At 40.3% G+C, this 72,089-nt stretch overlaps 2 protein-coding genes across 2 annotated transcripts; both read left to right on the top strand.

The window, feature by feature from the left end:
• The first annotated feature begins 16,702 nt into the window (after nucleotides 1-16,702).
• On the top strand, nucleotides 16,703-18,765 carry LOC137276752 (uncharacterized). The gene is made up of 2 exons (XM_067808395.1): nucleotides 16,703-16,720; nucleotides 18,274-18,765. The coding sequence occupies exons 1-2, from the start codon at nucleotides 16,703-16,705 to the stop codon at nucleotides 18,763-18,765; spliced, it is 510 nt and encodes a 169-aa protein (XP_067664496.1).
• Nucleotides 18,766-30,461: 11,696 nt separating this feature from the next.
• Nucleotides 30,462-63,654, top strand: LOC137298632 (carbonic anhydrase-like). The gene is made up of 8 exons (XM_067830919.1): nucleotides 30,462-30,654; nucleotides 57,024-57,056; nucleotides 57,507-57,674; nucleotides 58,234-58,382; nucleotides 58,962-59,054; nucleotides 59,601-59,667; nucleotides 60,372-60,529; nucleotides 61,113-63,654. Exons 1-8 carry the CDS (start codon nucleotides 30,588-30,590, stop codon nucleotides 61,314-61,316), a joined length of 939 nt encoding a protein of 312 aa, XP_067687020.1. The 5' UTR covers nucleotides 30,462-30,587; the 3' UTR covers nucleotides 61,317-63,654.
• Nucleotides 63,655-72,089: the final 8,435 nt, after the last annotated feature.

Raw genomic sequence — 72,089 nt, 5'->3', positions numbered from 1 at the left:
GAACAGGAGCCACCGTTTGACAGGGACATCCTCAACCTGCGGAACTCCTGACTTGCTTCACTTTGGTCTTTAGCATGGCAGTGAGGGCTAAGCAGTAAGGAGAATAATGTATTTTCAGTGACTCTCGGACAGACTACGTACTGTCTTTAAATGTGAAAAGCTGAAAAACCCCCATTGCTAACACACCATACGTTAGAAGTGAGTGAGTAAGATTCACGTTTTTTGTAATTATATTCGACCAATATTTCGGCACGGCCACTAGAAAGGCGGTTTACACATTGGACCCATGTAGGGAATCGAATCTGGATCTTCGGCGTGACGAGCGAACGCTTTAACCACTAAGCTATCATACTATCAAACTTTAGAAATATAGGCCACAGTCCACGATCCACAGTTTTCAAAGTGGTGTTTTGTTCTGGTGTTTGTATTTGATAAATTGTTTTAAGTCATGCTTCTTGAAATATCGCACTTTGCTTTCATGGTATGCGGCACTGATGTAGAAAACGGTGTGTGACAAGGAGAGGTCATATCACTGCAATTGTTACTATCTCTTTTACCATGCTCACTTCTCATACTTTGTCATACATGGACAGACATAGTAATGTGAAGCTGATCACTGGATCGAGCATCACGGATTGACGTCATCCTGCTCAACATATCGGCCATTAAACCCACGGATGACGTAACGCGGTCAGTCAGTATGTGTATTTTCGATCGTATCACATTTCCCCATTGTCTGTCATGAGACATAAACGAATCTAAAATAATATGAAAAAGAATATTTGTTCAGGATTTCACGTCAGAGGTCATCTACCAGGAATTTATCGCATCTTCGCGGACAAAGGGTAAGGGGATAGGGGTGTGCATGGAGCATTGGCAAGGGGGTATCTTGTTCTTGAAGACAATTGGAATGCAGGTGTGGTAACGACATAACTGAGCATAAAGCTGCAGCTGACGTATATAGGCTCATACTAGCCAACAGACTGTTTTCAAAGCATTTATTTACCCCTGACTCAGAGGTTGTTTGATCAGGCGTATACAACGATCAAGACTTTCAGAGGTGGACATGTTGAGGACTAAAGTTATTGTCAGAAATTAAAGTTATCTTATCTATAAAAATTTTAAAAAGTAGAACGTAAATTTACATCGAGACCAGAAAAATGCTTACCGACATCCGTGCGTGTCAAGTCCCATTATGTTTGAGTCCGAGTGGATGGGATTTTGTTATCTTTGTTTGGGGGCTCCTTGTTTGCTTGTTTTTAGCTTTGTTTTGTTTTTTGCGGTTTTGGAGAGGGGTGGTGTCGGTCTCTTTCTTTAACAATTACCCTTAAACTCTAAGACATTGTAGTCAGACAGCGTTTAGGTCTGGACTAATGGTTACGGCTACATAAGACATTTCAGTCTTTTCATGAGCAGACATTTCAATTTTTTTCATGAGCAGAACGACATCTAGTGCTGAATATAGGCACTAGATGAAGTACATCGGTTTGTGTCAAAGCCAAAGCCCGGGACATCTACCTCCTACAGGTTCACATGAATTTGGGATTCGACCCCTGACTCGGTACTGGGTAACAACGCAATACATCTCAGTTGCGTGGACTAGCAAGCATCCGTTGCCCGTCAAATTACTGTGGAACAACGAATTGCCTTGTATTATTTAATAATGTTTGTTTTGTTTGTTGTTTAACATCGCACTGTGCTCTATTCCATCTATGTGGCGGCGATCTGTAAATAAGAGCCTGGACAAGACAAACCAGTGATCAACGCCATGGGCATCAATCTACGCAGCTGGGATACAATGACATGTATCAACAACGTCAGCGAGTCCAAACTTCCGATTCTGCCAGTCGCCTCTTCCGACAAGTATGGGTTACTGAAGACCCATTCAAACCCGGATCTTCACGGGTTATTTTATGGTGAATACTAAATTAATTTCTAAATAAATTAAAATTTATTGAAAACTAAAATTTATTGAAAATGACTTTAATCCCGTTGACGTGGTGTTATGTCACTTTAAAAGGCCACTGAGCTGTTTTTAACTTCAGTGGATGTTAGTATTTGCAGTTATGCAGAGCAGCAGTGTGTGAGCTACATGTTAGCAATTGGTCTCAACAGCAGATGCCTGTCATGCACAATATGTAATTAAAACACTTCCTAAACATAAATGGTAACCCAACCGCTATTTTTAAACAGGAACTCCTTTCGCTTCTGGGCAAATATGTAAGTTGCATGTTTTATAATAGTGTTCTTTAAGTGCGTTCCGAATTTATACCGCCAAACACTTAGCACTTGTTCTGGTTTCATCAAGCAGGAGGATCCTGTTAGTTGTAGCGTTTGTTAATATCCTACTGTGAAATAGTATAGCCTTTGTGACGTTGAAGAGGATATATCCCTGAATAACGAGGATATCGGTGAAATGGCACCTGTCGGAGGATCGAAGAATGAGAAGGCGTAAGTCATAACAAAACAAACACTATAAAAATCTACAGACAAACCAACACTGTGCTCATGTGGAGAATCGAACCCGAGTCGTCAGCGTGACGAGCGAACGCTTTAACCACTAGGCTACCGCGGTAACAAACTACACAGTATACCCTCAGAGATTAAAAGGAAATAGAACTCCAACTTTGGGACTCGTCGAAATATGGATCACTTGTATCGTTGCGGAAAAAGTGAGTGAATATGGTTTTACTCCGCTTTGAACGACTGTATCCCTTCAGAGACTTCGGTTATAGAACAGCTAATAAGACACATAGTCTGTGAAAGTGTGAGTGAGTGAGTTTAGTTTACGCCACTGTTAGCAATATTCCAGCAATATCGCTTCGGGGGACACCAGAAATGGGCTTCACACATTGTACCTATGAGGGGAATCGAACCCGGCGTAACGAGCGAACGCGTCTACCACTAAGGTTCCCCACTGCCTCATTGAAAATGTGAAACTTGACATAATTTATCACAAGACAAAATTATTTACCATACGAGTTCTACTTTTCTGTTTTGCACTGTCAAAAAATATAGACAAAACCCCTTCTGATACTTCGGTAAAGGAACAGATGATAACAAACATGGCCACTGATGGCTACTGTGACATTTGACATGAATTATCACCAGACATAAAGATTTACTTTTTGAGTTTATCTTTCTCTTTTCGTGGACCCTATTTCATATGCAGATGTGAAGGTGACATTACAATCTGATTTTAGGACTGGAACGACTGGGTGATGGATGAGCGAGCACAATGTGTCAGTTGTGTCAGGCTTTCTCACTTGTGACAGCCCTCTCACTAATTGGCTCGGCGAAAGACTTTAATTTGTTTTTGGGAGAGCGATTGTCAGGCTGTTTGGGGAGAAAATAAGGCTATTCTCACGAAGCTTCCCAGGGTTTCTGAGAGGAAAATACTTTCTAATTGAGAAAACACTTTCAAACTGGTGCTGCACATACAGCCACGGTCACAAGTCAGTTGAAGTTCAAAAAACACTAGTAACGTTTTGAGCTGAGCCCCATCCGAGATTCGAACCCGCACCGTCAGGCACCTAATCGCCAGCACACAAAGTCAGCCGCCTAACCCGCTCAGCCACCGCGAGTTCCAAGGTGGAAAAGTAATAGAATTTGTACTTTACAAGAAAGTGTAATCCCAGATATGACATATGTTACATGTGACCACTTACTAAATGACATTGTACAATCAAAGGCACGTGCCCATCCCTAAAACAATCATCCCTTGTTGTTATCTCTAATATTTTGAATTTTAACTGGGTACGACTATATAACTGTTTCCCATCTGACTGCACAATGACCACAGTCCACTGACATGACATCGTGTTGTTACAACCAAAAACAAACTCAAATACCAAATGCGCTGGAGCTTGTCTTTGCAAGGAGCTTATTATGAAAGGCAAAGACATTATCATCGCTGATGCTCTGTCAGGAGCTGATCGAGGATGTTGCGTTTATGTGAGCAATATTCATACTTATCATTTAATATTTTTGTTTTTCAGGAAAATCCCCTCGACGAATTTGCGAAGGTGCGGAAAGTCTTTGTGGCAGTTTTGTTTCTTCTGTGACAGACTTTCAGAAATGTTCAATTGTTCCTGTTAAGATTCAGGCGAGAGTGGCGTTGTGTGAATACTTGAGCCTGGACCAGACAATCCAGTGATCAATGGTATGAAGATCGATGTATGCAATTTGGATACCATGACATGTGTCAACCAAATCTGAGAGCCTGGCCTGTTAGTCGCCTCTTACAACAAACATTTGTTACTGAAGAGCAATTCTAACCAGAATCTTCACGGGTGACTTGGTAGAGAGCAGGGGTAGTCACTATATTAGACGGGGAGACAGGAATCGCGGATTTCCGGATTATATCACTGCAGTCTGACAAGAGATAGTTCAGGAAACTTTTGTTCATATATGAAAGCGTGTGATAATGCACCTCAAGCATCTCACTTTACAGGTCACGTTACAAGAAGACGAGCAGCTATGTGAAAATCACTTTCATCCTAGATCCCCAGCCTTGGCCTATTTTGGTAGGTTTGACTACTGTTGCAGAGAAATAAATATCATCAACACTGTCTATTACAGTAGTCACTGGTTTTGTATTTCACCGTCGTTGAATTTGCACTGCCTATCTATTTACTGCTAGACACATATTATACGATCCTGCGCACTAAACAAGAGAGGCGGTACAACGAATTGGGCGAGTACACTTGGCTGCTACAGGTACCTTGACGATTATGCACGTGCAATATATGCTAACCGTGACATGAAATCAACACCGCTACTGATTAACATCTGTCTCGCTGCTGTTCTACACCTGTCTCAATACTGTTAAACGGATTTCAGTTGTAGTAAAAAATGTCCAAGTTAGGAAAACATGGGCAAATATTTCATTCTCAGGCAAGGGATATAGCATAAAATGTTATCATGTATATGGACAAAAATTGTGCAACCAAAGCAGATTCTCTTTTACAAAGTAGCCGTGCTACTGGACTCTCAGCGGCAACTTTAAAGCGCATTAAGGCAGAAGGTTGTAGGAGTGCGAGTGGACCAACATTTACCAGTACCACCAAGTTGCGCAAACCCAAAACTTGCAGTTACAAACTTGATGATTTCGACCGGTGCGCAGTCCGTCGATTTGTACAAAGTTTATATGGCGTAAAAAAAACAACTACCCGCTCTGGATACGATGTATGATATAGCAAAGTGCCAGTTGAACTACAAGGGTTCTAAGGAAAGTTTTCGAAAAAATCTCAAAGACATGGGGTTTAGGTGGCGAAAAACGCAGTCAAACCGTAAACTTTTAATGGAACGTAAAGACATTGTTTCCAAGCGTTTGCAATACTTGCGTGCAATAAAGAAATGCAGAGAAGAAAATCGAACACTCATCTTTATCGATGAAACATGGTTGCATGTACCCCACATTGTCCCAAAGTGTAGGCAACTTGAGGGTGAAGTCGTAATAAATGGGGTTCAACCTCCGTTTGGCACCGGACCTCGGCTTAACCCGATTGAGTTAATTTGGGCAAATGTGAAAATTAAATTATGTCGCTTCACAAAACTTGCAGTTCACAAAAAGTTCCTTAAAAGTTGCCATAAATGAAAGGATGTCTGCAGTCGGTGCAAAAGAATGGTCGGAATGTTGTAAACATGTTAAAACAATTGACTCAAGATGGTTACTGGCAATGCGAAATCGCAGTAGAAAGGGAAATTGACAGACTAGTGATTGATTTAGGACTTGCAAGTGATTCAGACACCGAGACTGATTCAGAGAGTGATAATTAAAGCATAAATCAGTAAGTCCGCCTAATTTCCCAGCATTGTTGTGTCTTGTATAATAATTGACACATACTATGTCAGGTTTTTACTGTTCCCATACTTTGTCATAAAAAAGAGTAATCTTTGGTGAGTTGTCTGTATTTTATATTTTTTTAGTCACTGATAAATCTACTGAGTCTGGTACTGAGTAATCCCCAAACCGACAAATTTGTGTACAAAGATATTTCTCACTGACTTATCAATGTCAAAAGGTATTTTCAGTTTTCTGTACACACTTTTGGTGACCATAATAAAAATATGACAGAAATTTGGAAATATTGTTTGAATACTAACCATTTCTCTGGAACGAGTTATATAAATTTCCAAGACATGTATTCCCGGTCGATCACCAGCGGAATTATGGACGAAAATCAGCCCGTACAGAGAAATAGGAACAAAATTATGGGATAAAAATATTTCCCCCTTGCTACTCTGATTTAGCCACCACCATTCAGTAACAGATAACTTTTAACATATTAAGAAATTAAATGAAACACAATTAACTACATGTAGTTATCTATTTAATAATTAGAAGACGAAAAGTTAACTTTACAAATTAAAATAACACCGCATATTCCTTCGAATGATAAGACTGCAATTTCAGGCATAAGATACTGATATTCCACGCTAACCTTTAGTTAAGACGAAGACAAATAGATGATTTGGGCATTGACAAGCATTTTAGATATTCAACAATTTTGTTTAAAAAAAAACAGGAAAATGTCATTTGCTTCGTGAAATGGATCCGTGGTCCGAAACATATTTGCTCAGTATATTGTGTTGATTCAATTCGTTGGGGTTGTACCTGTTCCCAAATGGAGTGTGCTATAACAATTCATGCGTGAAACGCACGGGGATATTTATCAGACAACCTGTCTCCCTCTTGTTTCAAGTGGATCGTTCTGTGGGGCGTTCCCAAGTATGCAAACTGGGGTCATTTGTCAGGTCATGGATCATCTTATATGTGTTTACCAGTAGTTGTTTCATTGTAATTGACAACTAGACAGAAGTTTCTCAGAATCATAAGATTTCATCCGTTCACATCGATCTTCAATAACCCTTGTTTGTCGTATCGAGTCTGGACCAGACAACCGAGTGGTCAACGTCATGAGTGAGTGAGTGAGTGAGTGAGTGAGTGAGTGAGTGAGTGAGTGAGTGAGTTAAGATTTAACGTCACACCAGCAGTATTTCAGCCCTATCGTGACGAGAACAAAAAAATATCTGTTTCTCGGTCACGTGTTCTTTTTCAAAGGAAACGAAAAAATCGATTCAATTGTTATTGTAGACACTCTTTCTTATAGGGGACATTAATGTCAGTAAAAAATGTTCCGCGCATAAATATAAGTGACGCGCCGATGCGCGTTTTTTTTTTTATTAGCCTTAAACATAATATAAAAGCCTGTAGTCAAACGACAGTAAAACAACTAGGACATCACAATTACAACTAAGACTAGTTTGTAAATTTACAACCAACAGCACTATTTGGACAGAACACTGTATAAACTGGCAATGGATCGCCAACAACTAAAGGCAGATCACCACGCTAGGGACCATGATGAATATCATGACCGTCGGTGTACGTAACTGGAGTACGATGACATGTGTCTACCAAGTCAGAGAGCCTGACCACCCGCCTCCGTTAATCGCCTCTCACGACAAGCATGCGTTACTGAAGACCAGTTCTATCCCGGATTTTCACGGGTGATATGAACAGATGTAGTCTTATGTCTCTGTGAAACATCTGTTTTCTGAATGCTTTCTGTCTATTCAGCTGATAGTCGATGGATGACAACCAATCTCTTGCAACAGCCTTCAATGACATGCCAAATTTCCGCATACTAGTAGCGAGTGAGTGAGTTTAGTTTTACGCCGCACTCAGCAATATTCCAGCTATTGTGGCGATCAGTAAACAATCAAGTCCCGCATACCAAATAACTGTACTAAAATAACTGGTATCCGAGATAACCTAGTGGATAGAGTGCTGTGGTTAAGGGTTAACGTTCACACCGAAGACTCAGGTTCGATTTACCACATGCGCATATGGTGTGAAGCCTATTTCCGGCGTACCCTGATGGGCTATTTGCTAAAGCGTCAAAAAACATTTCGGGTTAGAATGTAGTCAGGAATACAGTGATTCACTGTGGATAATTTTACCTGTAGGTTTAAAAGGTCCGGATTTAACATTTAAAACCTCATGCAGCAGATTCAGTTCCACATTCAGTACAACGCAGCTAAACCTTAGGTAACCTAGCTCATAGTTGAAAACACGGCATGTTTATCCTCCAATTGATTCACAGGGCATTGTCAACGTTTGTTTAAGTAAGTAAAAAAATCCAGAGTGTCCTCAGTATTTGTGTGAAGTGATGGTCTCTGACCGCGCCAACTAGGTAAATAAACACAGGTCTGAGAAGATTACCCCGGCTAACCCCCAAATTTACACATGCACTGGTGCTCTAGTTTCGAGGCTCGTGTTTGGCACACAGCAGTATAAAAAGGGTGTCCTGTATCTGGGTTCCAAATACCGGAGTACTCGAGGCGTAAAATAGGTGGATGTTTCCCTGCATCTGTGTCAGGTGACGTGGATTCCGGTGGTAGTGTCTCCATGACGTCACACACCTTTTCCCCATGCAAACAAACCAAAATGTAACACTGTACAGTTGCCATAACTTGCCATTCAGTTATGTTTAATATCAAACTATGTCTTCAAGGACGTCAGTGAGACATGTGCGTAACTGAATGCAGTTTAATATTTGCACGTCCACCGAACTCAATTATGAACCAATATGTACACAAGATGGCATACGTTGATAATTATCGTGCATGATAGTCTGCGCTAACTCTACCCAGTGATAGACAATATTATGCACCCGCACGCATTTATGTGTGTAGAGCGTTAAGAGCTAAAGCTGAATTTTCAGTTGTGAATATATTTTACGGATTTTGAGCTTAGTATATGAAATGCGTTTTAAAGGACGCACACAAATTATATTTATACGAAGAAGTCAAGCGCCCATATTCAAATACTATGCGCTTGGTTGTGGGGCGCTCTTTATATTACATTTGAGTGAGTGAAAGATTGCGCGAGACAGTGAGTGAGATTTTACACCGCTTTTAACAGTATTCCAGCAATGTCACTGCAGGGGACACCGGAAATGGTCTTCACGCATTGTGCCCTTGTGGGGAATCGAACTTGGTTTACCTAGCTACGCATGGAAGAGTTTTTCGCCTTTATTTGCATAAAACTTACACTTCAGTCCTTAATAATGGAACGTACGCACTACACCCTGATGTATCAACGGAATATTACTGACAACGAGGTTATTGTGTCTTACTAACACTTTCGACAAAAGAGCTCATTCATTGATGAACGTATGTCACGATTTGCTGATGTCAAAATTTAATAATAAAAAAACAGAAAGAGAGTGTTTGCTAAGATATGTCCTTTGGCTATTTTCTTCGTGAAAACATTTTTTCCATCCAATATTTGGTTTCCCACAACTTTACCAAGTTGAGCATGTAAGTTATTTGTGTGTAAGGAGGGGCAAATATCACCTCATTTTAAACTCCATATAATATGCCTTTGAGTTAAAACGACAGAGTTGCATACACTCTTTCAATATGTGTATTTGTATAACCAAATCAAACAGTGTACACGTGTTTGTGGTAATGCGCCTATTAACATTCTGATGTTGACATCGATGCAGTGCCGAATCAATGACGATAGTGTTAGATCTGCGTGACTTCCGGTGAATGTAAAGGTAGCGTCACAAAATAAATAGGTAAGAGTTTATCCATTTAGAAATGTAGTGGGGTGTATAAACAATCGTACTTTCACCTCATTCAGCTCCGTGCTTTCTGTACGGAATATTTAAATCCGATGTCGATGGTGAAATTATTGAGATCTTTCCAGGATTGGTGAAAATAAAAAAATGGGGAAAATTCTGTCACAAATTGTTGACAACTGGAGAACAATATTTTTTTCAGGAAAGACTTTAGTTTGTGAAAAGCCCGCTTTGGCATACTAGCATCCATACATTTGACAGGTCATATCTGAAAAGTTCAAATTCTGTAATTCAGTATATTATGACAAAGACACTACTTATAATTATCCAAGCAAAATAAAACTCTTCAGATCTAGGTATCAGTAAATAGTATGTTTAACCAAAAATAATTATCAGTATTACCCGAACGTTTTTCTTGATAAACAGCCTAACCTGTGTGTACACTTAATTAAGGTGTTGTCCCTCGCTAATAGGCGGTGAGGTAGCCTAGTGGTTGAAGCGTTCGCTCGTGACGCCGATGACCAAGGTTCCACATAAGTACAATGTGTGAAGCCCAATTCTGGTGTCCACCTCCGTGACATTTCTGGAATATTGTTAAAATCGGTGTTAACTCCATACTCACTCCCTCACTAAAATACAAATGTAAACTACTCAATTCCCTTTTACTTCTGTACCGGTCCACACTTTATGTCAATATGACCCTAATCCATACAGCGAAACGAACTGTTAATGTCTGTCTTAGTAGGACTTATTAAAATAGGTTTAAACGGATTGAATCGTTTGACAACCGGCGCGACCAAGAAGAAATCCTGTTTCGTAATGTCTGAATAGGGGCGGTTTGGTAGCCTAGTGCTAAAACCGTTCGCTTTTCACACCTACTCACCACTGAACTACATGTCCTCGGCTCAGATATTGATGTAATATTTAATATTTATATATACATCAGATATTGATGTAATATATATGTAAGATAGCCTAAAACATTATTCACTCTGTCACTGAATGAACACCCGGTTCATTTAATGTTCCATAAGTAGACTTGTACTAGTTTCTAATGTATTACTTATTTGTGTATATCATAATTTCTAGATTATATAATTAATGAGAATAATTTGAGTCTTTAGGAGACGGGCTCCGCCAATTGGGTCTTATCTATTATAAGTGCATGTACATAATTACTGTACGACCGGGTACAGTCGCCTAAAGGTTAATTGTATATTGTAAACCAAAAGTTACTGTGTGTGTTCTGTAATCTGATTGGTTGAAAAACATGATTAAATGGTATTAGATTCCCGGAAACTGAAAGACTATTCACCGCGTATTGACACGTAAACAATTGTTTTGCTGACGCCGTCGGTTCCAAATGCATTCCCGTGCTTTAAATACTCAATAACACCCGGAAAATGGCCAACACATGATGTTCATCTCCTAAAAGCATTTGCTTGTCATGCCGAAGGCTCGCGGTCGATTCAGTGCATTGGTTCAATGTAATAAGTCCTTTTCTAGCGTTCCTGGTTGTGATATTGCTGAAATATTGCTAAAAATGAAAACCTAACTCAAGCACTCACTCACAGTACGTTCATGGACATTCAGTACAGCCTCTGAATACGGCTGTCCAGTTGAAAGTGTTCTGGGAATGTGAACATTTGTGTGGTGTGCTCAATAGGAAAGTGTCGCAAGCGCGATTTCTGCTGGTCCAGGATCCATGGTAAATGAGGTCGGTCTGGTGTGACTGCCAGTCATGTTGACCGATGTTTTCTACCCAGGGTATCCCGAGGTCGGGGTCAGGTCAGGATAAGAAAAGGGGGAACATGGTGTCACCAGCGACCGTGACATACCCTCCCCCTCCTGTATTTTGTTCACGAGAAGACCCCTCCTAATTTCAAAACATTAAGTCCATCAAAGGATGCACAGTTGTGTTGAGCCCCACAGAAAAATGCGACTTGAGGGTAAACTGCGAAAGGTCGCTCTCGTGAGAACATTTACCATGTTACTAAGTTGTGAATTTTCATGAGTGTTCGTCCCATATGTGTCCTGCACGAATAGATCTTAATAAATCTGGATTGGTAAACAAACCAGACTTGCTTATGTAAATATCTCTTCAAGTCATAAGTTAACAGCGGCTCCTATACGATGAAATACATCAAGAGAATATATTGAAGTCAGCCGTGACTGTTTTAAATGGGAGCAGGATAAAAGCCACCCGGACAAATAGCACCTGGGCCAAATGTCATATAGGACAAAATTTAAAGCCACTCAGCTATTTTAAATTTACAGAGAGGACAATTAACATCATTGTTGACTTTAATGTAGATTTTGTTGTAACCTTATGTAGACTTTAAGGAACAATTTTCTTTTTTTAAAAAAATCACTTTGATAATACTGCGGATCTTTTTGTAGAATTATGTAGACTTTGATTAATTATTGATGTTTCATAATAATGCTGACTTTATAAAGATGTTAATGTAAATGGATGTAAAATATTTGATTTAAGAAATTGCTTGACCTTGAATTTGGTGAGAAGTCTGTTATAACGGCGTTGTCTTGAAAATGAGGCTAAGTCTGGGGGAGAGCAGTGGGTAGTTGGTTGTCGTCCAAACATCTGGCGTGTCTCGGATGTGTTGGGGGGGGGGGGGGGGGGGGAGTTGGGCAGCTCCGGTAGCCCATATGTTGTCAGGGCAGGCCATCACAGACCACTGCAGGCAATACCAGGATTGTCTGCAGCGTCTCCAGGTCATTACTGCAGATTTCAGAAACAGACACCAAATGGAATTCTTGAGGAGTGTAGGTTATAATAGCAGACTTTGAATGAAAATGATGATAATGAAACCAGTAATAAACGCATATAAATGAAAATGACTTGAAAACTGAAAACAAGATGATAGTGTTATGATTAAGATGATGCAAGATAATACATCTGGATACACGATATTGCGTTGGTGTTGTTTATTTTTATTTGGATGGCATTTGACCTAGGTTGCGTTTGTCCTTGATGGCATTTGTCCTAGGTTGCATTTGTCCTAAGTTGCATTTATCCTTGGTGGCATTTGTCCTAGGTTGCATTTGTCCTAGGTTGCATTTGTCCAAGGTTGCATTTGTCCAGGTTGCATTTGTCCTAGGTTGCATTTGTCCTTGGTGGCATTTGTCCATGGTGGCATTTGTCCTAAGTTGCATTTGTCCTTGGTGGCATTTGTCCTAGGTTGCATTTGGCTTAGGTGGCATTTGTCCACCTACGAGTATAATGGAACAGTTCACAGTCTAAGGAGCAGTGAAGGGCGAGCCTGAAACATGTCCGTTAATTAGGGTACCACCTACGAGTATAATGGAACAGCCCACAGTCTAGGGAGCGGTGAAGGGCGAGCCTGAAACATGTCCGTTACTTAAACGTTTGACACTGTGTAAATAGAGCTTTGTTGTGATCAAATAATAATTTTTCTTCTTTTCTCAATTTGTTTGGCTATCAATTATTATCGGAGATAAAAACAAGTTTGTCACTGAGAGGTTTGATTGTTGTTATTGACTGAAACACATTTTATTCATTAAAGAAAAGGATTAGGCAGATGTTAAAGATTGTAACAGTTTACTCTGATTAAAAGACAATGGACATTCAAGGGAGTATTCAATCCAGTATATACAGTGATGTACGGGATATGTATAGACTAACGTTTAGTCGTTGATTATTTATAATTTTAATTGTAACAAAATTAGTAAACCCATTTAAAATGAAAAACACCCAGGTAGACCAGAGATTGAGAACCTAGACTTTCTGCGTTTTGGCATGGCAGGGAGAGTTAGACTGTACTGACAATAATATGGTTTGGGACTGTGAGACAGACTATGGGTATGTGGAGTGTTGTGGGAAGTGAAAAGGTCAGGTGCAGATATTATACAGTATTCAGTAAATCGTTAAGATATGGGTCATCGATAAAATAGTGTCTGCGTGTTCCCCAAAATTATCAATATCTAAAACGAATGACGTCCTTATGCCGTTACATTAAATGTATCCAAAAATGAAACCGAATTAGTTTTTGCAAGGAGTGGCACACTTATATTAAGGTGGTGTTTGTGAAATAAAATATTAAATAAAGCAGTTTTCCGTTCTTTAAGGTTAAAGCTAAATCATCACAAATCTTTTTCTTTCGAAGTCGGTCACTGATCGAATGGTGGTGACAAAACCTGCTGATATCTGCTGGTTTTCGACATTGTATTTTACATATGAACATCCTGGAAGGGCCAGCCTTAGTGGGACACTCATATATCAGAAGTGAAACATATCAGCGTAAATTGTTTAAATTCAGATACGTTATTTTTAACAAAATAAGCGCCAGCCGTGTATATGAAGAAATGGCCCATTGGTTGATTGGTTTGCCTGTTTCTCTCTTGAAAAATTACATATGTCCTGCACGTGCAGCGCAGATAAAAATCGGGTTTAAACATATTGGGATTTCAAAATGAAATCTTGATTGGCAAGCAAACAAACAATGACTCTTACAAATATCTGGATTGGTAACCAATAAATACGTTTCTTATATAACCCCCCGCTTCTGATAATTAAACAAGCAAAACCTGGTTGATATAATACCGCTCTGGACTGCTAACCCAAAAAACGTTTGTTGTATAACCCCCGCTTCTGATAGGTAAACAAGCAAAACATTGTTGACATATTACTGATTCGAATTGGTAAACAAGCAAAACATTTCCCCTACAAAGTCCACTTCTGATGGGTAAGCAAGCAAAAGAGTGTTCATTAAATACCGATCCGGCATGGAAAAAAGATTTAAAAGTATTCTGAGAATACCCTCTGGATTGGTAAACAAGCAAAACATTGTCGAAATACCCCTTCATTTTACTCACCAGTTTCTAAAATGCCAATCAAAGAGGTAAAACATTGTTATTATTCACATCTCTCTGAAACTTGTACTCTCTAAATGTTTAACACATCTAAATTAAACGATGTTTGTTTGTTATATGTGATCAAAGAGCTGTACACTTACAACTTGAAATAACAAATAAATCGTATTATTGTTAAATAAAGAACAATAACACTATTAATGAAATCATTTCAATAATCAAACAGTCAAATAGTCAAACAGCAGCATAAATGGTTTCAGAACAAAGTTATTTGAAAATTAAGAATACTTCAAAATAGAACACCCCGTCAGTATGAAATGTCAAGATATGTTTGCCTATCAACCGTTTTATGTTCAATCATGGTTACCTTTATATTTATTACTTGGAAATCCTGCCTATAGTACATTTTCAGTTGATTGTATTTTTTACATATCAATACATGTACCATTGCATTATTGTGAAACCTTTCTATACATGTTTGCCGACACCATGAAATATGGACAGAAAGGGTGACAGAACTAGACTTTATCTTTGATTGTATGTTGTTTTGTTTGTAGATTTTCAATCGTTCGCTATCGGTGAGTGGCTGGGATACCGTCAGCTTTAACTCACTCACTCTGAAAAGTGAGAATCGGTAGCAGATCAAAGCAAACACACAACACTGATAACCATCCAACCAACATTGCCTAGGGTCACCAATGACCCACAAGGTTGTCTAAGTCGATCTTGATATATCGTTTGTGAACTGATCTGTGAAGGTTAATGGGATGAACTGATTGCATATCGACCTGTAAAGGGCAATGAGCCATTTTCCCGCATAGTGTATTACACTACACATCACATGGTCTAGGCTACCTCTTATGGACACAATAACATTTAAAAAGTGATCAAAAGTATTTGGGATTACACTTTAGTAAGGTACAAGTTCTAGTGCGTTTATAATGTTGAGTATCAATCAGGATTCGAAACCAGCCTTCAGAGTGAGGCACCTACTCGCCAGCACACAATATCAGCCATCTAACCCACTCAGGAACCACGACTTCCACAAAAAATTATGGAAGCTTGAGATGGCTTTCAAGTCGCAAAGTCAGACATGAATCAAAACACAATGCACACCGCTGTTTGTATGCTTGCTTGTTTGCTTGCTTGTTCGCTCGATCGTTAGTTCGTGCATGCGTTCGTTCGTTCGTTCGTTTAACGTCGCTGCCTGCAATATTCCAGCTATGTGGCGAAGGTCTGTAAACACTCTTGTGTGGACCAGACAATCCAGTGACTGACATCATAAGCATCGATTAACGCTATCTGGATACGCAGACCCGTGTCATCGAAGTCTGACCACCCGATCCCATTGGTTGCCTCTTCCGACAAGCATGAATTGCTGAAGATAAAAAATATTCAACACGGACCTTCACTTTGACCAAGACTTTGAATCCAAGATGCATATAAAGAATGCGGTCAAAACAAGAGTCAAAATATATGTGTCAACAGACTACGGATTGAACACTCAATCCAAAAATCCACTCTGATGAGCGTGTATTTCACAGGTTACATAGACTGAATTACGATGATTTTCTGTAGGTAACTGTCATCTTTCATGCATATCTTCTGTTCCTAGTCTTGTTTAGTTTATTGTTGTTTAGCTTTGTTCTGTTTTGTTTATGTTTTGTTTCTGTTTTGTTTTTTGTTTGTTTGTTTGTTTTTTGTTGTTGTTTTTGTTGTTTTTGTCATCCTATGGGTTTTGTCTTGTTTTAAGAAGTAGCTGTGATGTGGTACACAATTTCGCAGCATGTAATTTATCGGGTACACTATTAGAAGACAAATATTTCAGCCTTGACAGTAAGAAATTCCATGCCTCAGTGTATAAAAATTGTTTGTTCGCCACTTAATTGCCGAAAGTTAACAAAATATACGAAGTCGGTTTAGAGAGAGGAAATTCGAATGGCTCTTTGACTACTGCTGTTTTTTTAGGCTCGATTGTTTTTTCACACGCCAGGTGAAAGTACTAACGCAGCTGATTGTTCGCTTTACAGACGTATCAATTATATTTGTTTGCAAACGGTTACACAAACTTGAACTACTCCCTTCATGTCAAAGATTGCACTCTCTTAAACTTTTCAAAGTACGCTAATCGAAATGTTCCCAATGCATGTACGACATAACACTGGTAACTCCACACATCAAAGAATGAAATTTGGCGTTTAAAATTTATCAAAAACATTTGCTATGATTGACTCTTTGTGCACAATATTTGCACCATGACTTTGTTACCAACGGTAGCTGTATACATCGTGGTAGTCTACGAAGCGTGTAAGAAGAACCGTGCATGTTGACGAGCACAAGTACGTCAATTACAATTTAGAGCTCCGGTATGTTGCTTGTTAGTTTGTTTAACACCTCACTCAGCAATATTCTAGTTTATATGGCGGCGGTCTGTAAATAAACGAGTCTGAACCAGTCAATCCAGTGATCAACAGCATGACCATCGATCTGCGCCATTGGGATCCGATGCATGTGTCAAACAAATCAGCGAGTCTGACCAACCGATTCCGTTAGTCGCCTCTTACGACAAGCAGAGTCTCCTTTTATGGCAAGCATGGGTTGCTGAAGGCTTATTCTACCCCGTGACCTTCACGGGGCCGATTACTTACAGACCACTTATCATATAATATTACAGCTGGTTTAGGGTATATGTTTTGGTTTTTTAATAATCACTTCCAAAACCTTCCTCACCAAATTTAATGATCTCTAGTATTTGTTTAAGACCGGTTCGGGTAGTCTAGTGAAAAAAGCGCTCGCTCGTCATATTGAAATCGATTCCCCAATAAAGTGACATTGCTAATATTGCTAAGGAGGAATTAAAGCATACTCCGTCACTCACTACCTAGCGTGAGTCAACTCCTGAACCACGCCCACTTTTAATTACACACATACGTACAATATGCGATGTGAATACCTGGATGTCCTTGTTGAGATTCAAAAGACGTTGTAATACCAACGTCAAGTTTTTAAATCGTGCTTATATTAATCCGAAGCACTTTCATCTCAAAGTACTCTATAAACTATAAACAAAACACAAACCAAAACACTTTACTACAGCCTACTTGTTGAACAGTGATCACCTGTACGATAATCTAAGGCGTTTTGATCTTGCAACAGTCAATAAACGGTGAACACCGTACCTGGATGTGGTTTCCCTGTAGATCTGACTAGTTAAATGCGCAGATAAAGTCCTTGGTACCGGGAAGGCTCGGGTGGTCAAGTCAAATAAAGAAAGTGAGTGCGCAGTGACTCTCTTTGACAAAGTAAACATGCGGCAGTTCTACCTTTGCCTTCGTGCACAGTCATCATGACCGCAGGTTACGGGAGGACACCGGGTCTGCTGACACGTTCATGTGGGATAAAGATTTCAAAGTTTGGATGCCCCCTCCCTCCAGGATACACGCACAGATACACGCACGCACATATGCACGCACATACGCACGCATACCTTTATTTGAGACTACTTTACGCTTTCTAACAATCATGAGAGGGCGGCGGGGTAGTCTAGTGGTTAAAGCGTTCGTTCGTAACGTCGGAGGCCCGGGTTTGATTCCCAACATGAGAACTCTGCTTGAAGTCCATTTCTGTGTCTCTCGCTGTCACATTGCTGGAATATAGTATGATCATACTCACTCACTGTTATATATGAGGATATGTTGGACCTTCATTCACTCATTTCGTGGAAAGTCAAGGTTTGATTCCTGAACTGGTCAGGTTAATTTCCATTCCTTTTGCGCGGAATTGAAAAGTAAAGGGGATAGAATAGGAACTGGAGCGTGGACTGCAGTGTGGACTGCAGTGTGAACTGGAGCGTGGACTGCAGTGTGGACTGCAGTGTGGACTGGAGCGTGGACTGGAGAGTGGACTGGAGAGTGGACTGGAGAGTGGACTGGAGGGTGGACTGGAGGGTAGACTGGAGAGTGGACTGGAGAGTGGACTGGAGAGTGGACTGGAGTGTGGACTGCAGTGTGAACTGGAGAGGGGACTGGAGGGTGGACTGGAGGGTGGACTGGAATGTGGACTGGAGCGTGGACTGGAGAGTGGACTGGAGGGTAGACTGGAGAGTGGACTGGAGAGTGGACTGGAGCGTGGACTGGAGCGTGGACTGGAGAGTGGACTGGAGAGGGGACTGGAGGGTGGACTGGAGGGTAGACTGGAGAGTGGACTGGAGAGTGGACTGGAGCGTGGACTGGAGTGTGGACTGGAGAGTGGACTGGAGAGGGGACTGGAGGGTGGACTGGAGAGTGGACTGGAGCGTGGACTGGAGGGTAGACTGTAGAGTGGACTGGAGAGTGGACTGGAGTGTGGACTAGAGTGTGGACTGCAGTGTGAACTGGAGAGGGGACTGGAGGGTGGACTGGAGGGTGGACTGGAATGTGGACTGGAGCGTGGACTGGAGAGTGGACTGGGGTGTGGACTGGAGCGTCTTAGTGGGAGCGTATCAAGCAGCATGGTATCGTTCAACTTAGCTCGCATCATAAAACCGGCAATGGTCCGGACATGTTCAAACACACGTACACATACAATCACACGCTCACGTGCACATCATTATATAAACGTTATTATCACTAACGCGACAAGTCAAGCGCCATTTCACCACCTAACCTTTAATTAGGAAAGCAAATGTCTTGTAAAATCGTGTGGTTCAACATATCAACGGCGTTATGAACACAAATACTGAACGCTTCTATCGCCACGTTTGTACAGATACGTGCTTTCGATTTGTGTCGATTTGAGCACATCATCACGTCTTCGTACAAGTTATGTGAAATCATAAGTAGTAATTGACTCATTCATTGACGAGTTATTCAATAATTCATCAAAAGCAGTATTGAGTCCAGTGATACCACTTAGTCAACTCGACCACCAGGATCAATCTGTTTTATTGGCTAACCAACAAACACGATCTGACGTTATATGACGAGGTTTATAAGCGTGACACGTGTTTAGATACATGCCACTTTTAATCCATAATCTAAATCCGTTTTTCTATAATGCCATTATCCCTTAGAGCCTAGAGTGGTCGGCTGATGGGTTATTGAACAAGAACTAATTTGTCGAATATTATGCAAAAACATTGCCTTTCAAGCTTTACACAAACATCCCGTGGTGGAAAAAGTTTCAGCAAGAACGTAATAACATTGACAATGCAAGACATCATTGTGGGTCACTCCCAAAGGCCGGGTCGGGGTTCGATTCCACACATGCGCAGAGCGTGTTAAAGTCAGTGATGACACCAGCTGTTTACGAAGCTCATTTCTCATGTTACCTACGGTGACATTTCTTATTGTAAACAGCGGCGTAAAATCGCACCCCCCCCCCCCCCCTTGTCATGTACAATGCCACCCACCACCCCCACCCCCACACCACACCCACCCTACCCCACCTCGAGCATAAGATCAAAGTCCCGAACAGGATCCAAATCAGCTGCTGTGATCCAACCGGACCCGAGCTACACTTATTGCTTCAGGATCTATTAGTCTCCATATCAGTTGCATCAATGTCTGTGTGGATGATAGTAAAAACAGAATTACGTCACGCCGACTATTCACCGGTAGTATTTTGGTTCTACTGATAACGTAATCCTACGGATGACTGGACGTAGGAGAGGACTCTGGCCATTATTGCTGACCGAGGTGTGATATAGATAGTATCAGTTCTTTTCTTAGTGTTTACTGGCTGTTTCTATGTATGAAGTCAGAGTGAGCTTAGTAATAGTTATTTTCGAGTTTTAATATGTTTCTGTGTATATCTTTTTAAATGATCACATTTATGTTACTATTATATTTTTATTTATTTTTTATTATATTTTTATTATATTTTATTTATTTTTATAATATCTTTATTTATTTTTTATTAATTATTACATTTTATTTATTTATTTATTTATTTATTTATTTATTTATTTATTTATTTATTTATTTATTTATTTATTTATTTATTTATTTATTTATTGTTATTCATGTGAAAATGAGAATTATCGACATAGTCGGCTGTGCGCGGTATGAATAGAATATTTATTTTATTATCTATAGTGGTTCAAGTTAAAATACGAATTATCGACATTGTCTTCTATGCGTGGTAAAAATAATCTTTTCTTCTTGTCCTAACGTGTGCCCACTGACCGTGACATGTACAGTATAAATGTAGTTACGTATAAAAGGGAATAAGCCAGGTTCAGAAATAGTACTATATAAACACCATGTATGTCGCCCATAGACTGGTTGACTCCAGGAAGGATTTCAGCTGTATTGTGTTCACATTCATAGATTATCCGAAAACCCTTAATTATGTGAACAAAAAGGGCCCTGGGCACAGTGTCATGTGGGTTCGTTACAGCGATCGTTCAACAGTAACAAGGCCTCAAATTGTGTTTAAGAGTGAGTTTGTTTAGTTTTACGCCAAACTCAGCAATATTCCTGCTATATGGCGACGGTCTGTAAATAATCGAGTCTGGACCCGACAAACCAGTGATCAAGAGCATGGGCAGCGATCTAGACAACTGGGATACGATGACATGTGTTAACCAAGTCAGCGAGACCCGATCCCGTTGGTCGCCTCTTACGACAAGCAGTGACAGCCAATATTCTAATCCGAACCTTCACGGGTCTTTTGTCTGAGTGCGGGGCTTGATTTTATCATAATGTTGTGCTTATATTACTTGCACAAATTTTATTTCCTGTCTTATTTTCATTGTTCAGTAATTAGATTGTTGAGGCTTATCCCCTGCGTTATTTTCATTGTATTATTATTATTATTTATTATTTATTTATTTTATTTTATTTATTTATTTATTTATTTATTTATTTATTTATTTATTTATTTATTTATTTATTTATTTATTTATTTATTTATTTATTTATTTATTTATTTTATTTTATTTTATTTTATTTTTTATTATTATTTTTTTTTTTGGGGGGGGGGGGGGGGTTAACGTCTCTCTTGCCAGCTATATGAGTCTCTTATAACGGCATCTGTACCAGTGGCATACAACAATCACATCAGCAAGCCTGATCAATCATTAGGTTTTACATTGTTTCATATTGCGTTCCTTCTTTTGTGAATTACAAACGTTATGCCATTTGAATAAAGCGAAAACACAAAAAGGCACCAACATGGATTAAATAGGATTGGTATGTGTGACGAGGTTTTTCCGCCGCTTTTGGCATTCTAAAGATATATGGCAGCGGGGGACATCTGAAATGTGCGGGCTTGCCACCAATGTAGGGAATCGAAACCATTTTTTTGACGTGACGAGCGAAAGTTTTAACCATTAGGATACACTGCTGTTCTAAATACTGCGATTGTGACATGCGAGGCCTAACCATTGATAAGATAACACAAAGCCCTTAAAGTTTTGAGCAATTTATAAGTGAAATGCTTAAAGTTCAGTCGCCCAAGCTCAGTAAATCGCTTTGAGAGTAGCTGCACAGGCTACCCTATGGTCGTGGGCCCGCATCCCGGTACTCCCCAGTGATGCTTCTAGCTTGGGCAGCCCCCAATTCGTGTTCGTGGGTTAAAATGTTCTACATTTCTCTCCCTTTGTGTTTTCCGTCCACAGGATACGTGAGTTAACCGACCAGGATATGAGTCACCACTGTTGAACATGGCGTAAAACACGCTCACTCACTAACTCACGGGAGCACATTTGTGTGCTTGATTTATCCGTTTACTTTGGTTGAGACGTTGGCAATGTTGCACATAAACTCCGTCAGAACCCGTGTTAAGCTCGTCCATTTCGGACACTCGTGATTTTCATGAATAGTTAAGCAACGACACACGGCCCTGTTTCCAACACGGTATGAAGCGGACAATCCTCGAAGCGTCATCGGGGCGATGCGAAACCTCAATGTGGAGTCAACTTTCCGCACCGAGTGAGTGAGTGAGTGAGTGAGAGCGTGAGTGCGTGCGTGCGTGCGTGCACGGTTCTTAGAATCACGGCATGAGGTGACGGCCACAGCTCCACTTACTGCTTTCACATTGGTATTTGAACCCAAATCTTCGTCGTGGTGACAAATGCTTGAACCACTTTACCGCACCGTTTGATCACAGCTGGATCAGAAAGTCAACCCAGAGCGAACAAATCCTGCCAGTTAGTTAACGAAAGGCGTCTCTGACGACTGGTACACCCGTGGGAATCACTTGAAATGGTGCATTCACTCTATGGACTAGTGTGGACACAAGGCTCTTACTCAGCACCGAGCACTATACGGGCAACCCAATACTCCAGCACACAATGTGTAAAGGCTTGCAGTATGGGCGTACGTAAATACTTCAAACAAACACCAGCAGTGCTGGAAGCAAGTTCGTGTTGAAATCACGTTGCTTCACATGTGAAATGAGCGAGCACAGTCCCCACCTCAGCACGTGAGTGAGTGAATTTAGGTATACGCCGCACTCAACAATATTCAAGTTAAAATGTATATGACGGCGGTCGGTAAATACTCGATATGGGACCAGACAACCTAGTGGTCAACAACAAGAGCATCGGTCAATGCAGTGGGGATACGATACCATGGATCAAACAAGTCAGCGAGCCTGACCACCGGCTCTCGTTCGTCGCCTATTTCGACAGGCATGGGTTACTGAAGACAAATTCTTACCCAGATCTTCACGGGATAATCTGCAATAGATCCTGCACTACCACCTGAAACTTACGTTCCATCGTACACCAAACCCTCCTCGCCTTTGCGGCGATAATACTGTTAATAGTATCTATGCTAATAAAGGAGATGAATGAACCAACGACCAGCAGAGCCTCGTACGATGAAGGGACGCAGCTCCTCACAACCAGTCCTGAGTCATCGGATCACACACCCACACCATACCACCGCTGAGATGTCGTTAAGGGTGATATTTACGATGACAATTAGGTATACGAGCTAACGGCCAGCGGATCTTTAGACGCCTATGGGCCGCAACTTTGCACGGGGGCTAGCCTTGTCATGGTGTCATAATCGATGATAATGATCATGATGCGGCTGAACTGGGAAGAACAGTGGATCCTTGAACGGCTAAGGGGAGCAATTATGTGTAAATAGTGATGAGTGAGTTGGGTTTTACGTCGCTTTTAGCAATAATCCAGCAATATCAACGCGAAGGACACCAAAACGGGACTTCACACGTTGTATTCATGTGCGGAGTCGAACCCGGGTCTTCGGCGTGACGACAGAACGCGTTGACCACTGGGCTACCGCACCGCCCTATAATGGCGGGGATTATCCTGGGGATAATAATGAAGTACATGATCATGGCCACATCAGTTCAGAGGAAAAGGCACATATTACTCACTATGTTTTACCACTGGGTATCACTGTTTCATTTACATGTAGTCACTACAGGTCCAACTGCAAACAGAAGACATCCGCGTGAGATGCATCAGCTCCTATAGTTATCATTCGCACCTTCAGCATGATGTATGAGACAACATCAGACCTTCAGCATGATGTATGAGACAACATCAGACCTTCAGCATGATGTATGAGACAACATCAGACCCTTCCGATGCATATAAATCACTTTCAATGAGTAACCAAGTACAAACATAGGAATCTTTCTACCAAATATGAGGATGAACTATATTTGAGGGTGCTGAACTATTTTACGATTTTTGTGCCCCGTCTTAAGGCGAAAGGGAACTCCGTATTCAGAACCATCCGTACTCTGCGATTCTAGTTGATATCTCATGAACCTGCACCCAATGCCTTGACCTTATCTTCAAGGTCACATTGACTCTTTGACCACTTTTCAAAACTATGTCAAGGCGATATCTTATAAACGTTTCACCTAATTTGAAGAATACATTGTAGTTTCGTATAAATTTGATGTCAGAAATTACATAACGGGTATCGGTCAGCGTAGGGCATTAGGGGTGGGGTACCCTAGTAAAACATTTGGACCCGTCCTATAAATATATATGTTATATTTCATTCTTCTTTAGCGGCATGTTTCTTTTGCCATGTTAGTGGTAAAAGCTTGTTCCTCTGGTAGATTTTGTTTCAATATTTTTCTTTGAATATCAGTATATATTGTATTGAACAGGTGTCTTCATTTGCTGTGTGGCTATATGGTTCGTAGGAGATAAATGCTAATTTTACGTCACCAATCAAAGTAAGGAAAACATGTCTGGGAGCCATATCATGCTGAAATGAGCTTCATATGAGGAACGTTTAGTTTCTGTCTTAACCCACAGCCTGATTTATACACATGTACATATGGACAGTATGGTAATGTATCGAAAGTAATGACACTTATATCTAAATCCGACTGTCATAAAACATGTTTTGAAACCTGGATCCCTTGTTGTTGTGATGTATGTTCTGACCTTATCTCTGACAGATGTATGTATCCTATGGGTGGCTCTATTGTCCTCAGCTAACGTTGGGTGGAGCGTTTCAGGTTCTCGGTGGGGCTCAGCTAATATAGCATGATTCACTGTCATATTACCATTACTATACAAATCAAGGTAGCGTTTTCAAAATAAACACTGTTCTAAGAGCAGTCATTCTGGATATGATGCATGTATGTCATGTGCTATATAATATTTGGTTTAGTTTGAGTAAATATAGGTTTAGACGGACTGTTGTCAACACGGGCGTCTTTCCCTGAATCATCTTTACTATAGGTAAACTGTGAATTTTCAAAGTATGTAAGCGATACACACGCATACACTTGCGCATACAGAGAGAGAGACAGACAGAGAGAGACAGAGGAGCGACACAGAGAGACAGAGAGAACGAAAGTTAGAGATTGAGGAAGAAGGGAGAGATAAAGAGAGACAGAGAAAGAGAGAGAGAAAAATTTTATAATTCTCTCTTTCTATACACAGGCATACAATACAAACATGAAATGGAAATGACAGTAATCGAGTCGAAGTAAAAGATCGAACCATAAAATCCTGTAATTAAAGGACGGTCCGCATAGACTCATTGCGAAAAATAGCGATAAGATACAAATACGAACGTAAAAGATACCACCGGTATTTTGTGCCTTGGATCATTAATACAACTTAAGAAGTGGAATGCGTTACTATCATAGTGAGGGTGGCATTTCGAGAAAGGAGAACATTACTAGGTTTATTCGGGATGTATATACAGGAAAATATTTGAGATACATGTAACAGCGAAGGAGACGAGGAACAATTGGACTTTTAAGGAGACTTTCAAAATACGTTGAGTTAGTGAGTGCGTGAGTTTAGTTTTATGCCGCTTTTTAGCAATATTCCAGCAATATCACGGCGGGGGACACCAGAAAATGGGCTTCACACATTGTACCCATATGGGGAATCGAACCCGGGTCTTCGGCGTGACGAGCGAACGCTTTAACCATTAGGCTATCCCACCGCCCCCAATATACGTTGAAATATGAGTGAGTGAGTGAGCGAGAATGGTTTTACGCCGATTTTAGCAATATTCAAGCAATATCACCGGCGACACCTGAAATCGCCTTCACACGTAGTTAAGTGGTAAATCGAACACGGGTGTTCGGCGTGACGACGTACGCTTTAACCACGAGGCCACCTCCCCGTCACATTGATATATGACAGAGTGAAATATGAGGCCGGCATTACCACGGCTGCCGTGAACACAGATAAAACTAATTTTACAGTGGACAGACCGACAGATGGATACCATGGAAAACCCCAATGGTAGTAAATGCTTCATCATTTAATTGGCTGATGTACACGGAAGAGCGGGTCTCCACAATATTCTAGTGTTATCACGAACAACCAGAAATGAGCTTCACATATTGTATTCATGGGGGGAATCGAATTCTAATGCTCCGCTTGACGAGCGAACAGTTTAACCACAAACTTATTAAAGAAAGAAGGGATCGGAGTGAGTTTGTATTTCTTTACGCCGGTTTTGATAATACTCCAGCAATATCTTGGCGTGGGACACCTGAAATTGGCTTCACGTATTGTGCCCATATGGGGAATCGAACACGGATCCTCGGCGTGCCGAGCGAACGCTTTAACCACTAAGCTAACCCATTTCTCGGAAACAATAACTATAAAGACCAAAGGTTAGGACAAATCAAGTAAAATAAGCATTGTTTTCGGGATTCAAAGTTCACGGTGGGTTGTGACGCATTAAACACCCTGCCATACTTGGGCCCCCTTTACTGGTGAAGACACCGCCCCTTACGCTGCCGTTGGAAAGAAAGTGACAAGGCAGGTACCATTGTTGACTACTGAACGATCTTTTGTTCATATTTCGACCCCAGTGCTCGGGGGTGAGCAGGTCACCACGTATGGGTAACATGTGATTTACGGGTGGAAAACATTGGGGGACAGTACAACAGCTTGCCTTAATCCATGCTTAACTGAAAACGCAAACGATGCATGTCGTGTCAACTTTACGCCAGGTCATTTATGACGCCGACGCCGGCGACGTCGACGACGACGATGATCATAATAAAAAATAAAAGGCGTTAATGTTGTCATATGATGACGATATCAGCGACAGGTGATGATATTGAATGTTGAGAATTTCCCCTTCACACAGGACTGATATAACCCAAGACTGATATCACTCTTACGTCAAATAAAAGCGAATAAATCTAATCAGGCATCATCAGCTTGATAGCCCAGTCCATAGCTTGATTAGTGTCGTCAACAACAGTTCAGTGAGGTCGGAGTTACAAAACATGGCCAGTGACCAACAAGCCACAGGACGCCATTGATCATTCATCCTTGAAAGTCCAATTGTTCCTCGTCTCCTTTGCTTTGTTACACATGTGTCTCAATTATCGGGGACCGCCGAGGAAGCATATCACCTGCTAGACCTCTAATAACCAATTATGTAATACCAGCTCTTATCACCTCCACGGGGTGCTCATGATAGCTGCAAGCTACAACTTCATAAGTCAACAGGGTAGACAGAAAACAATGGTTAGCAACCAACAAAAACACTCAGAGTGAGTGTTATTGTACATGTGAAAGATCTTAGTTGCTGGAAGAATTATTGTGTTTACAGATTAAAATATAATGCAGCAGATGGGGTTGGAAGGAAGAAATATTATTATGATAATTAATAGCAGAGGTAGGGTTGGGTAGTGCTTGGGTTTAGTTTCACGCCTCTCTCTGCAGTCTTCCAGGTCTTTGGCTGCGGTCCGAATATAAATGAGTAGTAGTAGAAGTAGTAGTAGTAGTAGTAGCAGCAGCAGCAGCAGCAGTAGTAGTAGTCTTAGTAGTAGTAGCAGCAATAGTAGTACAATTTGGAGCATAAGATATTCATGCGGTTTTGTTGCAACTATATCATAAAATATATCAGGGTGATCAGAGTGAAAGCAGTGATAATATAGGACATGTAAGCATATAATCTCCAGGGTAACAAAAAACACCAAATCTGCTTCCTATATGAACAATTCATATAGAACAATATTTCAAGAGCATGTAATGAGTAACTATCCTATGAAGCTTTGAGTAGTGTACGGTAGTGTAGAGTAGTGTGTAGTTTTTTCGTGAAAGGAAACCTAGGTTCACTCTGGAGGCAGACAAAAGAGGGGTGATATACGAGGTAGATGTACATGATAGATCCACGTTATTGAAACGACAGGCGGGATCGCAGGTAAAGCTAACCCAAACATAGACTGACACCTCGATACCTCAGCGAGGTGAAACAGAGCTGTATGATCAAGGTATAGAAACTTACAAGCATGAGTGTGTGCGTCTGTTGGCGGTGTTCTGATGTTCAAGCGAAAATAACAAAACGTGAGACGTAGCTGGTATATCTAATTACGATGTGTGCATCAGAGATGTAGAGGTGAGAGAGCGGGGACGGGACAAGGTTCGGAAAAAAGCAATGCGTGGAAACAGTGTCAAGGGTTGCATTTTAATATTGAGCGAGGGAAAGGAACGGAGAGAGAGGGAGACACAGAATGATAACGATACACATAGTGAGAGGGGAGAGGGATGCAGAGAAAGAGCTCGGGTAGAATCACAGACAGAGAGACGCCAAGGTGGGGGGAGGAGGGGTAAAAGAGAGAAAGATGGGAGAGGTAGAAAGACACATAGCGAGAGTGTGAGGGGGGGAGGGAGACAGGGAGAGAGAGGCAGGGAGAAATAGACGTGAGAGAGAGCGGAGAGAGAGGGGAGGGAAAGAAAGAGATGGAGGGGGGAGGGAGAGAGACTGGAGAGAGAGAGTGGAGAGAGAGGTGAGGGAAAGAAAGAGAAGGAGGGGGAGAGAGAGAGACTGGAGAGAGAGCGGAGAGAGAGGGGAGGGAAAGAAAGAGATGGAGGGGGAGAGATAGTATGCGAGAAACATAGATTCATCCCCGACGTGTTACAGAAATAGGTCAGTCAAATGTTTACTAAATAACAATAGTAACAAACGAATCGCTGCCTACTTTTTATATTTGACTTTTCCTGCACATGCAAATAGCCTGTGTGTCCGTTAACCGAAACCTGAAGAGGCGGTCCCTGTATACAACATCAACATTCCTCGTCCCATGCCGAAGTCCCCAATTAAAGAATGAGCAAGTGAACCAATACCGTCAAACCAATTTTAAAAAAATAAAGTTTTATAGACATGCACATAAACAACAAATTATATACTCAAGCGAAGCAATGCAAAAAAGAAACATAACTGATAGATAGATGTCCATGCTATTGATCACTGGATTCCCTTGTTTGGTGCATTGCTTCATATCAACATTGATGCTGGTGGTGTCAATCACTGATGCAGACTTAATTACTTACGTAAAGATGAAATATGCTTACTCACTCACGGTTGTATTTTTGCTAAAACTATAAATGAAATGACCTGACATTTACTACCTATGATATCACTCAATAACTCATCCATGATAGTTGTAAGTTTGCTCAAACCATGAATGAAATGAGCTGAAATTGACTACCTGTGATATCACTCGCAGATCCGCGATATCTGTAAGTTTGCTAAAACCACGAGTGACACGAGCTGAAATTGGCTACCTGTGATATCGACATCCTTGCAATTAACTTGTTTCCCGCACCAGTTGACACGTGGTTCGAAGGGCAAACATTAAATTCCGGCCATTGTTTCAAAGTCCGCAATGAAATACCTCCGTTGGTAATGTTTAACAGCCCACGTGCTTCAGTCACGAAACGTGTGGTATATATTTACATGTATATACTTCACAGAAACATTTTGCTTGTCAAGCATATGTATACACACGCAATATAGTGACATCTGATTTACATGACAATAACTGTGGTGTTTCATATTTACATACGAACAGGTGTTAATATCAGGTGTGACGGTTTAGAGAAACTCATCTTCTTTGCTTTCTTCATTTTTTTATCACTTTATATTTCTTTATGATGGGTGCATAATCTTTCACTCTCTAACTAACAAATATCACTCTGTGATTTATAGCAATATTCTGACATGATTTATGTGTTTCCTGCTAAGTCATTTCTATTTCTTTAATGCAGTGGCATTTAGAAGCTAGAAAGATGAAGAGCAGTAACATTTGTGGATAGGCAAGTTCTTCAAGACAATAAAAAAGGTTGCAATTGCCCCAAAAGACGTTTTCTGCACATACAATTTCTTCATCTTTAAATATTTTATTCATGGTGACAAAAACACTAGACGACAGCGCGAGTAAAATAAAAAAACCGTAATGATATCATTTCATTGTTTTATGGAAAAACTGGTTCTTGCTTTCATTTAATCCCCGAACATGCTATTGAAAGAAAAAACAACTTTCAATTTGTTATCTTACAAACGATTGCTAATCCTTTATAAACATGTTTTACGTCTGTAAGCTGACGTAACTATTGTTTATCTATTCTGTAGCCGGATATTAACGTGTAAATGGTCTTAATGACAATTGCATGGCTGTTATGTAATTGTTAACCTCCCTTTCTTGAGTCGGCGTACATGCGAAAATTATGTCTGGGTCCAGCTACCGTACTTTCCTCACCGCTATCGAACAGGTTTGCTCCGGGGAATATTACGCTGATCACGTGACCGGGACGAATCCTCATTGAAGATCTTCAGGATAATTGGATGACTGAAGGCCGTGTGCAAAATATGGTCGTACTATAAGTACCCCAAACTCGGCCAAAATGGTGTGACAGTCCTCAAATAGTAGTTCGAAAGCTCCAAGTCAAAAATGGATTTTCTTAAAGTTTTCACCGGTGCCTTTGTGGCATTCGTCCAGTTGTTTCCATATGCCGTTGGTAAGTTGCTTTTCAAATTTTATATTTTGTTCTGAACAATTGTTACTGTATTTCAAAGTTCATTTAATATTTCAAACGCTTATGAATTTGAGTATTTTATATTATTTGATTTTCTTTAATGGCAAATACGCGCGAAGGGTCCTCTACTGTCAACACCAGCGTTGTAATTGAATTAAAGTATTCAATTATTTCTTTAATGAATAAATATTAGCATATATTAAACATATATACCCACTTTCGTTACTATTTTTATCACCGTAAGAACATTTTTATTACTTATAAAGAAAAAGCATATACTTTGTAGAAAAAAGAAGAATATAAAGTCAATTGTTACTTAATGATAATATAATTTTCAAATTAAACTCCCGTAAACGATTAAATAGGATAAGGGACATATAGCATTCTTGATCATTGTGCGATAGTAAACGTTTTAGCATTTTACCCAGCCGCTAGGAAAATACAAGTTGAAAAAAAATGTTTTCTAATCCAGAGAGACGGGGCATATACATGACGGTAGTTTTTCTGTTGGTTTAGAGACGAATTTGTCGTGACAACATACAAGTGTGATATCCTCTTACACTGACTGTATGAATGTACAGAGGCTGTAGCAAGGTCCTGTAGTAAGAAAATGTGCATGGTTAAGCCTGTGGTAACTGGTTGTAGGAAGCGGTTATACCCAAACTTTACGGCTGCTTTGTAACTAACACATTCCCGTATTCTTGACAAGGGTAGTTTGGTTTTTTAAAATATTACCTTGTTATTCAATTAGGGCTGGTATAATTCGAAATGAAAAATCAAGTATAAGTGGACTTAATATTTCTACAAAAAAAACTAATTCATGAAAAAGGAATATAGTGTAGAATAGAATCGTATTTACATCATGTCCGTGACTTGTGCAATGAATCATTTGTGTATATTATTGACTCTATGACTCGTAAATGTGTTTCGTGTGTGTAATGTGTGTGATATTTCTTGTTTAAAAAAATGTACAATCAGAATACGTTTTCCTTTCGTTTTTTTTTCAAATTTAAATTATAATGTGTGTTTAAAAGCATTTGTGCTAAGACTCAGATGAAATGATAATTGTATTAAAAGACAACATGAGACAGCAGGTGGACTGGTGTTTGCCTGTTGCGTTTTTCAAGCGACGTGGATTCGGTTACAAATCGTGTGTGGTAAAGGGTGCCTCCACTGCAGTAGATCGTTTATTCAGTACTGATTACGAGCGCACGCACTACACTAACGTCACCAGTCTGTAAGTTTGCCTGTGCACGTTTTACACTAGGTAAAGCACAACCACAGCATAACGCACTACTGTGCTAAATAGAGACTTAAATATATTCACCAGAAAATACATTTATGCATAGCACATGAGCTGAATAGGATAATAAATTTAAAATCAGCGGATTGATATATTGAAGAAATACGGTAAGATTTGGGTTTATTTTCTGTTACTTAACTGCAGGATGCGCTTAACCCCGTTCGATCCAATAATCGTCCGGTTTGCGAGTATTACTCCTTTGTCATGGTTGAACGGGCATCTACAATCAGTGCTAATGAACGCTTTCTCTTACATCACGTTACCACATCCTAATACAGCTCAGTAACGACTTATCAGAGATAAACTCATTTCTAAGTGAGAAATCATTTCCTCTTGTTTGTCGACTCCTTCTTGATTTGTGACATTGCAAGTTTGAGAGTCAGGTTAGGATCGGGCGAGTTCATTTTGTCACGAAGGGTGGGAAATGTGGGATTGATAGTTCAGACAATTGGATAGATGAATTAACTTTTGAAATATCAATTCCATTTCTCTGTTAAAATGTTCTACTACCGAATTTCAAATATGAATTCGATTTCTTGTTACAATTTTTATTTCTTATCATTAATGAAACGAGAGGGTAAATGGTTCACATGTGGATTTAATATTAGTTGAATAGGCAGGACCGTGTACTGTTTTCTCTAAAATGAATTAAACCCGGAACAAGAGTAATAAACATTGTATTTATACCAACAGCGTTGAGATTAATACACAGGGGGTCGTGTCGGTTTGGTGTACTGTGTCATTGAGTGAAACGGGAGTGGACTGTATTCGAATTACTACAGGCTGTATAGGTCATATTTATTCTGACAATAAATTCATTATTAGTCATGAAAATGCACCTTTCCTGACTATAACCCCCATATTCTTACCGAGAGTCAAATTGATTCCACTGGTGAAAGAAAGTTTTCTGCGATCGCGGTAGATTACTGGAACAGGTTTCCATAATTTTGCACTTAGGTGGCATGCACTCCGTGCGCTGCAGTCGGTTTTCTTCGACAGTGACCGGAGACATATCCTCCACCCTCCATGATTAAGAGCGAGACATGCATGTACGTCATCGGCGAGGATGTGAAATAGGTGAAACAGAGCTGACTGACAATATATGGCTGATCACGGACGTGGTACAATTTTATGAATGCTGGGGTGTTCGTTTGACCGCGCACGTTCACAGATACTATAGGCTGTAATTGTAAGTGTCAGCCGGAAAACCAGTCTTCAGCCTGTTTGCTGGTTGCAAACACCGTAACCTGATCGTCACGGACGTTGCTCATGCTATTGATCACTAGATAAGTGACCTGGGCTTAATTGATGCCAAGATTTCGGGAGTATTCCCGTGATATTTCTATGATATATGTAGACTGGTACTAAGTCTCTCAATATTTATAATTTTGTTTGCGGTAAATGTGTCCATTTGAATTGAAAATAAGCACCAATTCTAGCCTTGCTTCGTTTACAGCGTTAGAATTCCAGGGAGGGTACGCTGTAGGGAAATAATATGATTCGGGGACCGAGAGACAGACTGTTATATGCAGAAATGAGGAATTCTACTGTAGCCAATAACTATAAACCGGTGTACTTAATACACAAGAACATCAACGAAGTTTTGGCCTGTTCGAAATTTCAAATATTACTTTTTCAAAACAGGGATAGGACTATATTTTTTAAATTTATGGTTATGGACATTGATTGTCCAAGGTGTAGAATCGCCTCCCTTTCCTAGTAAGGATCCGATGACTATGAATTCACCTTAAAGATACGTCCCAGGCATTTGTTCCTAAGCACTTAAAACTCTCAGACACGTACGACTTTGGGTTCTCTTTTGAAATAAAAAAAATAATAAATGCGAAATGTGTCACCCCGTTGTTATAAAAAGCCTTCAAAGAAGCCCAAGAGTCTCAATTCTTGCAAATAACATACAAAAGGAAACCTACTCACTTAGTGAATACCTCAAAATCTGTTAGAAACAAGAATACTCACAGAAAGCTTTACGTCCATATGAATCATCCGAAAAAGTTCAGTCACGTGGTTCTCGTTGTCACCAGGAGTTCTCTGTATCCTCAGCTATTTTCAGACAAGGAGTAAAACAATCAGTTGCCATGTGTTAATGCTATCAAAAAAGTATATATTGTGGCAGCTTGTACGACTACCGGTGAACGCGGCAGTACGGGGTGGTCCGTCGGGCCATAATTGCACTTCATTCGCAGTTCTATAGCTAGAAGTGACCCTGTTCATGCAGCAGACAAATGTAAAACAAATATGAGTGAGTAAGGTTTTACGCCGCTTTCAGCAATATTCTAGCAATGGTGGGACACAAAGAATGGGCTTAGCACATTGTAACCATCTGGGGAATCGAACCCGGGTCTTCGAGCGAACACTTTAGCCGCTTGGCTACTCGACCGCCTCTGGAACAATTGTGTTTATAACTTCAGTCCAGGACTTGGTTCCACAAAGCAATCTTAGTTCTAAGATGCGAGCAAATCCTGAATTACGGTAAATGCAATGCTAAGATGCGGTCCTCAGAAACAGACGCGCTGACAATGCTCGAAACAAGAATCTCGGGCTAACAGTTATCGGATTCTGGCACGCCTAGCGGAGGTAACTCTGCTGCTAAGATAAATCCATAACCTGTCTCACAGTCCCTGAACCACATTATACTGTCATCACATCCAAGCGCTCTCTGCAATGGTAAGGCCTGAAATTAAGCAAGTCCAGATTTCCACAGGTTCTGAATGTCTGGCCTCCTGGGGCTCCTTCGCCTGTATATGTTAGTCTGCTACTGTCAAAATTATAAATATTCAGAGACTAAGCATTAGCCTACACCTTCCCCTCATTCTACAATAATTTCTCACAAAGTATTTCATATGTTTAGTTTGCTCTTTCAGTGCTCGTCTTTCCGCCGGGCTTGAAACATAAGCTCCACTGCAAATGCCTTTCGTGCATGTGGTTAAGATGTTTGCACACCGTTAGTGTACGTGCATGTCGTCAGCACAAACCCTACGTTTGTTTCCGTCATCCGAGTTATGAAAATACTGTAAATCGCACATGTTTTTCATATCGTTTAACAGCTCAAGCATTGTATACATTCATTGCATGGTGTTTCACTGTCGTATTTGTGAAACGCTGTACGCAGCGAACCAAGGCGTATGCGGGCTCATCGCCTCGTCCTTGAAACCAGTTCAGGCGGTGTGTAGATGGGTAACACGTCTGTACCTATGTGGACTGGTAGATGAACGATGGCTTTCGTTATAGGGCGGGAATTGGTGGCTCAGTAGTCTGAGAACCATCTGTTGAACCCAGAATCTGGTGTTTGAATCCCAGATCAGCGCTTAACACGGAACACGCAACATTTCTGGTTTCGCTCCGCAGGCCACGTGGTCCAGTTTTGGTCATCAAGCTGGCCCGTCATTTTTTAAATACTCTCAAAATCACTTTGATGCTAAATCACTAGCGTTCAACACAACTCGCTATGTGCGACATGAGTAGTGCATTCGTCCAAGTGCTGTAATTCGATTTGCAGAGTTGCGTCCCTTGGATCACCAGTAACCTATGATCGCGGTTTCGAATTCCGGTTCTAATTATGTTTCTAGGTTTTGCAGCACCATAAAGATGTTTCAGCCAAAAGTAAAAAATGAAACGCATGACTGTGGGCGTTCCTTTAACAAAAGCCTGCGTGCTGTGATATAACGGAAGTATTGTTCAAACCTCCGTAAACCTCAATATTCACACTCTCACCTCATACACTCTGTGGCTTTTGTCCAAAGATCTTTATCACAGGTTGACACAAACAGTGAACGTTAACAGGTCAGGTGTCTAGATACCCTTCACAATTGACATGTTTTCCAGCTTGGAAACCTTACAACTGACCCCCAACAATCAAGAATGAAATACTTACCGTGGCCTTGAGGGTTCGTCCATGCACCCGAGTAGGGTGCTCAGATCACTTACTGGATTGTTTTCTTGTCTGTTTTCAGCAACGCTATTTATGTCCTTCGTGTATTTCTAAGCGTTTCAGTTCAAGGTTACGAACATGATCATGGGTAAACAAAACCACCCTGATGCGGGCCATCAACCTCTGACTTAATGCTTTCTAAGTTAATTGTACATAATGTCCGTGTCTAGTGACAAAACTGCCTTTGAATTTGACTTGAAGATTTTTTCTCCGGTATTTCTTCTATTTACCGCCACACCAGGGCCCAATTTCTCGTAACAAACTTAAGTTTTAACTCAAATCTCAAACTGAGTTTGACAATATGAAACAGCTGAAATTTTAACTCAATTGCATTTTTTAGACTAAAAAAGTTCAAACAACTAAAGAAATCTGTCCACCAAATTCAGATTGTCTACTATGTTTGAGCTGGATACCAATTTCCTTTCATTCTGGAAAATGGGTGTTCTTGCATTTTCTCAGATTTGAGCAAAAACTTGAACTTAAGTCAAAACTCAGACTTAAGTTTGTTTCGAGAAATCGGGGCCAGCTGGAACAGGCTAATGAAGCAATGAAGGAACCTATATGATAGAACGAACGAAAATATTTGACGTATATCTGAAGAAAAATGGTCAAAGAATCTCCTTGCAGGAGCCGTGGGAATTTAGACTTGCCACCTTTTCTAGACATGGGCGTTCTTGCATATATTTGCTTCCGGGTCTGTATGACTGACTAAATGTATAGCAATATGTATTGGATTTATCTGATTGTAAAACTCCGTGTGTCTATATACACATGCGTGATAGTGAGCTTGAAGTGGGGCACGTGAGATCAATAGATATATCTGTATTATAATTCTAGTGTCATATAATAAAACAAGGGGCGTTCTACAAATATGAAGAGTAAACTGACTCACATAAAAACGAAATTTTAGTCGTAAAGCCGCAAGGATCATAACCAAATATGGGCGTTGTCTGTTTGTCAAACACTGCGATTGGTAATATGATAAACATGGAACATTTCAGTTGTCACAGTCAAGCTGATTTATTGGTATACTTGATATATATCTATTTTCTTTATTAATAGTATTGCATTTCCACACAGCCAAATGGAAAGTTTAGTATTGGACTAGCACATGTTGATTCCGTAGTATTATAGGGCAGTTTGGTATGGGCAGACGTGGTAAATGTGTAGGGCTAACGGACAGTCCTTGCTTATAGGGGCGGTGGGGTAGCCTCGATACCCCATATATGTGACATTCATTTTCTGCTGTCCCCCCACCCCCACTCCCGTATTGGTGCGCTTCTGAGATGCATTGCAATCAAGTGTTTAATGATTACACCAATTTAATTGAAACAGGCCAGCTTAAAATGGGTATAATCCAAATAGTCTGGACTAGTTTTAGGATAGATAGATAGACAGATAGACAGATAGATAGATACATAGATAGATACATAGATAGATACATAGATAGATATTGACGGAGATGTAATGGAGAGTGTCGTAAATAACAACATATCTCCTTAAAAAGTACATTGTCTGTTGTGAAAACCCCGTCCATATTTGTTCCTACGCGGCCGAGGTTTAAAACTTGGATTTGAACAAAAATTTGTTTCCTGTCACCATGACAAACGGCGGTGTAATTTAGCACTGTATTTAGAATAACAGGATTTATCGTGCTATTTCTTTCAGTCGTATGCTGGAAAATGTCTAGACTTATGAATGTAACAATAGGACCCACGTGTCTATATTGTTTGGTGGTCGGTAATTGCTTTCAGTGCATGTTCTGCTTGTTCTATACGACATGCAAACTCCATAGAACATACGACTGGTAGTTTATGAAGCGTTAAGACGTGCAGCCTGCTACTGCCCTCTACGCATGTTCTTTTTTAAAACACAAAGGAGATGGGGAAATTAATCCTACCTCATTATCGCACACCCTTATAATATTAAATATCTCATTACCACATAAAATGCTGTATTGTCCCATCCGTTATAAACATGAAAGAGCAATGTAGTGAATAGTCGGATATCTTGTGTCATACGTTTATAGAGTTGAGAATTGTAAGGTGCGGTGAGGTGCCTCGTGGTTAAAGCGTTCGCTCGTCACGCCGAAGATCCGGGTTCGATGTGCGAAGCCCATTTCTGGTGTTCCCCACTGTGATATTGCTAGAATATTGCAAAAAGCGAAAACAAAACTGAGTTAGAACACAGTAACGAAATCAAGGGTGGCCTACGACCAGGTCGAAATTATTTGTGTCCTTAAAGAATATAAACTGTTTTATGCGTCTAATCATATAATGTAGAAAATCACCATGTTGATTACATTCCTTACTGCCGACATCCGCCACAAACACACGTTAATTACTCACCTGAGAAAAGTATGGAAATGTATGGTCAAGACAAAACAAGGAATAGTACGGTAATGATTATACTTCATTTATACATGCCTGCACTTTAACGATTAAAAGCCAATCTGTGGCCTTGGTTTAACTTTTAACGTTTAAAAGCCTTCCTGTGGCCTTGATCTAACGTTTAAGGTTTAAAAGCCTCTCTGTGGCCTTGATCTAACGTTTAACGTGTAAAAGCCTCTCTGTGGCCTTGATCTAACGTTTAAGGTTTAAAAGCCTTCCTGTGGCCTTGATCTAACGTTTAAGGTTTAAAAGCCTTCCTGTGGCCTTGGTTTAACTTTTACGTTTAAAAACCTTCCTGTGGCCTTGATCTAACGTTTAAGGTTTAAAAGTCTTCCTGTGGCCTTGATCTAACGTTTAAGGTTTAAAAGCCTCTCTGTGGCCTTGATCTAACGTTTAAGGTTTAAAAGCCTCTCTGTGGCCTTGATCTAACGTTTAACGTTTAAAAGCCTCTCTGTGACCTTGATCTAACGTTTAACGTTTAAAAGCCTCTCTGTGGCCTTGATCTAACGTTTAAAGTTTAAAAGCCTCTCTGTGGCCTTGGTTTAACTTTTACGTTTAAAAGCCTTCCTGTGGCCTTGATCTAACGTTTAACGTTTAAAAGCCTCTCTGTGGCCTTGATCTAACGTTTAAGGTTTAAAAGCCTCTCTGTGACCTTGATCTAACGTTTAAGGTTTAAAAGCCTCTCTGTGGCCTTGATCTAACGTTTAAGGTTTAAAAGCCTCTCTGTGGCCTTGATCTAACGTTTAAGGTTTAAAAGCCTCTCTGTGGCCTTGATCTAACGTTTAACGTTTAAAAGCCTCTCTGTGGCCTTGATCTAACGTTTAAGGTTTAAAAGCCTCTCTGTGACCTTGATCTAACGTTTAAGGTTTAAAAGCCTCTCTGTGGCCTTGATCTAACGTTTAAGGTTTAAAAGCCTCTCTGTGGCCTTGATCTAACGTTTAACGTTTAAAAGCCTCTCTGTGGCTTTGAATTTTGGAACGTATTGCTATTGTTTGGTAATGATGTTTAATGGTCGGCCATTATAATGGTAGATAATACTTAGAGTGTCAGACCTTTGATTAAAAACCTATATATTGTTATTAATGTGATTGTATAATTCATAATGTAAATAGCCGCTACGTGTAGTAAGGTAATAATTCACCACCCAAAAGCCGCTGCCGTCCGTTATTATGAAAGCATACGTGCTTGCTGCACGCGTAGTTGGATCTGAAAACATTAAAGATTTCATCCATGTTCTGGGCTGATCTGTCTGGTGTCCTGACTATCGGTATGGACATTACGATGCCGTGGTTGAGCTGTGTTTTGCGTCAAACTCCCCCAGCGCGTACGTGATAGTTTGTGCATTAGTTAAAGTGCGAGTTCTCGTGAGGTTTTACTTGTTTTTAACGTTAAAAGCGACGCCGACCAAGGAGCCACAAACCCAACCTCCACCTTGTGGCACTAATCACCAAATGTTAAGAATATGTGACTGAATGTGGTTTTACGCCGTTTTAGGAATATTCCAGCACTGTCACGACGGGGGAACAAATTGGCTTCATTCATTGTACCCACATGGGGCATCGAACCCGGGTCTTCTAATCTACCTCGCCTTACATGATGTTAAGAAACGAACAAGGCTACAATGCATACGATGAATATATCGTCATCATTGTCGTGATCGTCGTCTTCATCGTCACAATCATCACTATTGTGAGTGAGTGGGTTTGGTTTTTACGCGGCAGTCAGTAATATTCCAGCTAAATGACGGCGGTCTCTAAATAATCGAGTCTGGAGTAGACAATCCAGTGATCAACAGCATGAGCATCGATCTACGCAATTGGCATATGATTACATATGTCAGCCAAGTCAATGACCACCTGATCCGTCAGTCGCTTCTTACGACAAGCACGGTTTACTGAGATCAGTTCTAAGATCCGCGTGACCAACAGGTCCAACACCATAGCCTTAGGTAGCTTTACAGTCGTTCTCAGGACATTTCATATGACATGTATTTGCTAAAACTTTCAAACCGCATAACGTCACGTATGCCCCAGATAATGTACCATACATTTTGTGCAAGTTTGATGAGGTTCAAATGTCGTTTTCGTGACAAGGAGTGCAACAGCCTCAATGCAAATTTACACAGACAGAGATGTAAATACCTTCGCCTAAGTACTGAGTTAACAAATAACAATATCCCTCCTCGTGATGGAGTCATGCCTTATCTTTTGAAGTTTTGTTCGCAGGCACCCTTTCGTTAATAAAATCGTACACAGGGTAATATAAAAACTGGGTGAGTTAAGACATCCCATGTTTACTTAACCAATGACCTCTTTCTGGCGAAGAACGTAAATATGAAAATATCAATGCTTTCCTGTCATCATTTATCTTCGTAGGGCTTTGGTATTTGTTTACTTGTTTCCTGTGGAAATAAACATATACCTTTTCTGGTTAAGCTTATGCTTGGGATAATTTCCCACAGTTCAATGTTCTCAAAGTGTCTTCATTCGTAACTACTTGCATCTTTCCGTGACCTACGAAAAGATACCCGGCTTGCCGAAATGACTGGAGTAGTTACGAAAGAAAGTGTTCGATATCCGTATCCCCATTCGTCAGTTTCCGTGACTGACGGAAGGGCACGAGCGGGCACGAATTAGTTCCTTCCTTCATCGAAAGCTGTGCACATAATAGGGAGTCTGTGCCTTAACTAATTACAACGAATATTTACACAACTGGTAAAGATATCGCTTAAGGGGGATATCATGACGATATCGTGATGTTGTCATCTAAGGTTTCACGCGTGTTACCGGGTCATCGACAGAGGCACGCAACCTCTATATCAGCAAATAGAATACAGTTTTGTTTCATATTATCTCCTTTGTTTATAACGGGATATATTTGCCCGTCTTATCGCATAAGTTCTCTTGGAAAGACTCCTGTTATTGAGGCTAAGTGGGAGTTTGAGGAGGTTTTCGCGATAATGGCATTATAAGGACAAGTATCAATAGGTGTGTGGCCGTCGGTACCACTCAGGGTAATCATAAACTTTTATGGATTGAAATGTGTTATAAAATTAAAATTTGATTCAAACCTGCCGACTTCCACGACGTACTACCGAAAATGTTAAGATCTGTGGTGTTAGCAATGACTTTAGCTGTTTGGATGCTGTAAATGTACAAAAATCCGCCTTTATTATCAATACTACTGCTACTGCCGATCCGGATTACACTTGATCTTCAGTAACACATGCTTTTCGCAAGAGGCGATTAAAGGGATCGGCTTGTCAGTTTCGCTGACTTGGTTGACACGTGGCATTGTACTCCATTTGCGTAGATTGATGTTCATGCTGTTGATCACTGGGTTGTCTGATCCAGACTAGATTATGTATAAACTGCCGTCACACAAATGAAATGTTGCTCGGTGCAAAAAAAAGCCCAAAACAGAAAATACCAACACTGCCACCACCACTGCTGCTTTTGTTGCTGCTACTACTACTACTACTACGACGACGACGACGACGACGCCGACGCCGACGCCGACGACTAATACTATTCCTGCTGCTGGTTATGGCAGTACTACATGCTTCACATTAACATACAAGGGGAACCAGAGGCCACAGCACGCATTATTTGAGAGTCTCGGGAATTCCAAGCCACCCAGATTCCACGCACGTCTGATACAATAAGCACAGTCCCAGCTCCAGATGTCTTTCCGCTATCTGGACAGATAACCTCCCGTCGGTTCCTTCCGTAGGGAGTGTAGTTACAAGACAAGTTCAACAAGACAATGGTCTTGTGTTTTTCAAACCCCAACCTTGGCATTCACAAACGTCGGTTATAGTGCATATTTACCGTTTTTCATATTCTTGACCAGTCTTTGATAATAAAACGTCTGGTTCTGTTAACTGGTAACTGCCATGATAATCCCACCATAGTGCCGCATAGGACTGGTTTCTATGCTTCTACACATTAAAGAACAAACACATGCTTTTCGTATGGGAGGTGAGTGAGTTGATTTTCAAATGGGGATGAAGGTGGCAGGGTGCTGAGGGAATTGGTGAGAGGGTGTGTGCTAGACTTACACAGGTTTCTATAAAAAAAAAAGTAAATAGCATACTGGGGACCCCGTGTATAGTCTTGTCTCTTTAAATGATACAATTATCATATATCCATGAACTCAACTTTCAGTTAAGCCTCGAAGCAAGGCCTGGTATTTGCGTAAAACTTTGTTTAGGGGTTTGATGACACTTTCCACAATATACCGGCGTTTTAAACATTTGAAAAACGAAACGAATTCCAATATTTGGTACAGATTGCACGGTCACGGGTAAGAGTCACATTTCGGTTTTATGCCAGCACTTTTGAATGTTTCGGAGTTCACTTAGTTTTTCATTCTATCAATAAAAAGCGTTATCTTTCCACAGTGCAAGTCATATGTAAAAAAATAAAAGGTTCAGTGAAAAGGAACCTTGATAATGTTTCAAGGGCCCATCAATTTCTGCGGTGTTTTACCACATGCTGTTTTAGATGCCAATCAGATTCTAGAATCCTCGATCCCGGGCGCCTGTACATGTTGAAAACGTCAATGACCTCCGCGTATCTCTCCATCAATCGCCATTCTGTCACCCACTTAACCAGTGTTCATTTATCCAACTAGTAAAGATATCAGTTCCAAGTTAAAGATGAAAGAAAGACGTTTTCTGTTTCATTAACCGACCGTTGGCTTATGGGAGGAGGGAAATGGGTTGGTCTGGCTTAAATTCACGTGTAGACATGGGTTACCATGGACACCAGCTAGACCCGATACTAAGGACTGACCAAATCTGGCACAGCTATCTGGTTCAGCATGTAACCTGTACGTATTTATATTATGCATGGTAGAGTGTAGGAAATGTCTTTAATCCATGTCTACTTTCATCGGACTGTATGGTGGAGTAGAACTACGATAATACGTTTTGTCGTTTTTCCAGTTGCTAGGATACAAATGTCCTTCTGTGATACGAATCAGATACGGATGATACGGATGGGAAAAGCATGTGACCACATGCTCGTATATTTATTCAGAAATGGTTTCTTAACAGAAATTTATTTACAAAATAATCAGGTCACATATGCCGAAAATCAACTCACATTCGTCAAAACCATAACGGATAGTGTGTGGAAGGGAATTGGACCTTTCAATAAAATTCGGACAATCTGAAATTCATCAAATTCATAACCAGGTGCACTCCGGGAAAATCCCGTTTGAAACACAGACAAGGTTCTTGCGCTGGTCGTATGAGACAACTAAATGAACAGGATGGTCCGGCCCGTTAACTAGGCTGATGACGTGTCATCGGTGCTCATGATATCTAACACCGGATTTGGGACGCAGAATCCGACGTTTACTGGTCGTATGGTATAAGTGGAATATTGCTGATCTCGGGCGTTTTAAAATTGATCTAAACGAGAACCTTTCATATTTTTTGTCATCTATCCCACAAAATTGAGAAACATATATACCAATTTTCATGTCCTTACAAATAGATCCATGATCGAATTACGTCTTACATGTCTCGTGTGCACCTAATGCCATCATTTTTTATGCTACAAAAACAAACTACACATGTTTCAGCCGCAGTGATATTTACCACAGCCATCTGACAAAGTCGGTTCCCACTGTGACGAACATGCCCGCCGATAGCTCTAAAAGATTTCACGTCGTCAGTGGAAAGTAACCGCCTTTCCATATCCCCCCTCCGAAATTCGTGACTAGAAACCGCGAGCGTGTTGGATGTACACCTATGTGGTCTTGTCAGTTGTACGTAAAAAAGGGCCCTTGTAAGGCAGGTCAATTGCTGACCCCATTACGTCTGCTACAAATCGTATTTCTGCCAAACGAAATCAACGTTTACATTGCAAATAAACTGTTTACCAGCGTGCCTTGAAGCACCCATGGCGCCATTTTCCAATTATATCAGGGGCGGGTCTAACATGGGTCTGTACGTTAATTATTCCCCAAATTCCATTTTACAAATTATATCTTGATTCTATCCCACTCTTCACGTACATAGTTTTGCTAACTAACTGGTGTTTGATATGGAGGGAATATTTATCTATTCCGTTCATGTGTCATGTGTCTCTTTCTAATTTCGAATGCCAGCGTTAGAAATCTCCGCGTTAGAATCGGTTTTCAGCAACCTATGCATGTCGTAAGAGGAGACTGACGGGACCGGGTGGTCAGACTCGCTGACTTGGTTGGCACATGTCGATCGGGTGGTCAGGCTCGCTGACTTGGTTGGCACATGTCGATCGGGTGGTCAGGCTCGCTGACTTGGTTGGCACATGTCGATCGGGTGGTCAGGCTCGCTGACTTGGTTGGCACATGTCGATCGGGTGGTCAGGCTCGCTGACTTGGTTGGCACATGTCGATCGGGTGGTCAGGCTCGCTGACTTGGTTGACATACGTCGTCGATCGGGTGGTCAGGCTCGCTGACTTGGTTGACACACGTCGTCGATCGGGTGGTCAGGCTCGCTGACTTAGTTGACATATTTTATCGTATCCCACTTGCACAGATCGTGTCAGCGTTGTTGATCAGTGGATTGTCTGGTCCAGACCCCATTATTTACATACCGCTTCTGGAATACTGGAGTGAGGCGTATGATGAGATTCGCTCACTCACTCTTGTATCAAGGATGTTAGACATGGGTAATTCCATTTTCGGACTCAAGTAGGGAGTCACCAGTTCTTGACTCCGGAGTAGTTGTTCATTGTACTGATGCGAATACAACCAGAGGTCATGCTTGTTGTATGGTCCCTGACACAACCTACTAGCAGAAAGTGCGTAACGGTGTCTTCCAAAGTCATACAAGATCACATGATGACATGCTCAAAAGTGTCCCTCGTTAGTGGACATGAGAAAAAGATACATTCCAGGACCCCCCTACCCATCCTCAAATCTCCCTCTCCTCCAAATGTGCGTTACTTTGGGCTTTACTCACACCTGAGTTCCAATATATTGTTTCGTAGCTGGTAGCCTGTCTCTCAGTCCCTCACAGGTCCAGGTCCAGACTAACTCGTCCATGTCAGTGGGGCGTCTTTTCGATCTAAATAGGTTTACTACCAACGTTATATATACAGGGAATCAGCATAAGTGTATTTGGTTTTCTTCCGAACTTTGTCGCTACATGCGTGATTATCCAGGTTAAGTCTCGTCATTCCGTACGGAAGTGTCAGACGAAGGATCTTGTAGTCTACAGAAGAGCAACTATTGTACGTGTTTCATATATGGACTTGTAACAAATAGTGAGACATTTAATTATAAATGTAAATAATTGTTGTTTGCTCGAGTCACCCAACAAACATCAACCACCTGTACATTTTATTCTTCAGTGATACTGACACTGTAATTTTGAAATTCTAAGTATTACAGTGTAATAATATTATCAGAGCAACCTATGCCCTTGAAATGCCCAAACACGTATCGAATTGTGATTATGGCTCTGTCCCATCTTACAGCAATATTCCGGCAATATCACTTCGGTTGCCGACAGAAATAGTCATCGTGGATTGAAGTCAAGTAGGGCGAAGCTCTGGACTCAATATCTCAGAAGAAACACCACATGTATTTTTATGTTTGGCAATTGTCGGAAATACTTCGGTAACTGTTTCGGGCTTATGGTAGACAGACGGGATTAGACCATATGGTATGGGAACACAGCAAAGCAATCTCTTAATTGCGAGGTATGGCAACCCTTAACACTTTCATCTCCAGAACTCTTATCTTGGACAAACGTTAGCCGCTGTTGCCATTGCTGCCATTTTATTGTTGTTATGTCAACCGTGGCACTGTTGCCAGAGGAACAGTCAAGTGACGTACCACTGACTTTTGACAAATGAAGAGTTCGACCAAAATTGGCCTTCGTGATTGCTCAGATATGAAAATGCCCCATACAAAATGCATTAACTCGCTTTGGTCGTGTTTGCTCTTGATAACCTCACCTGTCTGCTCTCGACAAAGCGAAGTATCTGTTTTCTCTCAGTCTGTTACAATTGTTTTAAGATCAAAGAATACCGGAAAGTCCACATGTGGTAAAGATAACGAGCTGGTCTGCGGTGGAATTTCGATATTAGTGTTCGATATCAAGGGATTTCTAACAAAGTGTTTTTCCATTAAAAAAGTTTGTGTTTTGGAGACAATCTGTCAGGGATATCGCGTAACGGACCAGATATAGTTTTGCTGCGTCTAAGTGAGTGAGTGAGTGAATGAGTGAGTTGGGTGAACAATAGCAATACCGCTGCAGTGCACACAGTGGTAAAAGCGATCGCTCATCCCACTGCAGTCCCAAGTTTGATACCAAACATGTGACGCGTGAAGATCGGGGTTACAAATGATCTTCAGTAAACCGTGCTCGTCGTAAGAGGCGACCGACGGGATCGAGTGGTCAGTGATGCACATTCCATCGTATCCTACTTGCGCAGATGTTCATGCTGTTGATCACAGGATTGTCCTGTCCTGGCTCGATTATTTACACACCATCGCCATATAACTAGAAATAACGCCGAGTGCTGTGTAAACTAAACTTACCAACTCACTCACCCAATATGTAATCATGTTTTCAGTCACCTGTTTGACTGGTTTGCACTCTGTAATGTATAAGTCTGTTATTTAAGTCGAATATTGCTGATAGTTACGTTAAACAACATGCACTATGAAGTGTTTGATTGGAAACATATGAATTACCTTGTCACAAGAGACGTTAATTCTGTTAATATCTCTAAATTAAATCAGAACGTTTTTTAAATATATTCTACCTATTTCAAAAACTGTAACAACCCAAAAATTCGCAATATTCATTCTAATTACCATTCAAGTTTTCAAGGACTTCAAGTTTATTCAAACATCCCCATCTTGCTACTTTTACCAGAATAGCTTGAAGTCTTAATCGGAGTGACGAAAACTGCTCGGTAGGGGCTGTTGTACATTTCAGGCAAACCGTGAACGTTCATGTTATAATATGTCAATACTATTCATTAAGGAAAGCTAGATTTGTTTACAAAGGGTTTACACAGCCCCTACACATCTGTTTCCTGTATATGTTAAGTGTCTGCCATCGCGGTATCACAAAGCGGCTGTAGTTTGTTAGTTGTGCGGAAAGCTGTCTGTTCTGTGGCATATGTGACGGGAATTTGAGAGATCTGGGGAAGGTTACCTTTGTTACCCGAGATACAAGTGATTGAACATGCCTGTCCTAGTCACAGGCTCCTCTTGTCTTGGTTACGAGAATTCACGATATTTCAGGAATGTTACCTGGGTTTCTGTCAGATTTTCTTTCCAGAGTTTAATGACTGAACGTGTCTGAAAAATAGGAGAAAAATATTTCCAGGCTCAATTGTTAGACCGTGTATAAGGAACAATTTCACCGTGCCCCATCCTTCCATATTCTTTGAGTTGTTACCCGAGAGGTTAAAGCGTTCGCTCATCACCTAAATCTGGTGTTCCCCGCCGTGAAACTTCTGAGATATTGCTAACATACGGCGTAAAACTAACATTCTTTCAGTGTTGATGGTTGACAAGCCCGTTTATCCGGACAATATAATTCCTGAAATCCTGTAACTATTGTTATAATGACGATTCATTAATCACACACTTTGTTAATCCGAAATATTTCGTCGTTCTATAAATGATAATTAAAATTCATAAATAGGAAAAATGAGTGAAGACAGGAAAGAACTCGTTTTGGGATGAAGTTATCGGTTTAATTAATCCTTTACCAGGGAGTCTGATGCATGTTATTTGTAGGCCCGGTAAATGTGAGGATTATCGTGTGTTAATGAAGATAGGGCAAAACCAGTCTAGCCCTATAGTGCTGACAGCAACATAGTGGGAGATAGCGTCTGGATATCGATAAAGGAAAAGACAATTTTTTTAAATACCCGCGAGCCTTGTACGTGCCTGTGTCAGTTCATATTCAACAGCAATATAAAAAAGTATCTGCAAGCACGTGATGCAAGAACAATGACCTGAACACGTGACTTGTATAACCTCAGAGACATGTGGTCTGACCATCCTGTAGAAAGAACTATATAGGTTAAAAAACACATTTATTTACGTTTGGTTGTTAAAAATTAGCACCTGGTGATGTTAAAAAAATTCTAAGCTCCTAAACATTGAAACCGTTCTGACGTTTGAAAACAACGCCATCTTGAACCAAAATACGAGTCTTCTCTCACCACAAATTAGGTAATTTTTCTTTGTCCTCTTATTTGTTATTGTTACACACTTTTTGTATTTTATTGTGAGTGCAGGTTTTACGTCGCTTTATATTTGAAGCCCCACTTCCACTTCCTAAGCTAGGTCGAGGCACTTAAAATGGGTTACTTTCCGATCGGGAACAGTCCCATTTGTGTCCAAGCTTAATTAGTATTCACAGGTGTTCATTCGGTTCCTGTCGGTTAATTCCGTTACCTACAATGCGGAGTGAGGTGTGCCGAGTAGTTCGGCCTTGTCATGTTTTCATGCACGGGCAGTTGACAACTGACAGACCGTAAAAGGTCAGAGTTTGGTGGGGTGCAGTAAGAAATAGTTGATTGTACAGTTCTTGATTCTTCAACAAAAGGTAGTTGGAAATATATATTTAAGTGTGGGTGTAATGAACGACAATCATTTTATCATACGAATCTAGAATTCATCTCAACAATATTATTTGTGACAGGTAGGGATTAATATTAATTATGTACGATTAAATACTAGAATACTAGATATATTCTCACAACGCTCATGTGTCTGTTTCCCCTGGGAATAGATGATATCAACTGAACAGAGACTGATGTGTTCACCCCAAGGCAAAGGTTTTATCAACTCGCTTTCCTTTACATCTGAGATTTAAAAAATGCTAAATAAAAACAAATCTCTGGTTACACCCGACGGCAGTAGCTCCAGAAATGAACATCTCCTTGCCCTTCAAAAACGAGCATTTCTTTGGGCTTCAGAATCACTTTTCGGGTGATAGCTATTGCTGCATATATTCGCTGGAAACCAACCGAACGTAGTCAGGTATTCAGTTGTATTCTCATAAGCCTGCAGGAAGAATAGATCCCGCCAACCTATCTAGTTCAAAGACTGTCAAATGAAGGTCGGGTTGTTTATTGCGGTTTTCTTACGGTGGCTATCCCTGCGGTTAAAGCGTTTGTTCGCAACAAGGACCCGGTTCGATTCCAAGCATGTTTAGAGCGCATTTCTGGGGTTCCCCACCGTGATATTGCTAGAATGTTGCTAAAAGCGGCGTAAAACCTCACTAACTCGCTCACTCAATCAGTCGAACTGGACAGAGCAACAGTAACGGTACACGAACAAATCCTCAAGACGAAGGTCATCTAGCGACCCTCATCTTTTTCACGGAGTTCCCACTTCAAGGATATCTTACAAGTGAAGGATAGGAAGTAAGAAGTGTCAAGTTACCCCTGCCCTATGCAGATAGTCCTCCCCTGTTTTCCCGTTAGTGGGCAACGGTGACGTGTCCGAATATTAAGAACGTCCGATTACGTTGTTATCGACTGACTTCTAGCTGTTGGCTTCCGGTTCATTTAGTACTTCCGGTACAAAGGGCGGGATGGTCAAGATGTTCTGAGTGGTGACCAAGTGTCCAAACACACTGTGAACAGGAGCGTTGGGGTAGCCCAAATTTTTGTCACGCTGACGATCTGGGTTCGATTCCCGACATGGGTGCAATGTGTGAAGCCCATTTCCGGTGTCCATCGCAGTGATATTGCTGAACAACTGCTAAAAGCGGTGTACAACTGAACTCACTCTCTCACTGTAATGAGAAGTGACAGTATTCTTAATTGAAATCCGAGCAATAAAACTTTAGATGAGATGATAGCGCACGCAGTCCCAATCGTTCAAACAATTATTCAATCCAAAATGTTGCAACAGACTGCTTATTAGTCAGTTCCTATCTGGCAATGTACGATTTATGCTGACGATGTGCTATGTATGCCCAGTATTTGCTGATTGTATACCCGATATGCAGAGTGAATGACCGACGTGGGCCGAACACATGTCCATGTGATCTGTGTTGATATCGCAAGAGAAATACGATGCCTTGCAGTTTTTAGCAAGCCATATATTTTCAACCGTCAAACAAATAACGTATTACCCCTTCCCTATCTGCTACAATAATAACATGCGTGATCGGCTCCTGGAACCGATTGTGTTGTGAAATGTGTACACACTGTCCCTACCTGTCATAAAAGCCAAGAGATTGAAAGAGATATCATTTCTAAATCTAAATATTTGCAAAGGGCAGCAGTGGAGCTAAGTTTACTCTGATCAGGTGCGCCAGTTAAAGAAATGCTGCTAACATATCCCTTTCGCAGTGCTTTAAAGGGGTTATCTCTGAAATTCATAAACTCTAAAAATTTGTATATTTATAGCGAGTGAGTGAATGAGTGTAGTATTACACCGCTGTTAGCTATATTCCAGTGATATCACGACGGGGGACACAAGGAATTGTCTTCACACACTGCACCCACGTGGGGAATCGAACCCTTGTCCTCAAGCGTGCGCTTAAATCCCTTGATTACCTCAGCATTAATAAATCAAGATGTATCCGGTATATGTTTTAAATTGGAATGAACGAGCGAAATATTTAGAATAAAGTTGATTACTCTTAATTTTCTAATCTATACTGAAAAGAAGAAACGCAAAAAATACAATAAAAGTAAACGTTCATGTTTATGTAACAAAAAGCTTGACAAAAACCCAGTGTTGCGTTTCTTTTGCTGTTCGATACATGTTGATGTACACGAAGTACACACAACTTTGTAGCCACTTGCTTGATGCCCAGTTGTGACGGTACGGAACTGCTCAACATGAACGTCACCAATTTAGGAATTTAGGATTCTCTATCAAATCGAGCAAGTGTAAGGGACGTAACTTGTGAGATCGATTTTGGGCTCGTCACACCGAAGACCCGGGTTCGATTCTCCACATTCGTTCTGCTGTTATACTAGTATTTACTACCTCATTTAGACAGCGATTTACGACGCAAAGCTTTAATGGTTTCGAAATATACATACATATTTACACATATTCAGTTTTGATGGGCCACTTTAAGTCACATATATTTAGCTGTAATGTATATATTGTTTTTCATTTTTTAAGACGGTCGCAACATAAGTTGCGCCTTGTTAGTTTAGTAACTGTTCCAACACACGCTGCGTAAATATTATCTGTGGGGAGCACTGTGACATTCACAAGGTTCGTCATAGCTTTTCTCACGATGTTCAAGTTGACAGATTTGGACCTTTGGTCCCTGAGTTCTTGACAATTCGTATTTTATTTTTTTTAAATATCTTAATTTCATGTAAAATATATACGTCTCCTTGATATAGCTTACACCAACCCCGCCTTTGGTGGTTGATGCAAGTCATCGTTTCTCAGCTGTGTAGGTGATGTTCATGATGTCAGTTACAGTCATTTCTCAGTCCCGCCGTCACAAACAAGCAAACAAACAAATACACAGAAACCAAACTATGGAACCTGCTCTGGAACTGGAATCGACGAAAGCGGACCGCTAGGAGATTCGTTGTTGTCCAACTGCTTGACTCCAAATCAAAGGTCATTATATTCATATCGTCCTACTAGTCCAAATTTGAGGTCATGCGCTTGAACCTTGACCTCAAACGTCCCTTATATCATGTTTTCGTGTGGTCAGTAATAACGCCCACCTGAGGTCAACGCGGGTCAGTGAGTGGCATACCCTGTGATAAATTATGAGAAAATAATTTGGCCATCATTCCATCCCCCTCCTAAAAACCAGAAGGTGGTATTTCTTGAATGGAAATATCGGGTGACCATGATCAATGATAATTTCAGCTTGACCAATACAGAAAGATACACAAGACACCGCTTTCTATAAACATGCGAAAAGACACCAGAATCTTTTCAGAATGTATACAAAAGATAAAGGAATAAATGGCCAGGCTTAGAGTGCCTCATGAATTGACAGCCAGTTGCCCTCTGTTAACCTAGCCAGCTGAGAGCTTACTGTCTGATAGTGACTATGTCGGTACTCGTTCATGCGTCTACCCACAGCCTAAATCTCACAATGAGGCTGTAGTTAGCGACAAGAAAGCTACTTGGGTACCCATGCTCTATTCACATGTCACATTCCTCGTTGACCTTGAACAAGCCTGCGTCAAGCTTCACTGGCGATGACCGAGGGTTAAAACACATGCTATTGTGTTTTGTCATTGTGTGACTGTATAGATCTTAAACACCTCCGTCAGCAACTTATCCCAAGGTGACCCTTCCATGTCACAGGCTTAGATTAAATAGAGTTCGGTTCAACGGACTAAACTCCAACAAAGATGTCATGTACACAGAGGAAATGGTAATCACTAATCAAGAGATCCGTAATTCATCGAGTCCTGAGACCCTATCCATAAAGTGTCCGTTGCACTACGCCTTCAGTATGATACAATAAAGAGTTACGCAGTGTCGTAAGGATATGAGCGGTTTGTGGATTTGGTCCTGGGGTTCCTTTCACGAAGGGTCCAGACTCAATTATTTACAGACCGCCTCTTTAAAGCTGGAATATTGCTGAGTGAGGCGTAAAACTAAACTCACTCACTCACTCACTCCTTTCACGAAGCAACCTTTACTAAAGTTAACCTTAACTCCCATTCTTTAACAATGGACTAAGGTTACCTCACGATCAGCTAGCGCTTAGTGCTTTGTGAAAGGAGGTCCTGTTCCGTAGGTCAATGATTAAGTGTAGAGCTACGACAGGTCGTATCGCTACGAACGATTCGTGGGTAGCGTCCCTGTTCCATAAACACGATGGATCCTAATGCTCAAAATGTTCGCAGCGCTACGTCATTCGTAATCCAAAGATATAGCATAGAGGTACGACAGGTCACAACGCGACGAAAGTTTTTTGGTTAGCGTCCCTGTTCCATAGGCATGGTGGGACCTTACGCTCTAAATGTTTGTAGCACAACGTCATTCGTAATCCAATGGTAGAGTAAAAATATACGATATGGCGTAATGTTACGAACGCTTTGGGGATCCGGACGCAGGACTATGGTCGTAGGTTCGGATCCCGGTTCGCCCCCAAAATATTTATCGGTTTGTCATGAAAGATGTTCGTAACTTCGAGTTTTTCTCCCACATTAACCTGCCTCGACGTGATATAACTAGGTCCCAGACCTTCGTAACGTTACGTTTGTCGTAAATAGAGTTTATCATGGGCTTACGAATGACCTAATACTGCGAACACTTAAAGGATCGTGTCCCAGAATACTGTTCAAAGCCAATTTAAACTCCGCACCCTAACTGATGAATAGATTTCATGTTGAACACTATCTATTCAAATATTAATTCACGTGTATGCTTCTATGTAAGAATATTTCTCAAGAATATGTGGTGCATTCTACCTACATCTTTGCTATCTAAAGAACATTCACCAGCGTATTTTGGACAGCTTATATATATCATTGATGACAGTTGCCTCCAATATGGCCGGTCACCTTATCTGCACTACTTGAAAAACTCATCAGATATATTTAGCCAGTTTCACTGATGACAGAAAGCCATTTCCAAAGTCTGTGAAATCGACACTGGTTGAAGAGATTTTTTTCTTAAGATCTCTTGACGACGGATATTTGTTAGTGTTAACTGACGTGGCCGAGTAACATATGCTTCATGAAAATTGATTACTCTTAAATTTAAAGACGAATAATTGGCATGTGTTTATAAACAAGATATATACACAAACACCTGCTTCCGTTTGGAGCTTTGTGGCTTGAAACGAACAATTAATCTTGAAAAATATCTATTAATAGGAGTACAATTAGCGCTATTTATGGTGGACTGTGTCGTTAAAGCTCAAAGTGATAGACACAGTAATATGCATAGGGCAGGTTCGTAATTGACACGCCTTCATATAAATCTGATTTAAACAATATATTTCCTCAAAGTTACTTATAGAGCAGGATAAATTAATATCCTTTTTTCAATTGGGTATATTGATGTTCATGCTGTTGATCACTGAATGGTCTGGTCCGGACTCGATTATTTACAAACCGCCGCTATATATCAGTACTACTACTGAGTGCGGCGTAAAACAATAAACCAACTAATAGACTAGAAACTGCTAATTTGAGTATTCCTCATAGCTAGTCAAATCTGTCCACAAAATGTAATAAACATTCCGCAGTCACCAACAACAACAGACACAGTAATATGCATAGCGCAAAAACTATGGCTAACAGAAACTATGGCTAACACGAACACGAACTCAATGTACCGCTAATTTCACTTCGACATAATCGTAGGACGTTATACGGATTTCGACTAAGATGTACAGGAACTGACCCGGACAAGAAAATGTGTTCGTTATATCCACCATTTCGTAATGAGAGTGTTCTTTGTAAGCGTAATTTATAGTATATACGTTAATACAATTCCAAGGTGGTTATTTCGCAATGTCACTTTGACCTAACTACTGGGGCACAATGCTAGATGCTCTAGTCGTCTGTAAAGGTCACAAGGCGTAATACACTCAAACTCCCCGTTCCCCAATCCCTCACCCCCTCCCACAGATGTTTATATGAAGGTTCACCTGTGTGTGTCTGCATCTGTACATCACTTGCTCCGTTCCCTAAACGGAATATCTCTGATTTCAGCCAGCAAGTTATTCGGTGGCTGCACATTTACAAACAGACATACTATTCGTTTGAGGGTCAAGATGGTGCATACTGTCCTTTCCTCTCAGATGAATAACTTTTAAAACCCTACTGCCACAGACCAAATTAATCTGCTGTTCAGAAATAATAAACCATCAAGCAAAGAAATGATGTACCACCATTTTTTCAACCTTAAACAAATATGGAAGATCTCAAACAGTCTGAAACTATCTATCTAAAACAACTGTTTAATATATTTTTTTGGTATTTTATTTAATGGTCTACTTTTATTTTGTTGTTGTTGTTGTTGTTGTTGTTTTCATAGGTTTATATATGTTTGTTTATTCATTTTTTTCATTTTGTTTAAGGAATGGATTTGAGGGAGGGGGTACTGCCTGGGTGGAAAATTTAATTCCTAGTGACATGTTACACCCCCATTAGGCTCCTCAGTATGACGTCAGCATCTGCCAGTATGACAAGAGGATGTTAAGTCAGACTTCACATGATTACATAAGACAAACAGTTGAGACTGTGTTTGAAACAAGCGTGTTCATTTGTCCCGTGGGGGGTATATTTAACAGGGGATATCTCTCAGCAGCAGCGTGCCCCCTGTCAGCCGGGGTTATCATGGCTACAGAAAATACTCGGGGGTCAGCTTATGATGCGATTACTTGACACGAAAATGGCGCCTTCTTTCCTCATAGTGTCGTCATTGAAGAAAGTATGTCTCATACTCGTATTATACATATATCCATAAAACACACAGCTTTGTTTAACGTTGTTAGGATCTGCACATCTATTGCAAGGAAGAAGTTGGTGACCCATAAAAGTTCCCTTCTTCATCACACCAGCTTGTAAATGGCGCTTAAAGAGGAATCTTCGTTTCAGCTGAAAAGGAACCCTAATGTAAAAGGAGAATCAGAGCTGGGACATGGGTGAATCTAGATTGCTACATGTTTGGATTTACTGGGAAATATTACGGTTAAGTGTCTGTTTGTCTGCTTCACAGTCCCGGGGCCATATTACACCATTTTTAAAAGTAGGGAATAATGGATTCACAAGATTGTTCAAATGTAGTTGATGAAGTCAAGGAGGAAACAGACGATGAAGAGAATATAAGGGCAAGATTGACAATTTATTCCATTCCTATGGACATGTTTCATCTGTATGGACATACATGTATTACGTTTTCTTATATCCATTGGCACTGGCTAGTGCTCGTATGCTCGCAAAATGGAATATCCCCACTTTGTCATTATAAATGGGTTTATTTGTTACTTTTAAATTTTTATATATTCAGAGATTAAACATTTGTCTAAAGGGCCGTGAGAAAGACTAGGTTGGTTAACATTGGAGGAAGGATGGAATCGTTTAAAAGGAGTAAAGAATACTTGGCAAACAATTGCGCAACGTTAATGTTATGCAACGCGTGAAATAGTCCCAGCTGTAGAGGTACGGAGCTTAATATTACGGAGCTCCGTCAAGGACATATTTTTCACTTATTAATTGACTGAGTATGGCTTTACGCCAGCAACATCACGGCGGGGGATACCAGATTCCACGTCATAAGATACAATAACTCTGTTGCGCTAGAAACACCGAAAATAATCTATAATCTAATATTTTTTAAGGATTTGTACCAGAGCAGGTAACATGCCCCATTGTTCAGTTTTCCCATAAACATGGCAAGTTGCAAATCACGCTGACTTCTCGAGTAAATGAGTATGGTTTCAGATCGCTGTTATCAATATTCTCTCAATATCACAGATGTTGTCTTTACACAATGTATCCATGAGGGATTCGAACCCGAGTCATCTTTGTGACCAGCGGACGCCATAACTATTACACTACCCTACAAAAACAGCAAATTAAAAGCTCAAGATTGCAGCGAAACTTCCCAAATGATTCATACATTGTCTCGTCGTGATAAGTGACTGGAATTAGAATCGGAGAGATGGGTAGAATAGGTCATATTTCAAAATCGTGAGACTGAGTAATATTCTTTGATTTCTTAAATATAATATTGATATTGAACTTATTCACTCCTTCATCTTTGCAGGAGCTTCGTCCTGGGGTTATTTCGGATCTGACGGTAAGTACTTGTCTTCAGAATTATTTCAAATTCAGTTATCTACTAATTTCAATGCTAACGGCCGGTCAGTTCTCTTGCTTTGCCGAGTTGTGTCCCTTAGATATACCAGAAAGCAATGATCGTGATTTCCATCTCTAGATAAGTTCAGATTCTATCGAGGCTTGTGAACCATTCCGAGTTTGTGGGCTTCACATGTAAATTAGCCTTGCAACTAGTCTCTGAAATGAACATATTTTACAGAAAAAGAGTTCAAAGTAAGAACCTAAGATATAATGAAGAGGATCCCTGAGACTTCTTTCCATTTCAGAAGCCTGAATCTGTGGAAATCCAGACTTTATAGACTTTCGTGGGCTTTTTTTATAATATTTGCTTCAGGGTCTGTATAACAGACTACATATAAAAAAATAAAGCGTCGTATTCACTCCACACCATGATCCGTCTTGTCTCCAGGCCCCAGTCACTGGAGCGACGTCAGTGCAACATGCGGGATGTCTAGTCAGTCCCCTATCAACATCGTCTCCATCGACACCATCATGTCGTCCATGGACGCCTTCACTCTGAGCAAATTTGACACCACTACAGGACTGTCTCTCAACATGGTCAACAATGGACACACAGGTAAGGAGATTGCCTTTACCTGCTTCCTGTTAAATTACGTAATGCAATGCTGGGATAATACAAACCAGTTTGTCCTTTGACAAATACCTTCAAAGACTTATCTGTTTGGAATCCGTGAAGATTCCGGTTGTTAGACTTGATCTTCAGTAACACATACTTTCCACAGAAAGAGCATGCTCAACTGTATATCAGACTTTGAGGTCCGTGAAGATACGGGTTACAATTGATCTTCAGCAACCCATGCTTGTCGTTAGAGGCGACTGACTGGATCGGTTACTGACACATGTCACCGTATCCCATTTGTGTAGGTTAATGTTTTGTTGTTGATTACTGGATTGTCTGGTCTCGATTATTTACACACAGCCTCCATAGAGCTGGAATATTGCCGACTGCGGCGTAAAACTGACTCACACACCCACCTATTTGGAACAATACTCGTTGTTTTTTCCTTGTATAAACTCTCTATTAAAGTGATATATTTATTGTTTTTACTATGAAAGCTCACTTCCTTCAAGAGTAATGTCGGTTTATTTTCACCCGTACTGTCTCGTTTTTCCAGCCCAGCTGAATATCGATGGGGCAGCCGTCAAGGTGTCCGGAGGAGGTCTGACCGCCGATTATAACACTGCCCAGCTCCACTTTCACTGGGGCAAAACCGATGCCGAAGGATCCGAACACACAGTTGATGGAACGCGATTCCCAATGGAGGTTGGTTTCTGGCTAACCACGTTACAATAGCTAACGTGAATGTGTAAAGATTTGGGCAAATATGGTCATATGTACTGAACATTGGGGCAAATATCGCCATGTGCACTGAACATTGGGGCAAATATCGCCATGTGTATTGAACATTGGGGCAAATATCGCCATGTGTATTGAATATTGGGGCAAATATTGCCATGTGTATGGAACACTGGGGCAAATATCGCCATGTGTATTGAACATTAGGGCAAATATCGCCATGTGTATTGAACATTGGGGCAAATTTCGCAATGTATATTGAACATTAGAGCAAATATCGCCATGTGTATTGAACATTTGGGCGAATATCACCATATGTATGGAACACTGGGGCAAATATCGCCATGTGTATGGGACATGGGACCAATTATGCCATGTGTATGGAACATGGCGCAAATAGCGCCATGTATATTGAACATTAGAGCAAATATCGCTATATGTATGGAACGCGGGGTATATATGATTACATGCGTCTAATCTTGAGATTACCATCGTAGCACATATCATCAAGAATATGTATTAATAATTACTCTTGATCGTCTGCAGATGCACATCGTTAACTACAGAGCCACCTACACCAGTGTCTCCGACGCTGCAGGCCACTCAGACGGCCTCGCCGTCCTCGGCTTCTTTTTCGAGGTAAAAAATATATCGTGTTTGTTTCTATATTACAATAAAATACATCGCCATCGTCCAGACATAACAACTCCACAGCTAACGTATCCAATGAAGGAGAGCTAAATGACCAGGCGATCTATGGGCTTTGGTGATCGTAACTCCCATGCCTTAATATAGACGTACGACTGTGGTAACGCAAAGGTTATTTTGTACAACTACGCGCAGGACGAGTATACCAGCAGGTCGGCAAAGGTAGTCTACTCCTGATGTGTCGAACTCCTATACACCACAGTTCGTTAAATACGAAGTTCGACACGGGAACAAATGTATACGTTTATCATCACTCTTTAATATTTCAGCTTCGTTACAACCAACAGTTCGTTATGACCGATTATTCCTCATCACTGGTAGTGTAGTGTTTCAAGACGACCATTTTCTCCCTCGTATAAGGCACTCGTGTGTAATTTGTTCGATATTTTGTGCTGACGATGCAAGAACCAATAATTAACAATTTTTACAATGTTTGAAGTCGGAAGGTAATTTGAGACTTTATTGCACCGTTTGCAGATCGGTAACACCAGCCACCCTGGCATCCAGAAGATCGTCGATGTCCTATCAAGCATCACTGACGCAGGTAATTTGAACATGAGGCATCATCGATTTTCCGTCTCCATTATTAGCCCAGCAATATTCCAGTTATATATGGATACGGTCTGATCAACAGCAAGAGCATCAATTTACGAAATTGGGACCTGATGACATGCGAGCCTGACCATCCGATCCCGTCAGTCGCGTCTTACGACAAACATTGGTTACTGAAGATCAATTCTGACCCGGATCTTCATGGGTTACTGAATATCAGTTCTGACCCGGATCTTCATGGGTTACTGAAGATCAGTTCTAATCTAAAACTGATTTCACTTGGCATACAATAGAGTATCACCGTTGACACCGGGTATTCGCAAACAGTAACCATTGCTTGCCCTAAACCAGTTGCGCTCTTGGCCGTCTCAGACTTTGCGCCTGAATTCAAACGGCCTGGGTGGCTGAAACTGTAAGATTTTGTTGTGATGGTAACGATAGTCTTTGTATTGGTTGATTGGGACCAGTTTGATGTACATAATGTACCAGAGAAGGAATTCGAACCCGGACCTTCGATACGACACGGAACCAACCACTCAGTACCAACACAGGGCTGCAATGCTTATGATGCTTCTGAACATGATGATGATGATGATGATGATGATGATGATGATGGACGATGATGGTGGTGGTGGTTGTGGTTGTGGTGGTGGTGGTGATCGTGATGTTATTCATGAATATGTTTCTATTTTACAGGGACCAATACCACTGTGACTCCATTCATGCTCAATGAACTTCTTCCATCGTCCCTCGACAACTTCTACCGCTACTCTGGCAGTTTGACCACGCCCAACTGTAACGAGGTCGTCACATGGTCCGTCTTCCCCCAGTCAATCAAAATCACATCCTCACAGGTAATTTGCGATTGTTTTTATCTAAATCAACACTACATGCAAACGTGTAGAACTATTGTCAATTTACATTTGTTCTGAAAACATTTGTTTCAAAAGACCCGATGGCACGAAGAAAATTAAATCAGACGTTCAAATGGCCAACAGCATTTTCAACGTAATATTAGTGCCACATATATCAATGAAGCTCATCCTCGATATTAATGTGTGTATTTCCATTACTGACTGCAGGCTTAGGGTCGAGTCATTAGAATGACGCTAAAACGAACATGAACGTGATGGTTGAGTGAGTGAGTGATTTGCTTTTTGCGCCCCCTTTAGCAATATTTCAGCAAACTCACGGCGGGAACACCAGAAATGGGCTTCACACATTGTACCCATGTGGGGAATCGAACCCCGGTCTTCGGCATAACGAGCGAACTCACACTATACCCACCGCCCGGGTGTTTGAGTGATGCTCATGACAACAATCACGTGACTGAAACTACGTAACATACACGGAATGTCTAAAACTTTGGAAAAAAATAATCTTTTGTTCATAAATTTAATTTAAGAAAAATGAAAATTTCTGATGCATTTCTTGTAGATGGCTGTTTTCCGAACACTACAATCTGTAGAACAGAACGACGATGGGAACCACAACATGTACAACAACTACCGTCCCGTGCAAGCAATGGGAAGCCGGAAGCTGTATGCTAACTTTAACCCTAATGCTGGTGCCCGTCCCTCTGTCCATTTGTCCCTCTCCCTTCTCGCTCTCCTCTCATGCATTCTGTCGCGCATGTTCTAAAAGCATGTCATGTACCATTTCTCAGGGATTTCTATATTTATAGAAACCCCCCCAAAACGTGAGAGTTAACTCCCTTCCCATTGCTAATCTCCAAGGGAGATCACTCTCTCTGTCTGGTCTTAGTGAACACCAATAAAAAAGATATAATTTCTGAAAAAAGATGCACATGAAATGTGCTACTTGACCAAAATCGTTGTGACTGGTCCTATTTGAGACATTCATTATATCTTCATACGATGCCTAGAATGATTACGTATTCGATGGACCGTTGTAGAATTTGAGTCAGAGGCTAATATATATTATATGGACAGATGAAGTTCATCCAGTAAAATAAAAGGGTTTTAGGGACCACAAGAATATTGCCGGGACTTAATGCCCCGAAAACGTTTTCAGACGACATCAATAGCCTTGCTGTGATGATAACAAACTGACCAGTAAACAGAGGAGACTGTCCACTAATTATGGTAACTCCTGGACAGCCCTTCGAAACGTGTATGATGCATTTATATCAAATATATCCCAATCACCAGATATTCTGAACGACAAGTTTAGAATTACGCAGCATTACAGGTTTCTGAGTAAAGCATTGGATTTTGTAAACAAATCATTATTTTCCATGTTGCCTTGTATTGCCTTACGCCCGTGCCTTGGGTCACAAGTTTGTCACATGACATGTGATTTGTACTTTTTTTTAACAATTTTGTTCTCTGTGTGATCTTTGATATGTTATTTGATTATTGTTCGTCTATCACACTTTGAAATATGTACTTCGTTTCCTTTGCATTCTAAAAATGTAACACATTTTTTGGTTTTGTTTGTAGTGTGGACAAAACGTTAACCACGCGCTGTAAAACAGTAATTGCATTCAAAATTTAATTAAATTGTATTAAATTCAAAATTTCGAACTGAATGTGCATGCCTGGCCGTTTTATGACAGTGAAGAGTAAAACAGTAATTGCAATCAAAATTTAATGAAATTGTATTAAATTTTAAACACGAACTTAACATGTATGCCTGACCCATTGATGAGAGTGAACATATTCGGCCGTTCCATGACATCCATTAGGTCCATTTGGCTGTGAGGAAATATTTGAAATGTGATCAGTGGCATATTTACTGTTGCTTAGAAACAACTGTGTACACGGTGGAGTTATGGACGGTTCTACGGTGCAATAATTTATTTTAAAGACTTAGTCAGGTTTAATCTATAAGTTTGTATTATCTTGCTCAATCCCTTTGGTGGTTTTATTTTGCTTTGTTTTGATGTTTTGTCATGTTTTTTGTGAACTGATGCAACGGTGTATATAATACATAGACGTTTACGTGACTAAACGACAATCAGTCAACGTTGACAAAGAATAAATCTCAAAGAATAAATAATAAGTGCTCTGCCATATTAGGACGTGTGTCAATTTTTTAAAGCCAGTAGTAATGTGGTATACAATCGGAAATTTAGCCTAAGTTCGGCATTTTCGAAAGTACTTCATTTCGTTTTCAACTACATGTGGCACACTCAAAAGGACCAGGGCGTTAGTTCTAGATCCGGTGGTTGTGAGTTCGAATCTCAGATCAACCTGCTGTAACATGTGGTTGGCCAGTTATTAAATCGTACCCATGGAACATCTGTGGATTACGTTACATCTGTCTGAGCTGACACATTTGCAGTAACTGAAATATAGTTTTAAGCAGAGTTAAGTCAGCTCAATCAGTCAGTCCTCACGTGTTATTCGGCAGTAAGATACCCACGTGTTATTCTGCCCGACACTGTCTGACACTGTGCAGCCGTTACATGTGTATTTATCATGGCAGTGTTAACTACAATGCTTCGCCATGTGTCAAATTAATTACTTAAACGGAATATACGAAGTAGAATAGTGTAAGATTCGGACAGACACTGTGTATGCTCATCCGACGTGAGTTAGCAGCAAGCACGTCAATATATAGACCTAATATTTTCAAACCCTCATGAATCACATGCAAACTGTACGCAAGATTTTAGAGTTTTATTTTTCCTCGAAGCAAATGAGGAAAGACAACAAAACATTATACCGTCAATAATAATTGATGCTAAAAGCTCGCATGTTTTATTAAGCATCTCTTTGTTACGTTTGCTCATTTGAAATCTTTTTCCAAATATTAATACATGTTTCTGGTGATGAGACAAACATTCACCTCGATGGGTGTACACAGAAAGGCTGTCTGGATAACTGACACGTGTTCATATAAACGGGGCGATGAAGGGAGTGACCTCTCCCTGATGTGCTCTGACACGTGACAGATACTTAGGTGTGTACATTCGTTGGAGCCAGTATATGAATAAAATATTTTATAACAACACCTCTTGTTTTAATTTTATTTATTTTTTGTTGTTGTTGACAGATCGCTGTTCATTTATAAAGCGAAAGAGTGAGTTTAGTTTCACACCGCCACATATGAAGTAATTCCAGTTGCTTAGGTCGATTGCTCCTGATATTAATCACTTGGCTATCTACAATATATGATGTGGCAATAATAATGCAAGCTGCGGCGTTAAACAACTGACAAAGATGCAAGGAGCTGTGATTTCAGTTAATGGGAAAATTAGGACAACCCGTTGTGCCTGAAATAAGAAATAAGCATAATCAAGGTTGAAGTCTTTTTTCTAAGATCTGTTTCATTTACACTCACGTAATTCAACACGGTATGTCGGAAAAAAATTATCTGCGATCTCTTTGGTTATATCGATCTATTCTGTTGAAACAACTCTTTGATCTGTGCCATTGTGTCATTGTTTGTTGAACATTATACTTGCGCTTCTAGTGGATCCGTTATTGCACCACTCGTGGACAAGTCATTCGGGGTTAAGAACTATTCAGGCAAAGCCGCTTATTTATTTATTTGTTTGTTTGTTTCACACATTTATTTATTTATTTATTTATTTATTTATTTATTTATTTATTTATTTATTTATTTATTTATTTATTTATTTATTTATTTATTTATTTATTTATTTATTTATTTATTTCACACGTTTAATTTGGATTATTCTTCTTTTAATCATACAAGTCGAAGTTCTTTCGAGCACTGGATTGTCTAGTCCTGCCTACCTTATAGACCGCTGCCGTATAGATGGATTAGTGCTAATTTTGTCGTAAAACTAAACTCACTCACTCACTCACTCACTCAAACCCTTTGAAGAGTACGGTTCTAACATAATTTCGACCACGAGGGCGGTCTACAGGCTACACGTGTTTAATGTTACAGACTGAATTGCCGTGACAGTCTGTAGGTTATCTTAGGCTGGACTTGCCTAGTATGAAGAAGTAATGTCTTTATATGTGATGTTCATTTATCTTGATAATTGATTTGAGTGAAGAGGGGCCATCGATAATGGGGTGGATCGGTTCAGACAGTGCGTTGGATCTTGTACAGGTCGGTTTAGACAGTGCGTTGGATCTTGCACAGGTCGGTTTAAACAGTGCGTTAGATCTTGTACAGGTCGGTTTAGACAGTGCGCTGGATCTTGTACAGATCCGTTTAGAGAGTTCGTTGGATCTTGTACAGGTCGGTTTAGACAGTGCACTGGATCTTGTACAGGTCGGTTTAAACAGTGCGTTAGATCTCGTACAGACCGGTTTAGACAGTGCGTTGGAACTTGTACAAGTCGGTTTAGACAATGCGTTGGATCTTGTACAGGTCGGTTTAGACAGTGCGCTGGATCTTGTACGGATCCGTTTAGACAGTGCGTTGGATCTTGTACAGGTCCATTCAGACAGTGCGTTGGATCTTGTACAGGTCGGTTTAGACAGTGCGTTGGATCTTGTACAGGTCGGTTTAAACAGTGCGTTGGATCTTGTACAGGTCGGTTTAAACAATGCGTTTGACCTTTACAGATATGTTCAGGCAATGCGTTTGATCTTGTATAGATCGGTTGAGTTTAGATTTGTCACATCACTAGTGTTTCATCCATATCTTAGATCGGTTTTACCAAATATCGGATCATTGAGAGATCGTTTGAGACAGAGATAGATGGATATTGTTGTCAAGCAGAAAACATCTCATCATGTAGAGATCGGTTCAGATAGATATTCTGATCATGTAGACGTGGGTTTAGACATTGCCACAGCAAGAAGACGGAATGTAGGATCGTGCTGAAATCGGTTTGGACAGAATGCCGGATCAATCGGTTTTAGACAGCTCCAGATCTGGTAGAGATCGGTTTTAGACAGTGCCAGGTCAAGTAGAGGTCGGTTTAGACAGTGCCAGATCAAGTAGAGATCGGTTTAGACAGAAGACCTGATCATCATGTCGACTTGAATTTAGACAGTGCCAGATCAAACAGAGATCGGTTTTAGACAGTGCCAGATCAAACAGAGATCGATTTTAGACAGTGCCAGGTCAAGTAGCGATCGGTTTAGATAGAAGGCCCGATCATGTCGACTTGATTTAGACAGCGCCAGGTCAAGTAGAGGTGGGTTTAGACAAAACCAGATTAAGTAGAGATCGGTTTAGACAGAAGACCTGATCATCATGTCGACTTGAATTTAGACAGTGCCAGATCAAGTAGAGATCAGTTTTAGACAGCGGCAGATCAAACAGAGATCGATTTTAGACAGTGCCAGGTCAAGTAGCGATCGGTTTAGATAGAAGACCCGATCATGTCGACTTGATTTAGACAGCGCCAGGTCAAGTAGAGGTCGGTTTAGACAGAACCAGATCAAGTAAAGATCGGTTTAGACAGAAGACCTGATCATGTCGACTTGATTTTAGACAGTGCCAGATCAAGTAGCGATCGGTTTAGACAGAACCAGATCAAGTAGAGATCGGTTTAGACAGAAGACCCGATCATGTCGACTTGATTTAGACAGCGCCAGGTCAAGTAGAGGTCGGTTTAGACAAAACCAGATCAAGTAGAGATCGGTTTAGACAGAAGACCTGATCATCATGTCGACTTGAATTTAGACAGTGCCAGATCAAGTAGAGATCAGTTTTAGACAGTGCCAGATCAAACAGAGATCGATTTAAGACAGTGCCAGGTCAAGTAGCGATCGGTTTAGATAGAAGACCCGACCATGTCGACTTGATTTAAACAGAGCCAGGTCAAGTAGAGGTCGGTTTTAGACAGCGCCAGATCAAGTAGAGATCGGTTTAGACAGTGTCAGATCAAGTGGAGATTGGTTTAGACAGTCCCTGGTCAAAGAAAGATCGGGTTTAGGCAGCGCCAGATTAAGTATAGATCGGTTTAGATAGAAGACCTGATCATGTAGACTTGGATTTACACAGTGCCAAATCGAGTAGAGGTCGGTTTGGACTGAGTGCAGGGTCGTGTAGACATCTGTTTAGACAGAATGACAAATCATGTAGACACCAGTTTAGACATAGTGTTGGATCATTCTGAACAATCTCGTTCAGAATGTGAGGCTTCAGCTGACAGTCGACCTACTAAAAATAATACTGTGTTGTGCATCGTTGTGGATGTTTAGTGTTGTGGTGGTGAAACCCGATAGACCAGAATTATGGGGTGTGTTGAAACCCTAGCCAAATTTATCAATGTTGATGAGGATAAAGACTTGCTAGGTCTAATAAAGAACATTTTGACATTCTTTCGACCAATATCAGGGTAAAGATTTGTGCTTGTAATATATAACACAAATACTATTACACTCTCTATGTGTACGTGTAGTCTTCTCGCTGCAACTAATTAATGGTCCGTGAGTGCTTGCTCGTCTTCTGTGATACTATATTCGTGTTTTGTTGCTTGGCGACCTGTGTTAAGGACCACGTAAATATTCAATATCTAAATGTGCATCAAAATATTCACTGTTGAATTCTTCAATATTATGAATGATGACAAATTTATCGATATACAACTTCTTTTATTCTGTGAAAGGCGACGTCTCGACATAGATTCTAATATCACTTGCTCGACAACGACATAAGATTCCATGTCGAAACGTCACCTTTCACAGAATCATCAACTTCTCAACTTCTAAATGTCCATCACAGAAATGCTTTAATACTGAAATTTGGATGGTCGTTAATATTTTTTGTTGAGCATTGATGAGTGTCATCTATTTAGTTTTTCTAATGAAAACATCGGGGTAACGATTTAATTTTCTTGTAAGCTTACATCCAACAGGATAAAGAGGCAGACTTAATACGTACTAGTTGCGTTTGATTTTTCACCTGCAAGCTTACAGGCATGCGTTACCTGTAGGACGAACACTCATTAACTCGAAATCACTGGAACCAAAAAGGGATCGGTAGTTCCGAAATAGGCGAAATGCTGATTGAATTTTATCGGGACCAAAGGGGATTAATCGCATTGAAAGGAGTTCGAGTTATCGAGTTATATTTCATAGACTGGTCTGTTTGAAAACCTGTTTTCTTAAGCTGTTTTGGGGAGAGATATGATAATAATAATAAATGTTGACATTGAATAAGCTGCTACAAGGATCTAAGATATAAGTAAATAAAGAATAAAGATGGAAACGACATTTTAAAAATAATACCGAATCATTAAAGAGTATGTTTCAGTTTAGTTTCATTTCTTCATTTTTTGTTTGTTTATTTATTTGTTTGTTTATTTATTTATTTATTTATTTATTTATTTATTTATTTATTTATTTATTTATTTATTTATTTATTTATTTATTTATTTATTTATTTATTTATTTATTTATTTGTGATCATCATTTATGGGAGTTCATGTTTCAGTTTGACTGATATTCTTTTTGTAAGGTAAAAGAGCTGCCTCATGTTCTGTTGGAAGTCTTTTCTTCGGAATTATATACCAAATTTGTTATTTCGTTTTTGTCGTGAACACATTTCACTAAAGATAACATGTGAAACTATTTGTATCATTATGAGAAATGAATCGATGCAGTTTTGATGCGTGGTAGTAAAATCATATACATATTTGTCTGTTGTGTGTATAAACAAGAAAATAATTCATGAAATCTAAAAGTAATTATTTGATCGTGAAAAAAAACCCTTAAGATTTACTGATGGAAATCGTTCGTTACCATTCCATAACATTGACATATTATGATTATTATTATCATTATGTTGTCATAAAAGATTATTGACCATCTCTCGCTTGCTCTCTTCTTTCTCTCGGTGTCCCTGTACTATCTCTCCATTCCGAGTTCACTCGTTAGTTGTCAGGTAACCTAACAAAACATTATGTCCTGTGACATTTCGCCATGTTTATATGTCCAATAATCACAATAAACTTTCGAAATGTATTTGAATGGTGTTGTCTTTATCCGGAGTTATTTGTAGTTCTGCAAACCATAAACACAATGTATTGATGGTAAACATGTTCTTACAAGGAAACTAGGGCTGGGACGGGTACCCCGGGTACCCGGGGCCGATGGGCTAATGATTGTACCCAGGTGTCCGTCCTAGTAACATTATGATCACGTGGTTAATAAATTAAACAATGTAATATGTTATTCTTTCACGTTTAAAATGATGCAATGCCTTTGAAAATATAGACATAATTTATAGTCAGGCCTTTTGAATTCAGTGCATGGTTAAGATATTGAAAAAGTCGAAATTTTAGCTTCCAATCTGAATAATATATTTCCATTTCTTCCAAATGTGATGTAAGGAATTAACATAACGGGTATCCAGGTAGGGTAGGGTCATAGGGGGTGGGGTAACCAGATAGCAAGTTTGGACCTGTCCCAGCCCTAAAGGAAACCACCCCAAACAGTGTCCGAGAAGAGACAATACAGCTTTTCCTGTACGGAGATCCCGTGAGTGAATGATGTTTATCGCCGCAGTCAACAATACAGTACGCTACGTTTATAACGAACTGGCCGATAAACCACCTGTGCTCTGGGTCCAGGCGACTTATCACTGAAATGAAAGTCGTACACATGCAAACTTCAAGTCATACACCAATCATCTTTCAAGAGCGACTACTGTACAGAAAACTATGATCATAATGAAGTGTACGTGGTGATGCACTCTCAAAACAAACATTTTTATCGCATCAATTTTTTCTTACTCCCATGTATCTCCCAATTTTGTCAGCGGTACATTAAAAATGAAGTTCCCCTACTTTTAAAGAGCATATTTTAAACATGCTTACACTGTATTATTTCTCATGCTTATAGTAAAGTACAAAGCACATGGGTGTTGCTCTATATATTTCTTTAAATATTAATCACTGGATTGGCTAGTTAACACTCTTGTATTTTCAGAGTTTGTTAATGTCAGCTTTATTCTAAGGAATACAACGGTTTCGTGTACGGTCAAACACAACTATAACATATATGTTTGTATAATACGGCGGTCTGTAAATGTTTGTATAATACGGCGGTCTGTAAATGTTTGTATAATACGGCGGTCTGTAAATGTTTGTATAATACGGCGGTCTGTAAATGTTTGTATAATACGGCGGTCTGTAAATGTTTGTATAATACGGCGGTCTGTAAATCCAGACAAGCATATGACCAACATAATGGGCATGGATTTACTTATTTGGGATACGATGACATGTGTTAACCCCAAGTCAACCATCCCGGTCCCATTAGTTTCTTTTTACTTACACGATTTGCTGCCGAAGACCATTTCTAACCCGGCTTTTCATTGGCGGTTATTTATAGCCTGGAGGATGGCTGATCGTTGTGTTAGACGTCACGAACATGTCATGTTGGCATGGGGGTATCTAAAAAAAACCTCGGTTTCTTTGAAAGTACGTGTATTGGCGTTTACTATTTAACGAAACACTCGGGAATCTTTTATGTCAGTGACGACGGTCTGTCATAAGTCATAACATGTATAGCGAAGTCAGAGATCAAGGTTTACCTCGCCATAGATGTTGCCTTGGAAGCACTGTTTGCTGTATACCGTAGTGCTGTTGTACATAACAACCTTACCGCCGAGGAGTTATTTATCTTATACTTTAACATAGTCTTGGCACTAAAGTTAAATTGTACAACGGCACTCAGTTTGCTCTAGGAAACCTCAGGGAGCTGCACGAAATATCTTGTTAACCTTGTATCTACCAAATACCTTTCTTACAAAACACCAAATGCACGATTGGGGCGCCATATTTCCTTTCACTTTCCCTTTCCGCTAAGATGTCATTCATGTTGTGCAACTTCACGAGATTTCAGTTTAACCTGTTTAACTTTATCTTGTTAGGTACAAGATACAAATGTGTTTCTTGTATGATGTTGCTCTCAACAATGCGCAAGGTAAATAACGGTGATTTGCAAGTTGGTTGGTTGGCTGTTGCAATATTTCAGCTATATATTGGCGATCTGTAAATACTCGAGTCTGAACCAGACAATCCAGTGATCAGCAGCATGAGCATCGACCTACACAACTGGGATACGAATACATGTGTCATCCAAGTCAACGAGCCTAACCACCCGATCCTGTTAGTCGTCTCTTACGACAAGCATGGGTTGCCGATGATCAGTTCTAACCCTGGCCTTCACGGACGGTTTGCAAGTAATCGGATTTGAACGAAAAAAACTGATAGTATTAGCAGTGTCAACGGCAGGATGCATTGACACACAAGTCACCGAGCCTATCTCCTCGTTCATCAAGCACGTGGGTTGTTTGGTCTTTCCAAGTCTAAACATAATTACTTTTTGCCCTGAAACTTATATTACATGTACTACCAAACGGGACTGAAAATTCGGAAGTATGAATAAGTTCATACGCATTATCAAAAATGACAAGATCAGGATATTTGGCTTGGAAACGCCCCACGCCTATTCGGGCCTATTCCTGAGATTTCCTAATAGTCAGTTTTCGTTGGGTCCTCTACATTCTCTGGATCATTCCAGAAATGGTCCTCTATGTGGACGAAACGCCCATAATGTCGATCAGATACTGTGTTTGTGCCAACGCGTTCGTTTACAAGGTGTTGGGCTGTCTTGATAAATTCCTTTCAGTCTCTACAAATGGTAAATAGTAAGTGATCGGTCCTGACCTACAAACAGAAGGCCTTCTCATTCACTTTTCAGGCCACCTTCATCAAGGCGAAGGATTCTGCAGGGTTGTTCTTGTCAACTACACTCACAAACTCGGTTCAGCGGTCGACAGGGCCTTCTTTGGAAAACCCTTGTTCCAAATAGAAGGGGCCTTCTGTCTATGAGCTCTCATTGATAAAATTAATGTAACGGCTGAGGTTGCGAGAGAGTTTGGAGGGATTTATTGTCTGACATGATTCACCGAGGGTGTCGTTGTCGTTGTCGTTGTCGTTGATGTTATTTTGTTTTAATATAAAGAGGTCTTGCATGAGACCAATACAGTTCGTGTTGTTGTTACATTCAGAGGTCTTGTAATAAAGGGCAATACCCATTGCGTCACTGGAAGAATGAGACATAAATACAGTTCATGTGGTTGTTACATTAACAGGTCTTGTAATAAAGGGCAATACCCATGTGCTTTATTGTAAGCATGAGACATAAACACAGTTCGTGCTTAAAATATGCTCTTCAAAACATATGTAGGGGAACTTTAATTTACATTGCATTTTTAGTTTACGATTGAAATATAATCATAATAATATATGGGAGTCAATAAATAGTGGTATGATAATAATGAATGTTTTGTGAGTGCATCACCACGTGCACTTCCTTATGACCATAGATACAGTTCGTGTTTACAATATGCTCTTTCAAAAAGTAGGCAAACCTCATTCTTAACTTAAGATTAAAAAACTGAGATAGATCGTAATCAATCAATGCTGATATAGTAAGAATGAATGTTTTGAGCGTATATCCTTATCACCATAATTGTTTGTACAGCAATCGCTCTTGAAAG

This window comes from Haliotis asinina, chromosome 1, assembly GCF_037392515.1.
Source record: "Haliotis asinina isolate JCU_RB_2024 chromosome 1, JCU_Hal_asi_v2, whole genome shotgun sequence".
Classification (NCBI taxonomy): domain Eukaryota; kingdom Metazoa; phylum Mollusca; class Gastropoda; order Lepetellida; family Haliotidae; genus Haliotis; species Haliotis asinina.
The sequence above is the reverse complement of the archived record's forward strand: the minus strand, read 5'-3'. Positions and strand labels throughout refer to the sequence as shown.

Excerpts from the sequence above, each read along its gene's own strand:
- LOC137298632 (XM_067830919.1), top strand. The coding sequence starts at position 30,588 with ATGGATTTTCTTAAAGTTTTCACCGGTGCCTTTGTGGCATTCGTCCAG. Across the intron at positions 57,057-57,506 it reads GGGTTATTTCGGATCTGACG|GCCCCAGTCACTGGAGCGAC; the intron begins GTAAGTACTTGT and ends TCTTGTCTCCAG. Across the intron at positions 60,530-61,112 it reads TCAAAATCACATCCTCACAG|ATGGCTGTTTTCCGAACACT; the intron begins GTAATTTGCGAT and ends CATTTCTTGTAG.